General features: G+C 37.8%; 2 pseudogenes; both read left to right on the top strand.

Annotated features, from left to right (window-relative positions):
* Nucleotides 1-4,563: 4,563 nt before the first annotated feature.
* LOC101402198 (uncharacterized) lies at nt 4,564-7,603 on the top strand (annotated as a pseudogene).
* A 14,913-nt stretch (nt 7,604-22,516) lies between these two features.
* On the top strand, nt 22,517-26,583 carry LOC101402453 (uncharacterized; annotated as a pseudogene).
* Nucleotides 26,584-60,948: the final 34,365 nt, after the last annotated feature.

Below are 60,948 nucleotides of genomic sequence, written 5' to 3'. Positions count from 1 at the left end.
AATTTTGTGATCTCACAGAATGAACACCTGTTTAGTAAGGGAACTAGAAAACCAACATCTTGAATGTTTTGTTTGCTTGTTTTTCTGAAACAACTTGGTAGCTTAATGGAGCACAAAAATGAAGAAATTACAGAATTTCATAAGTGCTCATCCATCTAATTTATATATGAAAAGAGTAACTCTTGAATAATCTTTAAAAAATAACAAAGGACTACAGAAAGACCTCTGGCTGAGTATAGTACCCCCACAATGTCAACACATTGGCAAATTATCCTTTGCATGCACTTCATAATTCACATGATCCTTGTTTAATAACTCTTGCCTAATGGATTTTGAACTCCAGAGATTTTAAAAGGGAACATTTCTAGTTATAAATAGATCAATAAATAACAGATTTCTCTATTTGGAATGGAAGAAATTGTTCAGATTTGTTTAAATCAATGAGAGGATTAGCACAGAGTGTTTTGTAAACAGTTTTACAAATGAACCAGAATAGTTGGTACTCTTTCTGGCAAATTTTTAGGGATGGCTTGCTTGTAAGCTTTACTTTTTCACTAAGTTAAGATTCTTCCTGGGTGTGTGGGTGACTCTATCTCACCTAAGGTTTTACTGGCCATTCAGGGCTCTAGCTCTTCGAGTGTGAGAAGATTCTTTCCTGTGATGGAAATAGAGTGCTCCAGATGAATGAAAGCACCCTTTCTGGTATACCGTGGCCACCACTCCTCTGTTATGTTAAGGATCAATGGAACCCGACACACTGTTTCTCAATCTCAGGAGAGTCATATTGCCAAAGAGTTGAAATGTGCAAGGAACGGCTGTGTAGAATAAAAGAATGGAGTGGCTGTTTCGTCAAACAGTGAGTCTTAGGTGACAATTCCTGTTGGGCTCCTAAAAGCTGTTTCTCTCTGGTCTTGTTATTGAATGTGAATGTGGGTCATGGAAGCAATGCCATCTTCCATTCACACAGTTTGAAGTCAAAGTCCAGTTCCTTGTTTGTCTTGCATATAAACAGGACAAATTGCTTTCTCTGCATGGTGTAATTTCATTGAAACACTATATTCTGTTAGGTAAAGGCTTCCTATTTTTCCTTCCTATTCATTCAGCAAGCACTTAACTTTACTTCAAGCACCATCTGGTAACAGGTAGTATAAAGGAAAATGGACTAAGTAATAAAAATGACTTACATTTATTGAGAGCTTATTATGGGCCAGGCACTTTCTAAGCTCTTTACATGTATTAATTCATTTAATATACCTATGAAGTAGGTATATTATTATGCAAATTTTATAGATGAGAAAAGTCAGTCACAGAGGGTTTAGCTACTGGTGGAGCTGAGAGTTGAACCCTGATAACCTAACCTAGATTCTGCAGTCTTTTCCATAGAATGGATGTTTGCTCTAATTCTAGGGGTTAAGAATCTATATTCTTGAAGGAGTAGGAAAATAAGAATTAAAATCACATGAACGTTTCTTGATCTGGCTGCTGGTTATAGAACTGTGTTATTCGTAAGATTAAATAATGTAAACTTAGGAGATGTTCACTTCTAGATATGGCTTCAATGCACGTTATGGAGTGAATTTTTGTGTCCTCCCAAAATTCATATGTTGACATCCTAACTCCAATGTGAGAGTATTATGAGGTGGGGCTTTTGAGAGGTAAAAGCTCTGCCCTCATGAATGAGATTAGTGGCCTTACAAAAGGGACCCCAGAGAGCTCTCTCCTCCTCTTTCCGCTGTGTAAAGATACTGGAGAAGTTAGCAGTCTGCAGCCTAGAAGAGGGTGCTCACTAGAACCTAGCCATGCAGGAACCATGATCTTGGACTTCCACTCTCCAGAAGTGTGAGATATAAATTTCTGTTGATTATAAGCCACTCAGTCTATGGTACGGTTATAGCAGCCTGAAATGACCAAGACAGTGTACAATTTAAAACTGAAAAATAATCAATTTTAACTTGAAGGCTCTGAAAGCTGTGATCAAGAATGTCTATGTGTATGTTTTTAATCAATGCTATCACTGTTGAAATTAGCCACACTTGGAAATCTATCCATTAGTACATATGTTTCAGTGTCAAATCCATGATGTCATTCTTGCTAGGAGGAGGCACAAGTAAGTTTACATTAACTATATTGAGACGATAACTCAAGTTATGTGATTCAGGTTCAAAATTTGTATGAATTCTCACTTCAGTCTGGACGTGGGCATCCTTGAAGAGCTCTGTGCTCACTCTTCTTTGTAGGCCAGATATTACAGTGGTATTGAAGCCGGGTATCTGAGGGGTATTTTAGATATTAAAGCAATTTGCTCTTTTTCCTGTTTAACTTGAGGGGTGACTCAGGAGTCTCAAGGATTTGTGAGCTTGTTTTGCAGGAGAAAGAGAATGTCTTTGGGGAGTGTAGGGGAAGAGGGAGAATCCCCCTCTGCCCTTTCCCTTAACATTCTTAAGGCTGGCCAAATAATTAACAAGACAGGTTAGCAGGAGAAAATAATATGAAGTTTAATAACATGTATACATGGGAGAAACTCAGAAATGAGCAGCTCATCATTCTGTCTAAGCTGCTTGCTTAAGTATTGTAGCTAAAGGTGAGGAAGGTGTTGGGGGTGGGTAGTGGTTTGGAATTTCAGAGGGGAAGAGGAAAATTCACATGGAGATAGAAATGCAAATGTTTGTCTGACAACTCTTTTCAGGGCCACCTATAGAGAATGTGGCCAGGGAGAGAGAGAATTTTTGATAAGAGGGGCTTGGTGCCTTTCCTTTGTAACATCTATTTTACATTATATTATAGCCATCACCATGATAACTCCTTCCTGAAACAGATCTTTTGTTTTAAATTCTTTAGGCCGTTTGGGAGGGGAAACTCCAATGTTCTTCTTGAGTTTTCTGAGTCTTTATTGTCTTCAGCTCGAAATAATCTGCATATCAGAGTGGTGCATCTTGGGGTGGCCTGCCCTGAGCACAGTCAGGAGGTTGCAATCACTGGATGTGGTGATCATGGACAGATGACTGGCCCTCAGCAGCTGTTGAAGCCCAGAAGTCAGATTGCCCAGAGGCTTATCAGGAGTGACCCCTTTGTTTCCCTGAAGCCCCTCAGCTCTATAAACCCCCCTGCTTTCTGTTCTTGGGGAGGTGGATTTGAGCGAGCTCAGGCTCCCACCTACTCGTTTTCGCCTATTTGAATAAACCTTTCTCATCTCCAAGCACTGATGTCTCAGTGTTTGGCTTGCTGGGCATTGGGCACACGAACTTGAGATTAAGAGGTTCGGTAACAGTATTACCACACCAGGTCCGTTTTTGCCTGCTGCCCAGAAAGCCAATCACCAAGATGACGAGATTGCAGCAGAGAGAGAGAGTTTATTAATCACAAGGCAGCAAAGTGTGGAAATGGGAGAATGAGTCTCAAATCCACTTCCCGAAAAATAGGGATTCAGGGATATCTATGGGGTAGGGTGCAAGGTGGTCTGAAATGATTGGAGGTGAGGAGAGATGAGGTAATTGATGATCTGCGCAAGCGTAGTCAGGCTTTATGCCTCTTCATAGGAGGCATGTTCACAGAATGGCCGTGTTAGCATGTCCTGAGGGTGGAGTTCCAACCTCTTGAGGTCAAAAGGTTGCTTATTGGACATATGTCTGTGTGGGCCCAGGTGATGGGTTGGTGGTCTCAACCAGCCTGAAGTGGGCAAGAGGTTCCAATTTCCAAAAAAAATAGCTCAAACACCCATTACTATGGTGACCCCAGGCTTCCAGGGAGATGTTATCTGTAGGAACCTAGTGGGAGTCAGATAGCATATTGCTGAAACAGCACAGTTAACAATGGGCAAGTTTCTCATGCAGATTTAAGTCCTCACCTTCCATTCTGATAAGTTTCTAGGTAAGGCCATCCCCCTCTTCTTCCTGGTACAGGGAAGAAGATACATTTTACAAATGGATATTCCCTTTACAAATGTAAATATCTCTTATAAAGGGTAACCAGAACTAAGAATGGGCTTAGCAAGGACCCTCCCAGATAGCCGGAGATATCTATGGTGATGGTTCTAGGGGCAGGCCTCCAATCCCAAACTCTTTTAGTCAGTTAGTAGCTGTGGGGGCCAAAGTGTCTTTCAGGCAGAGATGTATTTGGAGGTGGCCAATTCCAATCCCCCATAGTTACTAGCTGCTTAATCATCAATGGCTAACTGTTTGCCAGTTTCAGTGGGAACTGCAGTCACTGAATTGTGGAGCCTAAATGCAATGGGAGTAATTGGATCCCAGGATAGCAGGGGCCAAGTGACAGCACTCAACCACCAAAGGCAAGGTGAGAGTGGTTACCATAATGGACAATAGAGGCAAAGCAGCAATCAGAATCCTCTGACTCATGCAGACCTATGGCGCTGGCTAGTTAATTACGGTGTTCAAAGAAGTAAAATAGATAGGAGGCCTACTAAATTCTTATGTTATCTATGTAAGCAGAAACATTTTAGTTCAAGTGAACAAAAGTCTAACCTGAATCATACAAAACAGAAAGTCACAGCCACTCAATCAATTCCCAGAGCCAGTTGAGCCAGTTTACAGACCCAGAACCTCTTGAATGAAGGGGAAACTGGGTCCCCTTGAGGAAGGATCCCAGTACACTGCCAAAATTTACATTGTTAATCTTTCTCCCAGACTTTCGCAAAGGGACCTAGGGCTTTCTACCAGGGTAACTGTGCATTGGGGAAAGGGAAATAATCAGAATTTTCAGAGACTGATACACACTGGCTCTGAACTGACACTGATTCCAGGAGACCCAAAACATCACTGTGGTCCACCAGTTGGACTAGAGGCTTATGGAGGTCAGATGGTCAATGGAGTTTCAGCTCACGTCTGTCTCACAGTTGGCCCAGGGTGTCCCTGAACCCATCCTGTGGTTATTTCCTCAGTTCTGGAATGCATAATTGGAATAGACACACTTAGCTGATGGCAGAAACCCCACATTGGTTCCCTGACCTGTGGAATGAGGGCTATTATGATGGGAAAGATCAAGCAAAAGGCGCTAGAACTAGTTCTATCTAGGAAAATAGCAAACCAAAAACAATACCACATTTCTGGAGGGATTACAGAGATTATTGCCACTATAAGGACATGAAAGATACAGGGATCATGAGTCCCACCACATCCTTATTCAGTTCACCTTTTGGCCTATGCAGAAGTGAGATAGATCTTGGAGAATGACAATGAGTTGTCATAAGCTTAAACAGGTGGTGACTACAATTGCAGCTATTGTACCAGATGTAGTTACATTGTTGGAACAAATTAACACATCCTCTGGGACCTGGTATGCATCTATTGATCTGGAAAATGCCTTTTTCTCCATCCCTGTCAATAAGGGCCACCAGAAGCAGTTTGCTTTCAGTTGCTAAGGCCAGCAATACACCGTCACTATATAAAGTCTATGGCAGGGTATATCGACTCTTCAGGCCTATGTCATAATTTAATTCAAAGTAATCTTGATTGCCTTTTCCTTCCATAAGATACCACTCTGATCCATTCTATTGATGACGTTATGCTGATAAGACCGAGTGAGCAAAAAGTATCAACTATTCTAGCCTTATTGGTAAGACATTTGCATGTCAGAGGGTGGGAAATAAATATGACACAAATTCAGAGGCCTTCTACCTCAGTGAAATTTCCAGGGGTCCAAGTGGTATAGGGCATATTGAGATATGCCTTCTATGGTAAATGATAAGTTGTTGCATCTGGCCCCTCCTACAACAAGAAAGAGGCACAATGCCTCGTGGGCCTCTTTGGTTTTTGAAGGCAACTTATTCCTCACTTGGGTGTGTTATTTCAGCCCATTTACCAAGTAAACCAAAAAGCTGCTAGTTTTGAGTAGGGCCCACAACAGGAGAACACTCTGCAACAGGTCCAGGCTACCAGGCAAACTGGTAAACGTATGATCCAGCAGTCCAATGGTGCTTGGAACAGGGATGCCGTTCGCAGCCTTTGGCAGGCCCCTATAGGTGAATCACAGCAAAGGCTGTTAGGATGTTGGAGCAAAGCACTACCATCTTCTGCAGATAACTACCCTCCTTTTGAGAATAGCTCTTGGCCTGCTACAGGGCCTTAACAGAGACTGAATGCTTGACCAGGGGTCACCAAGTTACCATGTAACCTGTGCTGCCTATTATGAACTGGCTGTTATCTGACTCCACCAAGCCATAAGTTGTGTGTGCACAGCAGCACTCCATCATTGAATGGAGGTTGCATATATAAAATGGTGCCAGAGCAGGCCCTTAAGGTACAAGTAAGTTACATGAAGAAGTAGCCCAAATACCCATGATCCCTACTCTTCTTCCACTGCCTTTTGTCTCCCTGACTGCACTTATGTCCTTGTGGGGAGTTCCCTAAGATGGTTTGACAGAGGGAGAGAAGATATGGGCCTGGTTTACAGATAGTTCTGCTTGATAGACAGGCACCACCAGAAAATAGACATCTGCAGCATTACAGCCCTTCCCCGGGACATTCCTGAAGGACAGTTGTGAAGGGAAATCCTCCCAGTGGGCAGAACTATAGCAATGTACCTCATTGTTCACTTTTCTTGGAAGGAGAAATGGTCAGGTATGTGGTTATATACAAACTCATGGGTTGTAGCCAATGGTTTGGCTCGATGACAAGAGATTTGGAAGGACATGACTAGAAAATTGGTGACAAGGAAATTTGGGGAAGAGGCATGTGGACAGATCTCTCAAAATGGGGGAAAAAATGAAGATATTTGTGTCTTATGTGAATGTTCACCAAAGAGTAACCTCAATAGAGGAAGATTTTAATAATCAAAGGGATAGAATGACTTGCTGTGTAGATTCTGGTCAGTCTCTTTTCCCAGATACCCCTATCACTGCCCAATGAGTTTATGAACAAAGTGGTCCTGGTGGCAGAGATGGAGGTGATGCATAGAATCAGCAACATGGACTTCCACTCACCAAAGCTGACCTGGCTAGAACCACTGCTGAGTGCCCAGTCTGCCAGCAGCAAAGACCAACCCTGAGTCTAAAATATTGACAATATAGCAATATTTCTCAGGGTGCTCAGCCAGCTACCCAGTGGCAGTTTGATTACATTGGACTCCTTCCATAATGGAAGGGGTAGTGTTTTGCTCTTAATGGAAAAGAAACTTACTCTGGATATAAATTTGCCTTCCCTGCAAGCAGTGCTTCTGCCATATGTGGATTTACAGAATGCCTTATCCACCATTGTGCTATTCTACACAGCATTGCTTCTGATAAAGGAAATTCATAGAAAATAAAGTGTGGCAATGGGCCCATGCTCATAGAATTTACAGGTCTTACCATGTTTCCACCCTTCTGAAGCAGCTGGACTTATAGAATGGTGAAATGGCCTTTTGAACACTCAGTTACAATGCGAGCTAGGTGGCAGTACCTTGCTGAGCTAGGGCAAGATTCTTCAGAAGGCTGTATATGTTCTGCATCAGCATCCAGTATATGGTGCCGTTTCTCTGATAGCCAGGATTTACAGGTCCAAGAATCAAGGGGTGGAGATCGGAGTGGCACTACTCATTATTACCCTCTAGTGACCCACTAGTAAAATTTTTGCTTCCTGTTGTCGTAACATTATGTTCTACTAGCCTATAGGTCTTAGTTCCAGAGGGAGCAATGCTTCCATCAGGATACACAACAGTGATCCCATTGAACTCAAAGTTAAGACTGCCTCAAGGCCATTTGGGGTTTCTCACGCTTCTAAACCAACAGGCAAAGAAGAGAGTTACTGTGCTGGCTGGGTTGATTGATTCTGACTATCAAGGCGAGATTGGACTACTTCTCCACAATGGAGATAATAAAGAGTATGTCTGGAGTACAGGAGATCCCTTAATATGTCTGTTAGTATTAACATGCCCAGTGATTAATGTCAGTGGAAAAGTACAACACCCAGTCAAGGCAGGACTGCTAATGGCCCAGACCTTTCAGAAATGAAAGTTTGAGTCACCTCACCAGGTAAAGAACCAGCTGAGATGTTTTCAGAAAACAAAGGGAATAGAGAATGGGTGGTAGAAGAAGGTGGTTATAATGAATGGCTATGACCAAATGACCAGTTACAGAAATGAGAACTCTAATTGTCATGAGTGTTTCTTTCTTATTTGGTTATGAATATGTTTGTGTGCATGTAAATATATATCTTTGTTTTCTTCCCTCTCTGATTCCTTATCATGTAATGTAAGATGTATTGACTTTATATCATAGTATTTAAATCTTGTTAATTTTACATGACCGTATTTAAGTCTTGAGATATCAAGGAGAAGAGTAAACATTACTCAAGTAAACATCACTCCTTCCGAGGAAGGAGTTAGTGTGCTTTCAGTTGTATGCAGGATACTTGTATCATGTTAGGTGGGATTATGACTGTGTTATTGTCTATATTTGAAGATTAAATATCATTTAAAGAGTTGTATATGGATGTCCAGTTGACAAAGGTAGACTTGTGATGGTTAATTTTGTTTGTCAACCTGAATGGGCAAGGAGCTGCTGAGAGTTTGGTCAAACATTTCTGGGTGTGCCTGTGAGGGTGTTTTTGGATGAGACTAACATTTGGATCTGTAGAGTGAATAATGCAGATTTCCCTCCCTAACATTGGTGCCCCTCATCCAATCAGTTGGAGGCCTGAACAGAACAAAAAGTCTGATACTACTATGAATAAGATGAAATTCTTCCTGAATTTCCTGAAGTAGCCTGACTATTTGAGCTGGAACATTGGTCTTTTCCTGCCTTTAGATTTGAACTGAAACAACAGCTTTTTTAGGGTCTTGAGCTGTCAGCTTTCAGACTGGAACTTATGTCATTGGCTCTCCTTGTTCTCAGGCCTTTGGACTTGGATTGGAGCTACACCATTGGCTCTCAAGGGTCTCCTGCTTGCCAGCTGCAGATCTTGGGACTTCTTATTCTCCATAATTACATGGGCCAATTTCTAATAATAAATCATAACTATATGTATATATATAGCTATATAGTTATGTAATTATATAAATGTCTAATATATATTTCCTATTGGTTCTCTTTCTCTGGAACAGACTAATTCTCTGACTAATATACTATTATTATCTTCATTATAGAGACGAGTCTCAGAAAATTTAAGTACCTTAAGCCACGCTAGAGGTAGTAAATTGCAATGTCGAGAAGTACCCAGGTTTGTCTGACCCTAATGTCCACGCTCATATACCCTGTGTTATAATTGTGTTCTGCTTATGGACCAGTGAAGATGAATAAAGACCCGGAGGAATGCCCCCATGCCATACCTCCTGCCTGTTTCTGAATCTCGTTTTGTGTTTTAATTATTGTGGCCATATAATTATTATCCTAAAATTCAGTAGCACAAAATAGCAACTGTTTTATTTTGCTCATGATTTTATGGTTCAGGAATTCAGAAGAGGCTTGACTAGGCTACTCTTTGATGGGATCTCTTGTGTGGCTGCAGTCTCCTGAAAGCTTGACTGGACTGGATATCCAAAATGGCTCAATCACATGACTGGCGGTTGACACTGGCTATTGGCTTAGAGCTCAGCTGGACTGTCAATCAGAGCACCTACATGTGTCCTTTCCAACGTGGTAATATCAGAACAGTCAGACTTTTTCAGGGCAGATGGCTTCCTTTAGAGTGAGCAGACCATCAGAACCAGGTGGAAGCCACAGGGTCTTCTTTGGCCTGCTCTTACAAGCCATGTAACGTCACTTCTTCTGTAGTCTGTTGGTTACAAATGCATCACTGAGGTAGCATCAAATTCAAGGGGAGAAATCAAAGACCTTCTTCTTGACAGAAGAAGTGTCAAAGAATTTGTGAGTGTGTTTTAAAAACATCCCAAAATATTATGATCCCAAGATCTGAGTACCTCTGGAGATGGTGTAAGGCAAGAACGTGGGCTTCGAAATGGGGTCATAATTTGAAACTTTCTCCATCATTCATTATCTATATAACATTGGACAAATTATTTAAAGTCTGGCCAGGGACCTTCTCTGAAAAAGGGAGAGGTTGATATCTATTTTGCAGCTAAAGAAAGTACATATGCCTGGTATTCAATTAATATTAGATGGCTTCACATCTCCTTCACTTCACTCACCAATTTCTATTATTTATTTATACATAGTTTAAAGACATATAAGGATCTGATTTATAGTTTCAGTTTTCCTTAAGTGTTAGTGGATACATCACAAACTCAATCTATGTATTAAACCAAAAAGAACATGGCCCAAAGAATAGACATTGCTACGTCATGGTAATATTACCTGATATCTCTTTTTGTCTCTCTCTCATGTGCCTGCTCCCTAATGTGAGACAGATACTTATAAGATATTTAAACAAGTGCAGGCTCACAACTTGTCAGATCAAATCAGAATCCCTGGGATGTTCTATTCTGATGAAACTTTTTCCTCTCTAAGTTTGAGTTATCTGATCAAAAGTCTCATTGTATTGGGACCAAGAGGAACCTATTAATTGGAATTCACAAAAATAGTTTAACCAAATGAACAAATCTAATTTAGAGAGCAACAGCATGTAGAAGACAAAAGCAAAGGTCTCACATGGAGCAACGCAAAATCCTCCATGTGGAAATCATTTAAACTTAAATTTTTCACATGGTAGGGATGAAAACATTCTTCTGCCTTGGAGTTTCATAAAGCATGTCAGGCTTCTTCTTGCACTAGCCTTTTACACATCTGTCAATTGGCGAAGTTAACCTCTCTGCTGTTTTCATGAAAGAAAGATAAAAATCGAAGTCCTGGTGATTTTATAGGAGCGCTGGCTGCTTGTGTCTTTGGCTATCTCTTCTACCCCTTTGGTGTGAAGACATCCCTGATTCAAAACAGATGTGGTCCCTTTGGCATGGCCCACAGAATACCACATTACTTGTAGAGCTCTGGGGCTCACAAGGTACCCACATGGAGCTGGCCATTACCCAGGGGTCATTTTTCTGCTCAGCAACAAATATGGACAGACATCTGATGAGTTTTCAAGAGACTCTCACAGCTAGGTGTCTAACCGAGTAGACAACAGATAATCACACTTGATCCTCTCAGATTGTATGTCCTCTACTTTCCCTCCCACTTCACTGCCCTTTTTAAGTATGTCACATTTACTATGAGTGTTGACTCTCTTTTTCCACCCTTCTTTTGAAAATCTAGTTGGGGATAGTTATCTTTGCATAATCTAAATTTCAAGCTTTTAGTTAGCTCTTCTTTAGTTTAATGACCAATAACTGTTTACAGACATTCTCTGAATGTGCCTTGGACACATTTATTTTCTGAGCAAATGGAATTCTGCCTTGAGAACTGGAGAGCAGTTTTCTTGTTTCCATGTGGGGAGGGGAAGCAGGGAGTTGTCAACGGAGCAGCATATTTAAGCAAGCAAGATTTTAGAATAACTTAGGACTTATTCAGTTTCCATTAAGAATATCTAATTATAAGTAATTACTCTAAACTAATTTAATTCCATCCTCTTGAGCTTTATTAGAGCAACAAACTTAACCACATGCATTTTGTTAAATAGACCCTTGGCACTGTTAGGGAAAAAAAAGCTTAACAACATTGATATGACTTGCATGGGAAAGAAGGGGATTAACAATAATGAACATTTTCTGTAGTATCCTCTCCCATTCCATTAGTGGTGAAATATAAGTAGGTGTTTTAAAAAATGAGTTCACAGTAAAGAATTTAAGGAGATTAGCTCAGTTTTAGTAGATGGTCCCTGCCCAATTTAAGAATTAATGCCAGAAATAGATAAATAATTTGTTTTAGTATTAGGCTAAATTTTAAATATGTTAGAAATTAAATTATTACGGTCAAATGCTGACAACTGACTGAAATAATAAGAATTGATATTAATTTTCTTTTTCAGTATCCCAGCAGTGTTTGAAGAGGTCAAGTGTTTTTCTCTGAAGATGAAAAATGAACTACATAGTTTTAGAGTGGGTATTCTTGAAACCACATTTGGCACTTTTTTAAAAAAGCAAAGAGCTTCATTGTTTTTCTGCATATAAAAGCAATACCCTTGCAATATAAAAATCCACATGAAACAAATGTATAAAGAAAATAAAGAAATCACCAATAAACTTACTATACAGATATTATAACTATTAACATGTTGATATATTTCTTTCCAGATATATTTTTTTTATATGTGAAGATTCTCTTTATGTAATTGTTATTAAATCATAGCATACACACAGAACGTGAATAAACAATAAGTATTCTAGAGACAGAACATTTTCGGGACTCCAGAAGTTCTCTCATCACCACCCCTCTCTACCAAGAGTAAACTTCCTCAACTCTTAACACCATAGATGAGTTTTTCCTGTTCTGAATTTTATATCGATGGAGTCACACATTGTGTACTCTATGTTGGCTTATTTTGTATAACATTATGTTTGTAAGCTATCTTCATATTGTAACTTGTCATTGTAATGTGCTTATACACACTGATATATATAATTGCATTATATAAATGTACCACACTTTATATAACCATTTTGCCATTTGGTTATTTCAAGTTTGGGGCTGTGAAATTCTAATGCATGCCTTATGAGAGAACTTATGGACATGTTTCTGTTTGGTATCTACAGAATTTTGTATCCAAATTCTGTTTGGAGCAGAATTGCTGGCTAGTTCCTAAGGGTGTGCATATATTAAGTTTTTAATAAACACTGACAAAGAGTTTCCAAAATGACTATAATAATTTACACTTTCACTAGCAATATATGAGAGTCCCAGTTGCTGTGTCTCCTTGCCAACACTTGATATCAAAGGATTGTTTTTAAATAAAAAAAAAATAGTTCTCTATATGTACTTTGGTAGCCTGAATTTCCTACCTAACCATATATCTTGGATGTCTTTCCATGTCAATAAGTAAAGACATCATCATTTTAAATTGCTGTGTAATAATCTTTTGTACCATGTATCTATATATATATGACCAATTGTTGATGAATATTTCTACAGATTTTCATTTTGTGAGCAAAGCTGATTATATAATTCTTTGTGCACATAGTCCATAGCTCAATATAATTGTTGCCAGCAAATTAAATCACTCTGTTTGGTCCTCTATACTCTTCATCACACTCAAGTGCCAGAAATCCATGATAGCTTAACCCAACTATTACCTTGTTTTCTCTCTTTCTTGGTTGTAGATGAAGTCTGCTAATGAAAAGTTATGACAGGAAAATTGGCTTCAAGAAATATTCATGATCAATTTCATCACATAGGCTCTCAAACTTTTCTGTTTGGCAATACTTCTCCACTCTACACATTGATCATTTTAAATCTTCACCCTCCTTGAAACACCAGATCTTTGCCCACCTCCCTCCAGAATCTCAGCAGATGACTGATCCTCGCAATTCATACAGAATATGGTAGCCATCAGAAGGTATTCCCCCCAAAGTGATTTCTACTGCCAAGCAGAAACACACACACACACACACACACACATACATACATACATACATGCCTGGTCTATCTTCCTTTGCTTCCTAAAGATAAAGAAGCTGCTCCCCTACATTCTCCCGTTTCTCCATTTAAGGTCAATTCTCACAACAGCACTTTGGATCTCATTGCCTCATCTGTTTTCTGGCCACTCACTTTCTTTCTCCCCTTTTCCTCACTATTTCTGCTGGCCAAACTTGAAATGTAATTCGTCTTGAGCCTTATTAATTCTCTTCCTCTTTAATTTTCTCTTCTGTTCCCCTTTTCTGCTCTACTCTTTTCCTTTTCTCACTGTATCTCATGCTCACTTTGCTTTGCTTCTTTCACTTCTCTAATCTTTCCTTCACTTTTCTATTTTTATGTTTTCCTTAGATTATCTTAGCCAGTGTTAGGCTTCAGACACTATCTCTGTGTTAGCGTCTTCCAGATGTATACAACCAAACTGGACCTCTTTTCTTAGCTTTAGACTCTTAGACAAATGACTATTTGCCAACTTATATTAAATGTCTCAGAGACAGTACGAAAGTGACATGTCTAGAATAGAACCTTTGATATTCCCCCTCCACTAACAGCTGTCTTCCTATCCCAGTAAATGGCACACCATTCACCTAATGGTAAGTGAAAATTACAAAAGTTATCTGGGATTCTTGCCTTTTCTTTACTCACCCAATCAAATCCATTGTCAAGTCCATTGTACGGTGCTCCGCAATACATCTCAAATCTACACACTTCTTTATCTCAATAGCCATCTCCCACCCAAACCATGGTCACCCCCCAATAGATGTGGAAACCAGAAGGGCCTGGGCCACAACTGCCTTATTCAACATTTAACCCCAGAGCTTGGCACGTGCCTGACACTTAATAGGCAGCCAAAAAAGCAGATCTAGTCACCATTATCTCTTGCTTGGACTTCTAAGGCTATTTGTCATATGATTTGAAGTTAAAAATAATTCCTTCTTGAAAGTTTCTTGTCATCCAAAGTAGATCAAATCCCTAATTATAGATTTTTATAGCACGAGGTATTAATGTATTTCTCTTTTCTAACAGTTTCCAGATATAATTTTACATTATTTTCTATGACAAGTGATTAACTGTCTGACCACCTCAAACGAGAGATTCAGAGGGGAAGGGAACTTCTTGTTTTCTGCTCTCCGTTCTGCCCACATACTTTACATATGAGTGAATGAAAAGAAAAATAAATAAATTTTAAGCAGTAGTTTTCTGCATTTAACAGTAGACCCATTCTTAAGATTTTTATGCATATTTCCAATTTCCCCTATTTTTGATTTATATTTTCTCCTTTCAGTTAAAGAGATTGCTCAATTTTTAGTTGCATCTACCTTAGGTACGCGTTTAAGTCTTCGCCAATGTAAATATAAAGCATAATTATTGTTTTACTTTGTATGTTTTAATTACTGGTGATTTTAATTTTTTTCCTATTTTCATGCTACATGTATTTATTTTCCTATTGGTGTACTGGTCTTTTCTTTAGTGATTTGTAAGATCTCTTCAATATTAGTGAGATTAATCTCTTCGCCACTACATAAATGTTATATTTTTCTCAATCTGTCATCTGTATTTGTTTATATTCTTTTGCAATTGCACACTTATTTACTCATTAAGCAGATGTTTATTAGATTCCCACTATTTGTCTAAAATCATTCAAGGAATGGGAATAAAGCAATAATCAAAGCAGAGAAAAATTACTGCCTTCATGATGCTTATATTGCCATTATGGAGAAGGGTGGGTAGACAGACAATAAGTGATATAAAATAAGTAATATAAGTAGACTATTGGATGGTTATAAGTATTATTAACATAATTAAAGCAGGAAAAGAGTCAGCAAGTAGGAGTTGCAACTTTAAAATAGGTTACCCAAAGAAGGTTTCCTTGAGAAGGGGATCTTTGATCAAAGTCTTAAAGAAGGTGAGGAATTGAGCCTTGTAGATACCTTCAGAAACAGACTTCAAGGTAGAAGGAACATCAAGTGCAAAGGTCCTGAGGCAAAGGCATACCTGGTAAGTTTGAGGAACAGATAAGGGGCCAGTGGAGGTGGAACAGATTTACGAGGAAGAACATAATAGAATATGAGGTCTGAGGGGCAGTGGGTTAGAAGGAAACCTCAACATGTAGTGCATTGTTGGCCACTCTATGAACTTTGGTGTTTACTTGCAATGAGATAAGAAGACTGCAGATTTTTGAGTGGAGGAGGGATATGATCTAACTACGTTTTAACTGTAAAATTCTGATTGCTTTTTAAAGAATAGCCTTTAGGGAGTCAAGATCTCAAGCAAGGAGGCCAGTTAGAAAATTGCAATAATTTCAGTCAGAGATGAGAGTGGATTGGACCAATTGGTGGTGTATAATTCCAATGTGTTAGCAGTGAAGGGGGTGATAGTGGTCAGATTATGTGTATATTTTGAAGGTAAAGTCAATAATATTTGCTGATGAATTGTATATGGGATATGAGAGTAAGTGAGAAGTGTAGGTTATTAAAATTTTTAGTTTAGTTTGGGGCCTGAGAAAATGACGGAGCTGCCATTAAGTGAGATGGGGAAGACTATGGCTATAGAGGTATTAGGAGGGAAGATCAAGAGTTCTAATTTTGTAGCTGCTAAGTTTGAGATTTCTGTTAGGTATCTAAGTGGAGCTGTTGAGTGGGTTGTTGGATTTATGGTTCTGTTGTCCTGAAGAGAGGGGACAACAACTTGGGTGTCATCAGTATATAAAGAGTATTTATTGCCATGAAACTGAATGATAACACCAAGACAACGATTGTAAATAGAAAAGAGAAATGTTTAAGACTGAATCACAAAGAATTTCAAATTTCAAAGGCCAGGCAGATAAAGAAAATTTTATGATGAGACTAAGAAGGATCCACCACTGAGCAAAGAGTCCACTTAGGAGAGAGTGGAGCCTTGGAATTCAAGTTAAGAAAGTGACTCAAGTATCAATGAATGATCAACTGATATGATGCTGAAAATTAAAATGAGGATAAATTGAAGGTAAGAAATGGTTTAGCTAAGAGAGTTTCATTTAAGTGGAATGGTAGAAAACCTGATTGAATTGATCCATGAAAGAGAAGAGAGAAATTGGAGAGTTTGAGTATAGACAGTTATTTTGAGGAACTTTGTTGTAAGTGGAAGGAAGGAAATGAGGAAAAAGTGAGCTCAAGGAGTGTTTGTATCTTAAAACAGAGGAAATGACAGCATTTCGTGTTGATGGAAAGGATCTAGTAGAAGGGATAATTTGATTAAGCTTAAAAAAGACAAGCATTAGAGTAGAAGAGGAGATGGAATCTAGTCCACAAGAGAGGGTTGGCCTTTGTTAGGAGTGTGGGTAGTTTGTCCTTAGAAATGGAAAAGAAGGCAGAAGGTATGTGTGCAAGTGCAGGTTGGGGATAGATCTTGTGGAAGTTCTATTCAGAACGTTGTTCAGTAACAAGCAAAATTATCATCTAGGAGTGCAGATCAGTGTTAGAAATTATAGGAGAGAAAATAATGTATGAAACACATAGTCATCTAGGGAAATGAGAGTAATTGGAGTTGGAAAAGAGTTCAGTATACTATTCACTCACATATACTTCTGGTACTCGTCTCTGTCTCCTTAATAGTGCTAGAATTATGATTTTAAAACACCAATCAGATTGTGCCACTTTTGTGCTAAGGAAGTATTCTTTTGGATCCTCATTAACTACAGTTAAGTGCAGGATAAAACTCAAACTCCTTCATGTGTTGAATAGTGTCCTATAATCTGCCTCAACCTACCTTCATAGACTTATCTCCCACCATTCCCATGACTCCACACAATTCAAGTTCCAGGTGAATCTAACTTCTCAGATTTGTTCTAACATTGTATACACATTCACAACTCCTTGCCTATTCCTGGGTAGTTTCCTTTCCTGGTATGCATTTTCTCCCTTTTCCATACCTCATAAAATGTAGCTCATGCTTCACCCATCCCCTATTTCTCCCCAAGGTAAAGCTGATTCTTTTCTTCTCTATGTTCCTCTTAACCTTTGAGCTTGTCTTAGTAATTAGCATTGCCATAGAACATTATTGCTTAATATGTCTGTCTCCCACCCTAGACCAGATGTTTTTCAATCATAGGAATAATATCTTAGTAATTATTTTATCCTCCCAATCTCTAGAGTACTAAATATTCATGAATAAATTCATTTTTTAGCATTGTAATCTTCTAGTCTCAACTAATTGCAATTTCTTAGAAGTCAAGAAAATCTTAACCTTTGCCTAGACAGTGAAAAATGCATAGGAATAAACACTTGTCAGTTAATTACTGTGTGCAAGTATACACAATTGGTTATACAAATTTTGGCTTTCATTTTATAATATCCTCTCTTCCTCAAAAACTTTACAATTTCTGTGTTTTTAATTTAACCACAAAAAAATCCCCCAGCATTGAATTTTGACAATAATGTTAGATACCAAGTTATAATTAGATAAAAAATAAGTAATCCATGTTGGATACAGTTCAGCATTTCTCTCAAATTGGACTGTTAAATGGAAAATCAAGTAAATAAAGAGACTGGCCTAAACTTGTAGTGTATTAAGCTTCAAAGATGTTGTTTTTATTGTAATTTAGTTCATTCCTGGTGCGAGTTCCTATACTTATCTTTATGTCTCTAATGAGCATTAAAAGTAATTCAAGATGAAGTAATCAAATACCTTATTCTGAGAACAAAAGATATACAGCAGGAACACATAATAAATTCATTTCTTTTAACATTTTCTCAGAAGTAAATTTTTCTTTCTACTCTCTAGTGGGTAAAAAAAAGTTTCTTTGGGAGATCCACAGACTTTGGTGCTTTGCTATTGAAACTTTAAGGAGAAGAATCATTTGACCAAATGAAGTCAAGTATAGTTGATCAGCAACAGATGGAGGAGGTGTGTATAGCAAGGAGGTATGGGGAATACATTTGGATAGAAAGGATAGGACTTGATTATAGCAAGTGATAAAGGCATTTTTTCTTATTGGTATGAAACAAAGCATCTCAAGTCTTAGTGGCTTAAAATAATAATTGATTATTATCTTTCAAATTTCTTTAAGTTAATTTGTTCAGCTGGAAACTTCTTTCACAGGGTCTCTCCTGCAGTGCAGTCAGTCATCAGCAGGGACTGCCTTCTTCTGAAGGCTCAACTGGACTAGACATTCAAGATGGCAGGCAGTTGTTGCTGACTGTCAGTCAGAATTTCAGCTGAGACTCTGCCTAGGGGTGCCAATCACCTCTTCATGTGGCTTGAGATTCTGACAGCAAAGTGTGGGCTCTAAGAGGGAATGTGTCAAGAGTGAGCAATCCAAGAGAGTCAAGGAAAAGCCACAAGGCTTTTTATGACCTAACCTGGCAGGCCAAGAAGTCACTTCTGTCATATTCTGTTGGTCAAGCAAGTCATTAAGGCCAACCAGATTCAACTGGAGGGGAAGAGACTCTGCCTCTTGATGAAGGAAGGACAAGCTATGTTGCAGAAGAACATGAAGCATGTGACAGATAGCTTCAGCCATCTGTGAAAAAGATAAACTACCACAAAGCCCATAGAGAAATGTTTCAAAGCAATAGGATATCAACTAAGAGGTCTGCTTTCACTGATGCCATTACGGTATTCTTGCCCAGATCACCACCTTGTCTTACTTTGACTATTGAAGCAATTATTTAGTTAGTTTCCTTCGCTTCAGTCTATCCTCACCTCCAATTCACTTTTTCATCTTGAAATTCATCTTGACTTCATCTGACTTGAAATCAAATTCTGCACATCACTGCCACACTTAAAATCCATATCTTCCCATTACACCTCGAATGACTCAGATCCAGATCTCTTCTTCAGCCTTGTCTCTATCTACTGCCCTCTCCTCAACAGGAATCTCTTTTCAGCTTCTTAATTAATTAATTAAATTCTTAATTTTACCGTGCTTGCTATTGCTTCAGAATTTTCCCAGATGCATTTCTCTTAGACTGAAACACTCTTCCTGCCCCCTTTTCCTGGTTATTTACTGCTTATAAATTAGATCTTATTTCAATTATCCTTGGGCCTATAAAATATACCCTTTTTGTGATTTCATATCCCTAACAAAGTACTTTTCACACAGAAATATAATTGCCTTGTTTCTTAGTACTTCCTTCAAATAGACTTATAAGACCTAAAAATCTTCCTTCTTACCCCAAGTTACTTTTAATGGTATATTGTATCTTTCACTGTCTGTTACTATATATTATACCAGATTATAAATATACTATTTATTGGCTTGTTATATCTTCCACTGTCTTTTACTATATATATGTGCATATATATCTAATGGGCATTTATAGAATACTTCATCCACCAACTGCATAATATACATCAGATTCTTCTCAAGCTCACATGGAAAATTCTTTAAGATATGCCACATTCTAGGCCATAAAACACACCTCAACAAATTTAAAAGGATAGAAATCAAATAAAGTAGGTTTTGAGACCACAATGGAATTAAACTAGAAATCAGTAACATAAAAACAGATAGAATATCCTAAAACACTTGGAGATTAAATAACATACTTCTAAATAGCACATGGGTCAAAGAAGTCTCAATAAAACTTAGAAATATTTTGAATTAAATAAAAATTAGAGTACAATCTATAAAAATTTTTGGGATACAGTGAAAGCAGGGCTAAGAGGTAAATGTAGAGTATTGAACATTTATATTAGAAAAGAAGAAAGATCTAAAATCAGTAATCTAAGTTTGTAATTTAGGAAGCTTAAAAAAAAGCAATATAAACATAAAGCAAGCAAAAGAAAACAAAAAGGAAAAGTTAGAGCATCAACCAATTAAATGGAACCAAGAAAACAATATGAGAAGATCAGCAAAATCAAAGACTTGTTTTTTGAAAAGATCAATAAAATTGATAAACCCTTAGCCAGGCTAACCGTAGAAAAATAAAGACAAATTACTAATATCAGAAATGAAAGAGGGGCCATCACTACTGATCCAATGGATATAAAAAGGTTAATAAAGGAATATTATTAGTGCCTTTATGCCCACAAATTTGATAACAGATGAAATGGACCAATTCCTTGAAAGACGCCATCTGCCAAAACTCATACAAGGGGAAATAAATAATCTGAATAGTCTCATATCTATTAAAATTTTTGAAGAAATAATGAATAAGTTTCTAAACCAGAAAGCACCATCAGGCTCAGATGGGTTCACTCGTGAATTCTACTAGACATTTAAAGAAGAAATTATGCCAATTTTCTACAATCTCTTCCAGAAAATAAAAGCAGAGGGAATACTTTCTAACTCATCCTTTGAGGTCAGCATTAACCAAATACCCAAGCCAGACAAAGACATTATAAGAAAGGAAAACTAAGCCAATATCTATCATGGACATAGATGCAAAAATTCTCAACAAATATTGGCAAATTGAATCCAACAACATATAAAAAGAATAATCTTCCATGACCAAATGGGATTTATCCTAGTTACACAAGACTGATTCATCATTAGAGAATCAATTAATATTAATATTCATCCCATCAACAAGATGAAAAAGGAAAATCTGTGAACACATCAGTAGATGCAGAAAAATATTTGAAAAAATCCAACACACATTCATGATAAAAACTCTCAACAAACCAGGAATAGGGAGGAACACCTGCATCTTGATAAAAATAACTGCAAAAAACCTACAGTTGACGTCATACTTACTGATGAGAACCTAGTTGCTTTATCTCTGTGATGGTTAATTTGGTGTGTCAACTTGGCGAGCCACAGGGAATCCAGATTAAAAATTATTTCTGAGTGTGTCTGTGAGGGTGTTTCCAGAGGAGGTTAGCATATTAATCAGTTGACTGAGTAAATAAAGTAGATGAGCATCACCCAATCCATTGAGAGTCTGAATAGAACAAAAGCCAGAGGAAGGAGGAATTTGTCCCTTTTTTCTGTGTCACTGTTTGAGCTGGGACATCTCATCTCATCTTCTCCTGCTTGTGGATTGGGATTTACACCACTGGCTCCTTTATTTTCAGGCCTTCAGACTCACAGTGAATTATACCTCTGGTTTTCCTGGATCTCCAGTTTGCAGACAGCGGATTATGGAATTTCTCAGCCTCTGTAATTGCATGAGCCAGTTCTTCATAATAAATCTCTATCTAAACTATCTTTTATCTATCTGTCTACTGGTTCTATTCTCTGGAGAACTCTGACTAATACAGATTTTGGTACTGAGAGTGGTTCTAGAAGAACAGAATTTTAAGGATGAGTTTTTTAAAATTTCGGGGTTACTGGAATTGGCTCTCTAAACTGATTAGATTTAAAGATGCTAATGGCTCTATATCCAGTAGTAAAGAAGGCACCAATAGTCTACGACGTGAACAGTTTATAGAGACACACGAAATATCTTCATTGGATAGTACTAATCAACCACTTGTAAGAAGCAAGGAGCTAGGTGACTCTGTATATGATATTTCAGACCTTTATGGAAAACTAATGAATGTAATGATATTGGTTGGTTGTTCCTAATGTCACTAGACAAAGTGGTGAAAGATAAGGATGAACTCAGGGATTCCAATTCCTAGCTCTAGCACTGCGTAAACAACCTAAGAGCTTCAATATGTGCCCCAGAGATGAGCCTTATCTCCTGTAGCCACAGGGCTAAATTTGCTGAAAATCAAATGCAGAAACTCATTCTAAGACTAGCTTAATTACAAATAAGTGGAACTTCTAGCTTCATAGAATGTCTGCTGTTAAAGTGAGGGCATTGATTTCGAAAGAATGTGATTCTATAAGTTGGGATGGGGACATGTGGGAAGACTTGGATGAAGCTGGGGACAATGAGCCCCTAAATTCTGATGAAAATTCTGTGCCAATGGCAGAGGTCTTCCCACCCCCAGTGGAAGTGACCTACCTACCCCCAGCACAATTGGCCTCCCCACCCCCAGCAGAAGTGTTCTTCTCAACCCACATTAAAGTGGTGTCCTCACACCAGCAGCAGAGTCGTCTTCACCCCTATTGGAACCAGCTTCTCCATCCACAGTGATATGAGCTTTTCCATCTCCACCTGAGGGGATTAACCCTAAATATCTGAGGAAACTGGAATGGCCTCCTCTGAGGCAGTTGCCATGCTAGACAATGCTGATTCTCTTCAGAACCCACCCCCACCACTCCTCTTTGCTTTTAGACCTATAACTAGGCTCAAGCCCCAGGAGGCTCCTAAAATGTACAATGAGTACACGGGTACAATGTATGACCAATGAGAAGGTATCTTATACTCCAGAAAAACGAGTGGACTTTTCTAATTTATATAGATAGAAATCCAGGTAACATATGTAGGAATGGATGCTAAAGGTGTGGGATAATATTTTAAGGAATATAAAGTTGGATCAGGCCAAATTTATTGACATGGGGTCACTAAGTAGAGATTCTGCATTAATGTTGTATCTTGGGGAGCTAGAATGACCTCTAACAGTTAATTTGTTTGGTTGTTTGGCTGAAACATGGACCAAAAGGTGACTCACCATGAGCAAATTGGAAATGCCAGATGTGCCTTGGTTTAACGTAGAGGAAGGCATTCAAAAGCTTAGGGAGATTGGAATGTTAGACTAGATGTGTCATTTAAGATTTATTTGCCCATACTGGGATGGTCCAGAAGACATGCCCTTCATGAATACTGTAAGGAATAAATTTATGATGGGAACTCTGGCCTCCTTGAAGAGCTCTGCGATCACTCTTCTCTGTAGGCCACCTCACGATGGGAACCTGTGATCACTGAATCAAGAAACCTAAATGAAATGAGAGTGATTGGATTCTGAGGTGGCAGGGGCCAAATGGTGCCACTCAACAGGCAAAGGTAAGGTCAGTGTGGTTACCATAATGGACAGCAGAGTCAAATCAGCAATCAGAATAGTCTGACTCATGCAGACCTGTGTCGTTAGCCAATTGATCATAGTGTTCCAAAAAGTAAAATAGATAGGAAGTCTACTAAATTCTTACTTGATCTGTATGTGCAGAAACATTTTAGGTCAAGTGAACAAAAGTCTAACCTGAATCATAAAAACAGAAAGGCAAGTCCCCACAATCAATTCCTAGACTTCTTCAGAATTACAGAGCCAGACCCCTTGAATGAAGAGGAGGCTGTCTCCTCTTGAGGAAGGACCTTGGTACACTACCAAAAATTTATACTGTTAATCTTTCTCTCAGCCTTCCCCAAAGGGACCTGTGGCCTTTTCCCAGGATAACTGTACATTGGGGAAAAGGAAAAATTCAGACTTTTCAGGGAGTAGTGGACACTAATTCCAGAACACCCCAAACATCACTGTGGTATACCAGTCAGAGTAGGGGCTTATAGAAGTCAGATGATCAATGGGGTTTTAGCTCAGGTCCATCTCACAATGGGCCCAGTGGGAACATGTCCTGTGGTTATTTTCCTAGTTCTGGAATGCACAATTGGAATAAACATACTTAGAAGTTGGCAGAATCCCCACAATGGTTTCTTGACCTGTGGAGTGAGGGCTATTATGGTGGGAAAGGCCAAATGGAAGCCATTTGAACTGGAAATGGCTAGGAAAATAGTAAACCAAAAGCAATACTACATTCCTAGAGGAATTGTAGAGGTTAGTGCCACCATCAAGGACATAAAAGATGCAGGAGTGGTGATTCCCACCACATCTCCTTTCAACTTGCCTATTTCGCCTGTGCAGAAGAGAGATGGGTCTTGGAGAATGACAATGAGTTGTCATAAGCTTAAACAAGTGATGACTATAATTGCAGCTGTTGTTCCAGATGTGGTTACATTGTTTGAACAAATTAACACATCCTCTGGTACCTGGTATGCATCTATTGATCTGGCAAATGCCTTTTTCTCCATCCCTGTCAATAAGGACCACCAGAAGCAGTTTGCTTTCAGCTGCGAAGACCAGCAATACACAGTCACTATCCTACCGTAGGGTATATCAGCTCTCCAGACCTATGTCATAGTTTAGTTCTCAGAAATTTTGATTGCTTTTTCTTCTACAATATACCATACTCGTCCATTTCATTGATGACATTATGCTAATTGGATCTGGTGAACAAGAAGTAGCAACTACTCTAGACTTATTAGTAATACATTTGCATGTCAGATGGTGGGAAATAAATCTGCCTAAATTCAGGGGCCTTCTATCTCAGTGAAATTTATAGGGTCCGGTGGTGTGGGGAGTGTCACAATATCCTGTCTAAGGTAAAGGATAAGTTGTAGCATCTGGTCTCTCCTACAATGAAGAAAGAGGCACAATGCCTACTAAGCCTCTTTGATTTTTGGAAGCAATATATACCTCATTTGGATGTGTTATTCCAGGCCATTTACTGAATAATCCAAAAAGATGCTAGTTTGAGTGGGGTCCAGAACAAGAGAAGGCTCTGCAATGGACCAGGCTGCAGGGCAATCTGCTCCACCACTTGGCCCATATGATCCAGCAGATCCAATGGTGCTTAAAGTGTCAGTGGCAGATAGGGATACTGTTTGGAGCCTTTGGCAGGCCTTTATAACAGAATACAGTACATATCTTTATTATTTTGGAGCAATGCCCTGTCATCTTCTGCAGATAACTACTCTCCTTTTGAGAAATAGCTCTTATCCTGCTACTGGGTCTTAGTAGAGGCTAAATACTTGGTCTTGGGTCCACCAAGTTACCATGAGACCTGAGCTGCATATTATGAACTGGTTGTTCTCTGACCCATCAAGCCACAAAGTTGAGCATGCACAGCAACATGCCATCATCAAATGGGAGTGGTATATACATGATCAGGCTCAAGGAGGCCCTGAAAGCTTAAGTAAGTTATGGAAGAAGTGGCCCAAATGCCCATGGTCCCCACTGCTGCTACATACATTTCCTCCTCCCTCCCAGCCTGCACTCGTGGCTTCATGGTAAGTTCCCTATGATCACTTGACAGAGGAAGAAAAGATTTAGCCCTAGTATACAGATGGTTCTGCACAATAGTAGGCACCACCTAAAAGTGGACATCTGCAGTACTACAGCCACTCTCTGGGATATCCTTGAAGGACAGTAGTGAAGTCTTCTCAGTGGAAAGAACTTCAAGCAGTACACCTGGTTGTTCTTGAAAGGAGAAATGGCTAGATGTGTGATTATCTGCCAATTCGTGGGCTGTGACCAATGGTTTGGCTAGACAATCAGAACTTGGAAGGAACATGATTAGAAAATCGGTGACACAGAAATCTGGGGAAGAGGTATGTAGATACACCATCTCTGAATGGGCAAAGAACATGGAGATATTTGTGTCCCATTTGAATGGGACACACCAAAGAGTGACCTAGCAGAGGAGGATTTTAATAATCAAGTGAATTGCATAACTCATTTTGTGGATAGCAGTCAGCCTCTTTCCCCAGCCACCCCTGTCATCACACAGTGGACTCATGAACAAAGTAGCCATAGTGGCAGGGGTGGAGGTTATGCATGGGCTTAGCAACATAGACTTACACTCACTGAAACCAGTATGCCTATAGCCACTGCAGAGTGCCCAATCTGACAGGAACAGAGATAAACACTGAGCCCCTGACATGGCATTATTCTCTGGGTTGATCATGATCAGCCAGGTACCTGGTGGCAGGTTGATTACGTTGGACCACTTCCATCATAGGAGGGGTAGCATTTTGTTCTTATTGGAATAGACTTTTCTTGTTCTGTTTAGAGATTTGCCTTCCCTGTAAACAATTCTTCTTCCCAAACTATCTTCCATGGTGTTATAGAATGCCTTATCCACCATCATGGTATTCCACACAGCATTACTTCTGATCAAGGAACACACTTAACAGAAAAAGCAGTGTGAAAATGGGCCCATGCTCATAGAATTCACTGCTCTTACCATAATCCCCACCATCCTAAAGGTGCTGATTTAATAGAACTGTGGAATGGCCTTTTGAAGACTCAGTTACAGCACCAGCTAGGTGACAATACCTTGCATAGCTAGGGCAAGGTTCTCCCAAAGGCTTTATATGCTCTGAATCAGCGTCCAATATATGGTGTTGTTTCCCTGATAGCCAGCATTCACAGGTCCAGGAATCAAAGGGGTGGAAATGGAGGTGGCATCACTCACTATTACCCTCAGTGATCCACTAGAAAAATTTTTGCTTCCTGTTCTCATTACCTTATACTCTGCTAGCCTATAGGTCTTAGTTACAGAGAGAAGAATGCTTGCACCAGGAGAAACAATAACGATTTCATTGAACTCAAAGTTAAGACTGCCACCTGTCCATTTTGGGCTCCCCAAGCCTCTGAATCAATAGGCAAAAAAGGGAGTTACTGTGCTGGTCTGGGTGATTGATCCAGACTACAATGGGAGATTGGACTACTACTTCACAATGGAGGTAAGGAAGAGTGTGTCTACAATACAGGAGATTCCTCAGGGTGACTCAGTATTACCATACCCTGTGATTAAGGTCAATGGAAAAGTACAACACCCCAATCCAGGCAGAACTGCTAGTGGCCCAGACACTTCAGGAATGCAGGTTTGTGTCACCCCACCAGGTAAAGGATTAAGACCAGCTGAGATGCTTGCTGAAGTCAAAGGGAATACAGAATGGGTAATGGAAAAGGCAGTTATAAAACTCCAGATATGACAATATGACCAGCTCCAGAAATGTGAACTCTTCAGTTTGCTATGAATATGTTTGTGTGTGTGCAGTAAACCTAACATATATATAATCTCAATATCTCTCTGTCTTTCCCTCTGTCTCTCTCTCTGTATATATATATACCAATATATATACCATTGTGAGTAGGTGTCATCCAATCCATTGAGGTCCTGAATAGAGCAAAAGATGGAAGAGGAGAAATTTGCCTTTCATTTCTCTCACTGCTTGAGCTGGGATATCTCATCTCATATTCTTCTGACCTTGGACTGGAATTTATACCATCAGCTCCCCTGGTTCTCAGGCCTTTGGACTCAGACTGAATTATATCACCAGCTTTCCTGAGTCTTCAGCTTGCAGATGGGAGATCATGGAACTTCTCAGCCTCCATTATCACATGAACTAATTCTTCATAATAAATCTTCTTTTATATGTATAGGCTATATATACGTGCACACAGGCATACCTTGCTTTATTGCACTTCATTCATATTGCATTTTTTGCAAGACCTTCCAACCAGCAAAAAGATTATGACTCACTGCAGGTTGAGATGATGGTTAGCATTTTTAACAATAAAGTATTTTTTAATTAAGGTATGTACTTTGGTTTTTTTTAGACATAATGCCATTGCATACCTAATAGGCTACAGTATAGTGTAAAGGTAACTTTTACATGCACTGGGAAACCAAAAAATTCATGTGACTCGTTTTATTGTAATATTTGCTCTATTATGGTGGTCTGGAACCAAACCACAATATCTCCAAGGTATGCTTATATATGTGTGTGTGTGTATATATATATATATGTATCAGATTTCTTCTACTTCTCTGAAGAACCCTGACCAATACAACCTCTAAGACCAGAAACAAGGCAATGATGTCCCCTCTCACATCTCCTATGCAACATTGTACTTGAAGTCCCAACATTGTAACTAATGCAATAAGACAAAAAAAGGAAATAAATTGTATACAGATTGGAAAGGGAGAAATAAAATTATCTTTGTTTGCAGATGACATGGTTGTCCATGTAGAAATCCCCAAAGAATCAACAAAACCGCTGAGAACTACAAAGTGATTATAGCAAAGTTGCAGGATACAAGGTTAATACACAAAAATGAATTGCCTTCCTATATACCAGTAATAAATGATTGGAATCTGAAATTAAAAACACAATACTATTACATTAGTATGAAAAAATGAAGTACTTAGAAATAAAGCTAACTAGTATATACAAGATCTATACGAGGGAAACAACAAAATTCTCATGAAAGAAATCAAAGATCTAAATAAATTAGGTGATATCTCATGTCATTAATAGGAAAGCTCAATATTGCCAAGATGTCTGTTCTTCCCAACTTGATCTAAATATTTAATGCACTCCCAATCAAATTCTCAGCAAGTTATTTTGTGGATACTGACAAACTGATTCTAAGTTTTATATGGGAAGGCAAAAGACCTAAAATAGCAAACACGATAACATCAAAGTCAGAGGACTATTGCTACTCAACTTCAAGACTTACTATAAAGATACAATAATCAAGACAGCATGGTATTGGCCAAAGAATACAAAAATAGCTAAGTGGAACAGAGTAGAGACTTCAGAAATAGACCCCACAAATACAGTCAACTGCAAGACAAATCAAAGGTGATTCAATGAAGAAAGGATAGTCCTTTTAACAAATGGCACTTGAACAACTGGGCATCTACATTCAGAAAAAAATGAATCTAGACACAGACTTTACTCCTTTACAAATGTTAACTCAAAATGGATCCTAGACCTAAAAGTAAAATGCAAAACCATAAAATCTCTAAAAGATAGCATAGGAGAAAATTTTTATGGCCTTGGGTTTGGTGATAAGTTTTTAGGTACAACACCAAAACCCTGATCCATGAAAGAAAAAATTGATAGGATGGCCATCATTAAAATTGAAAACCAAAAAAACCTGCTCTGTGAAATACACCGTTATGAGAACGAAAAGAGAAGCCACAGACTGCGAGACAGTATTTGCAAAACACATATCTGATAAAGGACTTGTATCTAAAATATACAAAGAACTCTTAAAACTCAACAATAAGAAAACAAACAACCCAGTTTATAAATAAGAAAAAGATCTGAATGAAAAGCTCACTAAAAATATATATACAGATAGTAAATAACATGTGAAAGGATTCTCAACATTGGATGTCATTAGGGCATTGCAAATTAAAACAACAGTGAGATACTACTATATACCTACTGGAATAGCTAAAATCCGGAAACAGTAACAACAACAAATGCTGACAAAGATGTAGAATCACGGGAACTCTCATTTGATTCTTCGGGGAATGCAAAATGGTACAGCCACTTGGAAAGACAACTTGTTTTTTACAAAGCTAACCATACTCTGACAGATCAAGCAGTCATGCTCGTAGGTATTTACCCAAATGATTTGAAAACTTATGTAAACACAAAAACCTGCACATGGATGTTTATAGCAGCTTTACTTATAACTGCCCAAACTTGGAAGCAATCAAGATGTCCTTCAGTGGGTGCATGGATAAATAAACTCTGGTACATCCTAACAAGAGAATATTATTCAGCACTAAAAAGAAAGGAGCTATCAAGTCATGAAAAGACATGGAGGAAACTTAAATGCATACTACTGAGTGAAAGGAGCCAATCTGAAAAAGCTACACACTGTATGATTCCAGATATATGACTGAGAAAAGGTGAAACTTGGGAGAAGTAAAAAGATCAGTGGTTTCCAGGGATTGGAAGAAGGGAGGGATGAATAGGTGGAGCACAGAGGATTTTTAGGGCAGTGAAAATAGTCTGCATATATACATGCATAATACATAAAACGTCTCAAAGACAAGTCACAAATTAATGTATTAATAAATAATGGAAGAAAAATTTGACTTAAAAAAGTAACCCTCAGATTATACACCAAAGTGAATTCTAGATGTCTGAATATTTTCTTTGAAAAGAACAAAAGAGGAAGAATTTTAAAGTAGAAGAATATCATAAAATAGTTTATACTCTTACTAGATTGTTCTACTTCAAGGAATCTAGATGTAAGACATAAACAAAGATGCAGAAAAAATTTGTATGTATGACATTGTCCATTTTAGCAACATAGGCAACAAGGGATAATTGGGAGCAGCCTAAGTGTGTTGTAATAGGGGAATGGTTAAATGAATGCTGACAAACCTGTAGTTATAATACCATACAGTCATTTAAAAAATGAAGATGCATACACAAGACTGAAAGAGAATAAAACATCCTAATACCTGTGTGTTGTTTCTTGGTTGTGGAGAATAAATAGTTTTATTTGCCTCATAGTTTTCCAAATGTTCTAGGAAGCATATGCATATTTTTCCAATCAAATTACAATAATAAATAATATTTTAATTTTTAGGAGATAATGAATGCCTAAATTATAGCAGTGGCAGAGGGAAGAAATTAGAGGAAAAATAGTGTACATGTTAATACAGACTAGAATTTTGGGATCATGAGGCTGATTGCAATGGGGACCAAGAAAGATAAAGAAGTAAAAAAGTAACTCTAACATTTTCAGCCTGAGTAATTGAAAGGATTTTGACATCTTAAATACACACATAGACACACACATTTATTATTTTATTTATTTTAGAAGTAATAAATAATGTTTGGGGTAAGGATTGTTAATTCTACTTAGTACTTGAGTTTGCAATGTCTCGCATATTCAGGTGAAATATTGTACAGGCTTTTAAAAATTCTATTTGAAATTCTATTATTATTCATAATTTAAAACACATAATAAAATCTTTCTGTGATGTGATTTCTATAAAGAATTTAAAAATAGGATTGTATCATATTTTTCCCTTCAGGAGATTAGAGAAACTTGAACTATCACTTTGTATCGTATGCATTCATTTCATTCTGGCTAAAAGATCTCCAACTTTTCAGATATTTGAGAGAGGAATCTCCCCTGAAATCCTACAGAGAAGAACCCATGAAATCCATTCCTCTGACCCCGGGCAGCATTTCAGATGTGTACCTAAGAAAAAGCAATGCTTCACAGCAGTTTTAAGGTTTCAAAACTTTTTTTAGAATTCAAAACATGAACAGAATATCAGTAACATTCAGAAATGTGTTTTAAATTAAAATAGAAATTTGAAAAGCCTCAAGTCAAGTTGAAATGAGTGACTAGTGAACTTCATTTTGAATGTAGAAGGAGGATCTGCTTCAGCTGTCATCAATGCAAGATACACAGTTAAATTGTAGCATTTCTTTTTTCCTAATAGAGGCACATCTTTTGATAACTGAAATAGTGCCTTTGGGATGTAATCCAAAATGGCAGCCATTGCTAGCAAACCTGAGGGGAAGAGAAATCCCTGAGAAATCGCAAGGCAGCTGTTGCCTTTCAAGAAATTGCCTCCGAGATCTCAACATGGTCCAGAGATGCCAATCAGAGCTTAGCTGCAGATGAAGACAACTTGTTCCTCGTAAAGTGAGGGCCCCCCTTTTTGTTACTCTGGGAAAACTTTTTGTGAATAATTTTATAGGCTTTGGGTTTCTGAGGGATCTAAAGCCAGGGTGAATATGGCAGCAAATGAAATAGAGGTCCTAATTTGGGGTAGCATCTGAACAGAATGAATTTAAACGTGGATAATGGAATGAGCAAAATTTTGTGTCTTCAGATGGCAAAAGATTCTCATATGTTAAACTGCAAGCAGAATTTAAAAGAATGCTCCTTCTGCCAATCAGCTAAATCAAATTTAATGGAATTTTGTCAAGACAGTCAGTGACAAGCAGTATGTTTTGAAAAATAGTCCAAAAGACCCACTTGAAAAGACATATGACCTAAGAGCTATCCACTTCCACAAAGTATAGCCTTGACGTCTACTGTAGATTGGTATTTGGTAGTTCTTTTTATTTCAATCAGGAAATAATAATAATAGTAACAATAATTAATCTTTAGTGTCTGTCATGTATTTGGTGCCAAGTGCAAGAGGATCATTAAGAAATGTAAGATTTAATTGCTGCTATGTGTGTGTGCATGTGTATGGTATGCATAAATTCCATGTATAATAATGCATGCATACATATATATTCACACATAAACTTACTATAACAAATGAGGGATACAATCATGCTTTTAGAAACGTTTGAAGGAGGGAAAGACAGTTCTGTTTGAGAGAGGACACAAGCTGAACACTGAAGATTGAAGAGACATTTATTAGACTTAAAGAACGTGGGAGGCACATTCTGGGGACAGATATAAAACGGATGCTTGATAGCCACAGTGCGCCAGTTTGATAAGTGGTTACTTCGTTTAGGAAATGGTGAGAAATGCATCATAAAGGTCCATTGAGATCATATTGCCAAGGACTTTGGGAGTCGGACTCAGAAGTTTGGACTTTTAAAGACCATAGAAAATTATTTGAAGATTTTACATAGAATTTCAGCATGATGAAAATGAGTCCTTTTGTAGTTTTACACATATAATTTTTCAGTTAGAAAATTCTAATAATTACCATTGCTAATTTTGCTCAGTCTATGTGTTTTTTATTAAAGTTACATGCAAATATGACTAAAGTGGACTCTTCTGTGATTCCTCAAACCAAGACCTGCACATGTGGCCTGTGAATGGACACTGGAATATTTCCAGATTAACATTCTTGTTAGCCTATGGAAAATCCTCCGGGGGGGAGGGACTAACTAAATGGAGACAAGAGACAACAGAGAAAAGAAACTAACTATTAAAATCACATAACAGGGCCAGCCCCGTGGCTTAGCGGTTAGTGCACGTGCTCCACTACTGGCGGCCTGGGTTCGGATCCTGGGCGCACACTGACGCACCTCTTCTCCAGCCATGCTGAGTCCGTGTCCCACATACAGCAACTAGAAGGATGTGCAACTATGACATACAACTATCTACTGGGGCTTTGGGGGAAAAAAAAAAAAAAAGGAGGAGGATTTGCAATAGATGTTAGCTTAGAGCTGGTCTTCCTCAGCAAAAAGAGGAGGATTAGCATGGATGTTAGCTCAGGGCTGATCTTCCTCACACACACACAAAAAAATCACATAACATATTAAAGTCCTATATTCAAGTTAGTACCTCAACTCTACATTATAAAAATAGGACCAGAAAAGTTGTTCATTTATCATCCTCTGTACTTCCCCTTCATAATGTGTTCATACTTGTGTCTGTTAATTTTTCTTATTAATTGTTGTACCCCAGCATTTTCCAGTGTCTGACATTTAATAGGCACTTAGTCAACATGTTGAAAGAAAAATCAAAGCAACCCACAGTAGATTTCAAGGCTATGCTTTGTGAGTGTAGACAGCTCTTAAACAGTCTTTAGGCCACATGTATCTTTAATGAGTGTTTTAGAATATTTTTCCAAACATAATTGCTTTACAAGCTTGTGCCATCTCCAAATCCAATTGAAATGACAGATTAGAAATGTTCAAAATGGAAAGAACCTATAGCATTGCCCAAAAATAATCAGGAGCAGGGGTTAACAATGAACCCAAAATATTGATGGATTCTCTTTTGATGGAATGCAGATAGGACCAGAGTGATGGATATACTAAAAGCAAGTGTTGTCGAAAAAAAGTGCAGGCCACGGAAGAGCCCATTTTTTCTGGGAGAACTGAGATGAGATGTGCAAACTTGCTGGTGCAGACTATGGAATAGTTTGAGGGTCAATGTTCCATGTATTGAATGTAAGATAATCTTTTTTATGATGTCACATTGGGTCAGGATTTACTATAAGGCAAAGAATGCATTTTCTGTATTTTTGAGTGATTGAGATATACATTAAATTAGTGATTCAGGGCACAGACATCATATGTTTGAAAACCACCAGGTACTAGCTGTGTGCAGTAACTTCTCTGTACCTCTGTTCCCTGCTCTAAAAAGTGAGGATGATAATACTATCAACAACATAAGGTTCTGGTGCAGAATAAGTGAGTTCAGATATGTAAAGTACATAGTAGACTACTGCTTGGCAAATAAAAAGCACTAAATTTTTTTTTTTTTTTTGAGGAAGATTGGCCCTGAGCTAACACCTGTTGCCAATCTTGCTCCTCTTTTTTTCCCTTTTATTTTCCTTTTTTTTTTTTCTTTTTTTCTCCCCAAAGCCCCAGTGGATAGTTGTATGTCATAGTCGTCCCTCTAGTTGCTCTATGTGGCATGCCGCCTCAGCATGGCTTGATGAGTGGTGCGTAGGTCCGCGCCCAGGACCCCAACCGGTGAACCCCCAGCCACCGAAGGGGAGAGTGCGAACTTAACTGCTAAGGCACCTGGACGGCTCCTAAAAGTACTAAATTGTGTCAGATTTTATTATTGTCAGAGGATTTTTCTGAGCTCCAAATTTCTAAACACAGCTGACCTCTGGACATTTCTACTTTCATGTCTGAAAGGCATCTCAAACTGAACACATTCCCAAGGAAATTCATTGTCCCTGCAAATGTAGGTCAAATTTCAATGTTCCCTCTCTCAGTGAATGAAATCCCCAGACTCCTGTTTCTACTAGTCAGAAATCTGGGACTTTGGCACCTCCATCAATCTCACCCCCTATATCTGATATATCAGCAAATCATGCCAATGTTACCTTCCAAATAGATCCCAAATATTTCTATTTCTCTATATTTCTACCCATGGATATGTGAATCCTGGACTACAGCAATAGCCTCCTAACAGAATTTATCCCATCTGCTCTCACCCGCATCCCATTCAGAGGAATAGAAGAATTTATCTGAAATGCAAATCAGACTATATAACACTCTTTTATGATATCTTCATTTGCTTCCCATTGCTCTCAGGATTAAGACCAAAATCCTTAAGCAACCTTCACACAGTCTGACCTCGACCTATTGCTCCAGTCACACGTTATGTGTACCACTTTCCCCCTGTAGTATTCTACCTCCTTTATTGAATGTTTAAGGATGCTGGTCCCTCCGCCTAGAATGCTACCTTTCCCCTTCAACCTACTCATTTGTCAGATTGTACTTTATCACTGCTCAGAGCACTTCTTCCTGCCATTCTTAAATGAAATTCCTCTTTTATAAACTCACAGCACTGTGAACTTTACCTTTCTACCATTTATTATTTATAGTTTCTTTCCTTCTTTAACTCTTAAAATAGTTTTTTTTAATTTTATTTATTCATTTATTTTTTCCCCCAAAGCCCCAGTAGATAGTTGTATGTCATAGCTGCACGTCCTTCTAGTTGTTGTATGTGGGACGTGGCCTCAGCATGGCAGGAGAAGCGGTGCGTCGGTGTGCGCTGGGGATCCGAACCCGGGCCTGCCAGCAGCAGAGCGCGCGCACTTAACCTCTAAGCCACGGGGCCGGCCCATCTTAAAATAATTTTAATTTAAATTTAATTTTTATTAATTTAGTATTTTCTTAATCACTTAATGAATGTGTCATGCACTTGCCACTAACTGCAACAACCAGGATACTACCTGATGTATAGCAAGCACTTGTGTATTTGTTGAATAAATAAATAAATAACCAAATGAGAATGACTGAATAAATAGAATGTTCACACAGAGTGCCATAGGACTTTTTAAATTCACATTTATAAATACAGAAGAGTAAGCGAATTGGAAATGTACAGATTAGTGAAATATTACAGACACCCCTGCATAACCATCACATGGATCAAGAAACCAGAACCACAGGATCCCCCCGGTTCTCCTTTCGTGTCACTGCACCCATTCTTCTTCCCAAAGATAACCACTATCCTCATTTTAACAACAGAGATGAGTTTATTTTTTTTAACTTATATAAGTGGAATCAGAAGAGCAATTTGTGTCTGGTTTCTTTAACTCAACATTATGCCGTGAGATTTATGCATTCATTTCATTTCTGTGTAATATTTCATTGTAGAAATGTATGACAGTTTGTGGAATTTAACATTCGATTTTTTCCATTTTCTAGCTATTATCAATAATGGTGGTATGGACATTCCTGTAGCTGTCTTTTAATGAGTGTATATGTACATTTCTTTTTTGTGTATGCCTTCAAGTGAAATTGCTGGGTCACAGGATACACATACGTGCAGATTAAATTAAGCTCTGACAAATAGTTTTCCAAGGTGGCTGTGCAATTTATACCCATATGCAGTGGATGAACGTCCAGTTGCTCTGTATCTACACTTTGATATTTTCTGTTTTTTGCCCATTTTTTCCAATGCATTGCTTGCTTTTTTCTTACTGATTTGTAGGAATATTCCATATATTCTGGATGTAAACCCTTTGTAAAATATATTCATTGAAATATTATCTCTCTACCTCTTGCTTGCTTTTTGAATCTCTCAATTCTGCCTTGATGAATAGAAGATCTTTAATAGACTCCAGTTTATCAATGATTTCTTTTATGGTTAGTGCTTTATTGTCCTATTTAAGAAAAATTTGCCTATACCAAAATCATGGAGTGGTTGTCGTGTTTTCTTCCAAAAGTGTTATTGTTTTACCTTTTCTATTTACTTCTATAATCATCTAGAATTGATTTGTGTATAGGATATGAGGTAGAAGTCAAGATTTATTTTTTCCCATATGGATAGACTATTGGTCCAGCACCATTTATTAAAAGGAACTTCTTTGCCAACTGCACTGCGGTGCCGTTGTTGACATAATTGAGTGACTATATATATGTGGGTCTGTTTCTGGATTCTCTTTTTTCCATCAGTATTCTATTTTTCTATTTTTGTTGGAATTACCACACTGTCTTAATTAGCATAACTTTATAATAAGTATAAATATCTGGTAGTATAAATCCTCCAGCTTTGTTGTTCTTCAATATTGTCTTAAATATGTTAGTTCATTTGCATTTCCACATGAATTTTACAATCAGCTTTTTAATTTCCACCAAAAAAAAAATCCAGATTTTTATCTGGATTATATTGAATCTGTGGATAAATTTGGAGAGAACTGACATTTTTATGATACTGAGTCACACAATTTATGACTATATTCCTTCACTTACCTAGATGTTCCTCAATTTCTCTCAATAATGTTTTATAGCTTTTAGTCCACATGTCATGTTCACTTTTTGTTAGATTTATTCCCAGAAAGTTAAAATTTTTAGCATTATAGTAAATAATGTCTTTGAAAACTTTATTTTCTACTTTTTGTTGCTGGTATTTAAATACAATTAATTTTTGTATATTGGTCTTGTATCCAGTGACCTTGCTAAATTTATTAATATAATAGCTTATCACAAATAATTTCATATTTTGTATGTGCACAAATTTTTATAAGTAATGTTTTTGTATTTCTTTAACTATCTCTCTCACTCTCTCTCTCTCTGTCCATCTATCTGGTGCCTTATTTCATTGGCTACTCCAGGCAGTACAGAATTGAAAATCATAGTGACAGTGGTAATTTTTGTCCCCTAACTTAGAGAGAATGCTTTAAATATTTCATGCATGTTTACTGTGGGTTTTCTGTGAATATCTTTTATCACATCAAGGAAATTCTCTTCTATTCCTAGATTTTAAGAAGCTATTTAAATTTAAATTTATAAATGAGTAGTTGAATTTTACAAATGCTTTTGCTGTATCAATAGAAATGATAAAATAATTTCTGCCTTTTTTCTGTTAACATGACAATAAAATAGTTTGACTTCTGAATGTTAAACTACAGTTTGATAACTGAATATTAAACTCTGTCATCATGAATATTATCATATATATGACATATAAATATATCATGATTTTCATATATATTATATATCATATTATACATTATCACATACATATATTGTCATATATATCTACAACTGGATTGATGTGCTAATATTTGTGTCTATGATAATCTCATCTAGCAATATATATAAGAGAGATTCATCTATAGTTTTCCATTTTTGTAACCTCTTTGCCAGGTTTTAGTATCAAGATTATGCTGACATCTTGAAACGCGTTAGAAAGTATTTTCTCTTTTTCTTTTCTTTTCTCTGAAAGCATTCGTAAAAGATTGCTATGATTTCTTCCTTAAATGTTGGAAATGACTGGAAAAATTAACCAGTCAATCCATCTGGGCCTGGAGTTTCTTTTTATGAGGTTTTGGGTAATAAATTCTACTTCTTAAATAGTTATAGGCACATTCAGGTTTGCTTTCCCTTTTTTATTATATGAGTTTTGATAATTTGTGTTCTTCAAGGAATTTGCCTACTTCATTTAATTGTCAATTTTATTGGCATAAAATTATTTTTAATACTTATGATTATGTTTGTGTTGCCTATAAGATCTGTAATGATGTCCTCTTTTCAGTTCTGGTATTCATAATTTGTGTTTCCTCTCTCTCCTCTCTCTCGTAATCAGTTTTATAGAGGTTTACCAGTTTTATTAGTTTTTCCAGAGAAACAACTTTTGGATTTGCTAATTTTGTTTAGTGAATATTTGGTTTTATATATACTCTTACCTTAATCATCCCCTTCTTTTATTTTACTTTGCTGGGTTGTTTGTTTGTTTTTGTCTTCAAGCGTCTTGAAACTGAAGTTTCTCTCTAATATCTGCATTTCAAGCTTTGCTACATCTTATAGTTTGACCTATCAACTTTTATTTTCTTTCAGTATAAATATTCTCTAATTTCTGTTTTGTTTTTTTTTTCTTTGATCCACAGGCTATTTAGAAGTGTATTGCTTATTCCTAGCATCGGTTGGAGATTTTCTCGGTTATTTATGTTATCCTTAGCTATGTCTGATCTGTTCTTATACTTTTATGTTGATTTCTTAATTTTAGATATTATGTATTTCAGCTTTAAAATTTCAATTTGATTTTTGTGGATTCCAATACTCATAAAATACTCCATCTTTACTTTCATATTATTCACGTTTTCCTCTATATTTCTGAACACATTAATAATACTTTATGACCAAAAATCAAAGGAAAAACAAACAATAGAAACAGATCCAGAGGTGATCCAGAAATTATCATTAGCAGACAAAGATTTTAAAATAGCTAAACTTAATATGTTCAAGAGAGCATAAAATAGAGAATACAGAAAAGAGCATAAAAGATTTGTGGGATATAGTGAATAATTCTTTCTTTCTCTCTTTTCTCCTCCAGCTGTGACTATACAGAGTCCTAGAAGGAGAGGAAAGAGAAAACATGACAGAAGAAATATTTGAAGAGAAAATGGCAAAAAAAAAAAAAAAAGGAAGAAAAGAAAAATTAAGACCAAAGAAAGACATCGATTGACAGATAATTCTCTTTCCCTTCTTTGATAAGACCTTTATTTAGGATTGAATTGATTCCTACCCATTCACTCACAGAAGCACGCTTTTTAAATTAAGTTCCCTGTGAAGTCATCTGATATCATTCACAAGTGCCACAAATCCTTTGACTTTTAAGCAATATATGACCGATCAGCTCCAAAATAAGTGCACAAAGGCAATTCAGAACATAGGGTGAGATTATAGAGGAATAGAGTGACAGGTTCTCTTGGGCTGGGAAGAGGTAATGAATTGGAGGAAGGAGCATAGAATATGAGTATATAATCATATTTTTTGCTTCTAAAACTTGGATCTATCTAGTAGAAAAGGAAGTTAAATGGAACTTTCCCTGTAGAATGAATTGGTGCCTAGGTCCCAAAGCTGAAATCAGGAAGACATTAAATACTTCACTTTCTAAAAAGATCCACAAATAATTGCACTGGACATGTTCCTTAGATCTTAGTAAGAGGCAGCTAGATCTTCCCTGCTATCCCAAATTTGACCCCAGCACCCTTTCTCTTCGATCCTTATTCTCCAATCTCCTTCTATGTCCCCTCCAATCCATCTACTGAAGAAGGGAGATGAAGGTGTTAGAATTGCAAAGAGGTCAATGTTTATGCAAGAATAGCATTTTCTTGCTGAATTCCACCAAACCCAATAAGAGAGGACTTCAAAGGAGTCACTCTAGAAATAGAGTGCATCTGCATGAACTGACCTCCCTTTTCCCAGATTGGGAAATATATCCTATGCTGGTATACTCTGGTATTGCCATTAGAATGAGTCATGGTGAGAAAATTCTAGGGAGAGTTTGGCATATAGGGCCTAGCAATTTTCAGGAGTACATGAACATAGAGATGTGTGCTTGTGTCTTATTTTTAGATCTCTAGATAAGCAGAAGGCTTATGTGGTTAGCCATAAGCAGAGGGATGGCGAAAGACCATGTGTGTTGTGCCTGAGGAGAAGAGGATCTCCACTACCAACAACTCACACACCAGATCCCCTTGGTTCAGATGGCATAGAAGAGGATTTCTATAGTTCTTATGACTCTACATAGAACACAGATGGTAAGGCGTGACATATGAACCATAGGACTACCAAGGAAGTTACCAACCTGGTTAAGAGATACCCAATCTGATCTACCTACCTAGAGGTAGATAGTGGTATTAATCACCTGCAGAAGCTGCAAGTAGACATGCCCACCCCTCTTTAGGTATATGTTGTCTTCTATCCCTCCTCCCTTCTGTCAACACTGGAGGAATTGTTCCAAAATGGGAGAGGTGGAAGAAGAATGAAAAGTTAGACTCTCTTTTTTACTCCAAACTGTTGGATTGGAAGAAAAGTAAAGACATAGTTCTACCATCCTGGAGGGGTAGAAAGCATGTAAATAAAACATGAGAACAAAGTGTTTAATTAAAGTAGACTGGATTCTCAATTATTTGCCTTAACCAGAAAGGTATGGGATGTGTTCAAGATGTTGCGTTGTTACCATGCAGAGACTGGGAGGAAAAAAATCACTTTATGTTTATGTCCCAATAAATTCAGACTTACCAATAAACCAGTTACACATGTTTCTATGTGACTTTGCCTTTCTTCATTGGTTACTGATAAGTAAAGACTATTATAAAAGAGCTTGGCTAAGAAAATTCGGAATTTCTTGTGTCCTGTGTTCCCTAAATAATTTACCTTCTTCTCTCAACCTTTCAGAGTCTTCATGTGCATGTGTGTGTGTGCATGCACGCATGTGTACAGTGTGTCCAGGCTTTAAAATTGTACTTAGTGGGAAGAACAGGGAAAAGTATGTCTATTCCATTTTCCCAGAAGCTGAAGTCTGAATTACATTTTTAGAAGAAATTGTAAAACTTAAAAGCCAGGTATGCTGTTTATTCTCCATTTGCCCTTCCTGAAAAATTATCTGTACTAATCTTTGCCCCAGAAAGTTGTCCCCTACAAATGGCAACATCTGTGCTTCCATGCCCTCTGGCTTCCCACTGGGTTTAGCCATGGAATACACCTGCAAAAGACTGGAAGTTCATATAAGGAAGCTGTTGGGGTAATTATTTTCCTTGCTAACTCCCTACCAGGCCACAATTTAGTGACTCTATTCTTCTACCCGTGGTCACCAGACCTTCTGGTACCAGTAACCCCACTCACTGCTCTTACATAGGGAAGTAACAAGCTAGAGCCCGTAAAGTCTCCCCACATTTGTTCCTGGTACTTTCACATCCGTTGTTGGTCTCCTTAGCCCTACCCAGACCTGTGTAATTAGTTCCTTCATAAAACTCTCTTCAAATATTTGTTTCCTGCTGGGAACCTGACCGATCTACCAAGAGATTGATTTTTTTTTTCCTCTGTTTCTCTTTGGGGCAATTGAAGGTAATGTCCAGCAGTTCAAGTTGGTGTTGGTCATATGCAAACAGGAAGTGAAGAAAAGCATATTAGTTAATATCCTCCAATAAATCTGTCACTGTATACATGCCTAGGTCTCTTTCTTCAAAGTTAAGCTGGTTCCCATGTAATCATTGACTAACTTAATCATGTGAAGATCACATGGATCATGGGAGAAATATTAGTAAACCATTCCTGGGGAAACCTTGCCCAAATTTTTGAATTGTTGAAATAGCCCTAATTATTATAACTAGATAAAGATGCAATACCAATAGAGATGTAGATGTAGATGACATAGATGTAAATATATTTGTTAATCATTAAGGAGCTGATCTTTTTGCTTTTGTCTAAATCCTGCAGATACTCCCATGAATTCCCCTATCCATTTTTCCATTTTTCTGCTGAAGAAGGCTCTATTGTGCTTTCCTTTGATAGGACTTATTTTGAAAACTATTTTACAGACTTGCCACTTTCCTAGTTCTCTCTTCTGTAGAATTCATTCGGTCACCAACATTTCCTATTCTTCTGCAAAACCTATTCTCTTTTTTTCCCAGAGATGAAACCACTTTGCTGAATAAAGCAATGGGCAACTTATAAGGAGATTTTAATGCGTACATTGGCTCTAGTTCGTATAAACGGTCTGCTGAAAATGTGTACTATGTGTCCAGCTGATTTTCATCTTAGGTAATGATGGGATTTTCATCTTTGGTAACTATAGGAACTGAAACATAGTGCCAGATTAAAGTGCAAGACTGATGCTAAGAACTTTGGCCAAACCAGTGAAACTAGCGAAATCCTCATTCATTTAGAATCTGTCTGTGTGCACAGCCTCAGTTCAAGTAGAGGACACTGGTGAGGTATCAACAGAACACATGGTGAGAGTGAGCTGGTTGCCACATAACCATTGGATTTCAGGATACTCTGAGCCTAATTCTGTGAGAGAAGAACTTATAAAAGTAAGTTTGGAAGGTTGGGGAGAACAATCTGAAAGACCCAAGAGCCTCAGATTTCTATTTTGCTTTTGCTATCCAGCAAACTTGAACCTGGCTGCGTCTCTTAACCTTTCAATCTCAGATCTTTTCTCTTAAAAGTGCTCTTTGATTATACTCATCTCAACTTTTTATAAAGAAAAGTTCCAACAGCAAATGTATAATCATCTTAATTTTAGCCCAAAATGTAGAGTTCTGTTGTTTATATATATCACAACTTTGCATTTTATGGAATTTTGAGACTTCTTATGCATATACAACAGACGGAATCCACAATATTATCCATCTGTGTCATTTGGCAAACATAAGTGTATTTTAAATTTTTAAATAATGTGATGGAGTGATTAGTGGATATAGAGATATACATGAAAAAAGTTACAACTTCTGAAAGCTTAGAGTGTTATGTTTGTCATAAGCTTTTAAATATAAATAAAAGTAGATAAGAAAACATGACAAATGAGTGTAACTGACATTAACTGTTTCTGAGACTAGAGTTGCTCAGGAAGAATTCCCAGGAAATGTAGCCTTATCTTTATGTGGGAAAAGATTTAAATAAAGAAATAAAATGAAGGGGGAGATTTCACACATATGGGGTTTTTGAAGAATTGCAAGGAGGGCAATTTAGAGATCAGCACTGACACTGAAGCTGGAAAAGAAACCCTGAGGCTCCTTGTGGGGCTCTGCATAGCCTGAGGTGATTCAATTCCATAACAGCATGAGAATGGAAGCCAGGACTAGTTCTGGACCTAGATCCTTCACTAACTAACTATGTGACCTGTAGTAATTCACTTAGTCTCTCTGAGCATTAGTTTTTCCTTTTTGTTGAAGAGAAGGGTCGCTGGGTTAGATATATATTAAGATTTCTTTTGGAGACTGAAGTTGTATTGTTCATACATTCTCCAGTGACCAATAGAGAGGTAATTAAGAGTTTTGAATTGGGAAGTAATGAGATGAAGATAGCATTTCAAGAAAGTAAATCTTGTCTTACTCTGCTGGGTTTGTGAATACAGAGAGCCTGGTACAAAGGAGCTATGAATCAGGGCTCAACAATTCTTCCAACCGTATTTATTGTTTTAGCCGTTGGTGAAGAGAAAATAAAAATATTTCCTCTGAGGTCACTTCCCATCACATTTTGAAATAGCAGATACCAAAGTAGCCCTGCTTCTTGCACATATTTTTTTTTCCTTTGCAGTTTGGTTTTTAAATGAAGGCCTGTATTCCTTGGAGAAATGAAGCCCCACTAACACACGAGCAGTATTTAAGACAATTTGTTCCTGTGGATGTTAGATGAAATATCAATGGATTTCATCAGATTGCCTCACCAAATGTAGCTCCCCAAGCACTGCAAAGACTTGGTGAAAATCTGAAGCTGACAAGGAACCTTCAAGGAGGGTCCAGACCAATTAAATACCAGGAATGGAATATTACAGTCTGATGCAAAGGTATTAGTTTAGCCACTTCTTGTCCTGAAAGCCTTTCTCTTTCTGACAACTCTATCAACTCTTCTTTGTATTTCTAATAGATTTTATTTTTCCCAGAACAGCTATTGCCTTGGGTCAGATATAGCATGGATTGGAAGAACATGTCCTAGGGCATCAAACTCATCTTTTTGTCTAAAAGGATCACATCATGAGATTTCTTGATTCTTCGTTGCTTCAAATTATTTTTTGCTGTAAGGGTGACATAAATAGATGACCATGTGGGATGACCACCACACTACAGATAGAATTTTAAACTATTCTCTCTATGGCACTGTCTAATGAAATAAAGTGCCACCAAAATCTGTAGTAGTTTAATTCTTGGCTCTGTTTTTACACTCCTGTTATATGGTTTTGAACTCCCTAACTCTAGGAAAACAGAAGTTATTAATGTTATGTCAGGCTGACTTCATAAATAGAAGCTTTGACCTGATTTCCCTTTCCACAGAGAGATGAGATAAGGAGTTGCTGTGGCTGCAGGGATCAAGGTGTTTCTGGCCTTCTTTCCAACAGGGCTATACCCTCCTCTATTTGCTTCTGCTATGCCAGCCCAGCATGGCTGCCAGACCTGCCTCCCTTCACATTCAAGCTCAAGAACTTGTGACTCTGAGCCAATTGCAGGGAAGGCCCAATTCCCATCATCAGATATGGTCTGAGTGAGTCTTGCTGTTCAAGATCTGATAGTCCATATTCCTGGAATGATCCCTGGAGACCATTTTTCAAATCTGTGTGTTGCTTCCTGCCTCAGTTTCTTGACTTGCTGCTTCAGTGCTACACTGGAAATACAGACATGGTGTGAAAGATTTCACTGAGATGTGGCCTTTCTCTTCATCTCTCTATCAGGTAGGGTGAGATGCCTCTCTCCATCCTCCTACCCAAGGCTGTAATTTTCCCCCCAAATTGGTTGATTATTAGGAACTCAGTGATATATCTGATCACATCAGCTGTTCTTCCCTAATGACCAGGTCAACTTTTCACCAGCCCAAGTCAAGCCCAATTTTATATGCTCTTCTTATAAAATAAGAATTGGAGCCCATTGACACCTGGGAGGGCTTTCCCTACCAAAGGTCCCCACTGGAACTTCTTCCCCATCTCTCCTGCTCTGCTACTGAGGTCCCAGCCAGTGAGCTCATAGAAGTGACCATGTCCCTATATAGTCACTAATGGGTTATTTTCTCTCTTCCTTATAGATGTTTTTCTCATTTTCTAACTCCCTAATAATGAAGTATTTACGACTACAGAAAGACTTTGCGGGTATGATTCTATAATTACAAAGCTCTCCAGTGATCTTTCGAGGGAAAATCAGTAAAATTGCATGCTTAAATAGAACAGGTATTGAATTTAGTAGTTTTGTATTGAATTTAGTAGTTTTGTATTGAATATGGGTCTGTCAACACAGCCCACTTGGTGAATAAAGAACTCCTTAGAGACATAATGACTTTAATCTTTGATCCCCTAACTTTGGTGCTCAAACTCTGATTTGGGAACTGAATCAAAATGCACTCTCAACAATTAGTGCTGGAACAACTGGATATCCACTTGCAAGAGAATGAACTTGGACTCTTAGCTCACACCATATACAAAAATTAACTCAAAATGGATCAGCAATCTATACATAAGAGTCAAAATCATAAAACTCTTAAGAAGAAAACATAGGGGTAAGTCTTCATGACCTTGGATTTGGCAATGGATTCTTACATATGATCCCAAAAGAAAAAATAGGTAAATTAGATTTCATCAAAATTAAAAAAAATTTGTGCATTGAAGGATATTATCAAGAAAGTGAAAAGAGAATCTAAAGAAAGGGAGAAAATATTTGCAAGTCATATACTTGAACAGGATTTAATATCTAAAATATAAAAATAATTCTTACAACTCAACAAAAAGACAGACAACTCAAAAAAAAAAAAAACTAGACAAAGAGCTTAAATACACATTTCTCCAGAGAAGATATACAAGTCCCTAACAAGCATATGAGAAGATGCTCAACATCATTAGTCATTAGGGAAATGCAAATCAAAACCGAAAAAATGAGATAGCACTTCACACCTACTAGGAAGGTTATAATAATTTTTAAAAAGGGAAATAAGTGTTGGCAAGGATGTGGAGAAACTGGTGGGAATGTAAAATGGTGTAGCTGCTGTGGAAAATAATTTGGCAGTTCCTCAAAAAGTTAAACATAGTATTACTATATAACCCAGCAATTCTACTCCTAAGTGTATACCCACAAGAATTGAAAATGGACTGAAACAGATATCTGTGTGCCAATGTTCGTTGCAGCATTATTCACAATAGTCAAAAGGTGGAACCAGCCCAGTGTCTATCAGCAGATGAATGGATAAACAAAACATGTCATATGCATAAATGGAATATTATTCACACGTAAGAAGGAATGAAATTCTGATACGTGCCACGACTTGGCTAAACTATGATAAGTGAAATAAGCCAGACTCCCCCCACAAAAAAGTCATTTCATTTATATGAAATATCTAGAATAGATAAATTCATAGAGACAAAAAGTAGATCAGAGGTTACTCGGGGCTGGAAGGAGGGGGAAAGGGGGAGTTACTGCTTAATGGGTCCAGAGTCTCTGTTTGGGCTGGTGGAAGAGTTTTAGAAATAGATAGTGGTGGTCGTTGTACCACATTGTGAATATAATTAATGCCAGTGAATTGCATATTTAAAAATGGTTAAAATGGCATAAAACTGGCTTTTTTTGTTATATATATTTTATCACAATAAAATTTAAAAATTTACAAATGTACTCTCGGAACAAACTCAGAGGTGTCCAGCAGCATTTCACCCAAAAGGTTAGAACCCAATCACTACTGTATCTAGTCGTTCTCCCACATATAGAGAGTGAGTTTGAGGTTTCTGGATAATTTAGTGTCCTACTGGCCTGTGCTAACAGAAGCATCTGAAGCCAGAGCTGAGAAGCAGTGTAGTATAGAAGGTAAGAATGTGGATGTGAACCAAACAGTTCAGGATAGGGTTTGGGCATCCAGCAAAGCTGGCTCTTTATTCACTGTGTGACTTTGAGCGAGCAGTTTACTCTTTCTGGGCTTCAGTTTTCTCATTTGTAAAGTCTATAATAATATCCCCCTCATAGGGCTGTTTTGAGGATTAAATGTGCTAGAAATGTAAACACATCCACCATGTTGCCAGTTATATGACAAGTAGTAAATAAATTACATTTATAGTGCACTTGGTTTGATTTGTGCATTTATTCCCTCCCCTCTAGCCACCCCTTAGGCAATACACCAAACTTTCTTTGGAATGAATCAATCATTGACTTCTGCAGCTTCCCTGTAGTGGTCTTACTTCTCATTTCATCTCCGCAGTAATGAAATAAAAAAAGCCATAAAGACTCAGAAAAAATGTTCTGATTTGTCTTTGGTGCCTGGGGAAGACTCATAGACCCTGCATTTTCCCCTTGCCCCCCACTCTCACCTCATGCTGTATGCCTAGCCCTTTTTCATTTCTCCTTTACTGGATTCTCATGGGACACAAAGATGTTCAGCCCTGAGCTGGGCATGTGAGGAACTGGCAGAGGGGAGGATGCTAAAAAGGGAGCATCAAAATGATCTTCTTGAGTTATTACTCAGCTCTGGTCTCCTAGAGTCCAGCTGGTACTTTGAGTTCTAATCTTCAGTCAACCCCAAGAAGACAGATTAAAGAAATAATGCAGGAAAATTGCAGTTTGGTCCCTCTGATTCTAAACAAATTTATGTGCTGTTTGCTTCAATATTTGAGGGGCTGAAAGGGGAGAGCTGGAAAGTGTAGATATTGTGTTGAAATCTTAGCTGTCACACATGATGGGAATTTAGTTTCCTTTACATCGTATTATAGCCTCCTAACACTATGCCGTCTTGGCACATTACTGGAGGTCGAGGCTGAGATGCAGTATAAATGCTGAATTAATTAATTATAATCAGTGATACTGCAATGGATTCCATATGACACTGAGGTCTTTGGCAGAAACTTGGCTGTGTGCAGCTCTTCACAGCACTCACAGATTAGTCTCCAAACATTATAGAGTTTGTTTGTCCCCTAGAATCCCACCCTTTTGGTTCCCAACATTTTCAAAGGCGAAACTGTAGAGCAATAATGTAGCGAAAAGGAACTTGAACCCATAGAGGCTGAGAGATATGATGGGCTCTTATTTTCCTGTGCCTGTCTTCATCCAGAAATCTCACTTAAGGAAGATAGAAAGTCCATGGGAGGCCTTCCCCCAGCTCATCTAAACCCCAAAGGTGAAGACTTCCCCACAGAACAGGAGGCTTTCAGAAGGAGATAACTCACTTCCTACTCCCTAGTCTGCAGTTTGCATTGTCCAGGAGATCCTGTGTTCATGCCCAAAGATGCTAGGTAAACGACACGCAGACATGTTTGCATAATCTTCATTACCTTTACCGTAGTTCAATGTAATTTCCCCAAATGTTTCATTTATTTTATTTCAGAGACTGTGACAATTTGAATTTTGAAGTACAAGCCTGCATCTGTAATCCATTTATGAACTCTCTCCAGTGCAATTGTGGAGAGAGAGAGGACAAAAAAAAACGTTGGGGGGAGGAATTATTTGGAGTAAAAAAAATAAAAGCATTGAAAAACAAGCAGAGGGGAGTAAGAGCACATCTGTTTTCGTAAGAAATCATGGAACCTGGCCCTTTTTCAGTGGGGTATTTTACTACCACATGGCTTTAATCCTACATCTGGGCCTGTTGTTTTATGAAATATTTCCCACAGATGATGTCAATTATAATTTTTGTCCCGGTCGTCAATTTACGGACTCTTGGAATAAGACAAAATGAAACAACCAGAAAAAGAACAACTTATGTGGTCTACTCTCTGACAAAATTATAGCTGTGTGATACACATCTAAAATCAATAACTCTGCTAATGATTAGCAGAACACATTGCTTGGTTTATGAGCAGAGATGAGGCCCACACTGTGCACATGTTTGGCACTGGATTGCATTTTTTGTTTGCTGTGTATTTACCAGCAGATGTTCAGCCGTTTATTTCATACTTCTTCTATGAGCCAGTAGTAGGCCCGTGTCTGTGTGACATTTATAAGTCATCTGCCAGCAATACAGGTGGAATGCTTTCATGAAGTCTTTTTTTAGTTCCTTCTGCGGTGATGATCTATCAGAGAAATCAAGGATAATTCTTTCTAGAGTTCTATGGCTATTAAGATGGGGAGCTCTGATCTTGCGTGTAAAGTTGAAGAAATTCAGATTCCAGCATATGGAATCAGAATCGCTTTTCAGAATCGCTTTGAATGAATCGTTTGTAGTGTTCAACTTTAGCAGCTGGTCTGAGGGGGAAAGGTTTTGCTGAGAAACAAAGAAACTCCATTAGTCCTGAGTAGACCCAAAGTTTTGACAGGAGTGGTTTCTCTCTTTACTTACAGCAGCTCTTTCAATGCAAAGAGATGAACCAGATTCTTTAAAACTTATTTCTTAAGTACAAGATTTTATAAGTAATAAGAAGCCATACAATTGGGTGCTTTAAAATTCTTGGAGGGCGAAATTGTGTAGAGGGGATTCTGCCTGTTTTGGTCTGCCAGTGCCAGGGTTGGCCTTATAGGATTAGCCAGTGTTCTGGCTATGTAAAGTTTTTAAAATAAGAGAGAAAAAAGGAAAGATGAAAGAGTTCTAGAATATTCTAAATCTTCATGATGCCTTTATTGTGTGTGCATGCTGTATTTTTTGATATAATTATTTGAATTTAATTTTAGAAATCTCATGTTTAGTTTTAAAATCCAAAGATTAATGAGACTTTAATAGTATTTAATATTGATGAATGAAAATTTACAGACACAAATGATTTCATTTCTTAACATAATACCTCTATTTTCTCATGAATTTCCTTGTGGACTAGGTTCTCCGTATGATCCCTGCTCATCCAGCTTCTCTCATAGGATTCCCCACTTTATCCACAACTGTCCCGGGTCTGGAGTCCTGGAAGTGCAGGAGCCTGAGCTGGAGATTCCTGTGCATGTGGTTTGTAAAGCAGCAGCCTCAGGGAAAGGGAGCAAGGGAAGCAGGGCGGGTCAGGGAAGGAGCTGAGCAAAGAGGTGATCTAACGTGGAGTCTGGCTTCAGCCTGGTCCCAGAAGGGAGCTCTGGAGTTGCACCCACTTTGAGGCAAGGGGGCAGGGCAGGCATAGCTTATTATGGCTAGTCTTATACCATGATTATGAGACTAAAATATCTCTCCTCCACTTATTTTATAATACCCAAATTTTCAAAAGAATTGTGCACTCTTTGTTTCCCCTTTCTGGCCACTCTCTCACTCACTCCTTCATTCAACATTTGTATTTATCATTGATTTTTTTCAGTGGACATTTGACAGGCGCTGCATTAAGTGCTGTGAGTAAATATCTCAGTCTAGTGTGAGAAACAGCTTCGAAGCAGATAATGGCAGCATAATATGACACAGCTAAGCTAGAGCTTCGTATAGAATCCTAGAGAATAATGGGGAGCACTGCTAAGGCAGACAGCACTCACACTTGAGCAGGGTCTAGAAAGATGAGTAGGATTTTGCCAGGAAAAGAATAGGAGGGAGGCCCAAATAGCATGTGCAAAGGCTCAGAAACATAAAAATGATCAATAGCACTGGAGACCATGAGGAGAAGGCAGGAGATGAAAGCAGAACAGCTTCGGAACGGATCATCAGGGGCTTTTCGAGGGGCAAAGGCATGTAGAATTTCTTCCGCAGAAAATGGGACGAGCAAAGGCATGGAAGTTGATTCGTTTTCAGGATGACGACTCTGATGTTCTTTCTAGAGTCAGCAGGGCATCAGCAAACTTGAAAACTAAACTTTTATTGAACACAACCACACCCATTCATTTATACCTTGCTACGCCTGCTCTCTCAACACGACAGAGTTGAGTTCCCATAACAGAAACCTTATGGCTCACAAGGCTGAAAATATTTACTATTTGGTCCTGTATAGAAAAAAGTTTGTGGATCCCTGCACTAGAGGAGGGAGAGGTTTTGTTGCTGAGATACCAAATCTCAGCTTCTGCAAAGGCTGTTGACATGAGGAATGAGTGGCTGACCCAGGACTCTAGTATAAGGATTGAGGGAGGTACCAGATTTGGGAGATCTTTCTGTGATAGAATTTAAAATCCCTGTTGAGTGCTGGATGTGGGGAGAGAGGGAGGGAGGCTAAGTGTGATTTCCAGATTTCAACTCGCACAATGACTTGGGTAGTTGATCGTGATAGGAAATGCAGTAAAAGGAACAAATAGATGAGAGAGGGAGGGGAATAAATAATAAGTATAATTTTGGACACGTTGAGAGTGAAGTGCTGATGAAATTCCCCAGGGCTGATCTGTAGTTGACAGTTAGAAAAATGAATAAGAAGAGAGATATAGATTTGAGTTCTTTTGAGTTTCCTTTGTTATGAGGTGCTCTCTACCTGAGCAACGCTCCATTATTCTTCTACAGTATTCTGTGCACAACTTTATCATAGCCTTGTTATATTATGTCATAATTATCTGCTTGGAAGCTATTTCTCAAACTTGGCAAGGAACTATTTACTCATAGCACTTAACACAGTGCTTGTCAAATGTCTACAGAAAGAGTACTCTACCAACTTCCACTTGTGATCTCACCATGTATCCTCATCCATGTCCTCAGCTTTAATTACAATAACATCAACGATTCACAAATACGTATCTCCAGCCAGACTTCATCTCTCTGTGACATCTGTCATTTTTCAATGTCCTAAGCCTTTTGAACACCTTCTCCCCATTCAATTATAATGATTCTTCCTTTTGTCAATCCTGACTTCCTAAGGTAGAATTCCAAACCAATATTTCCCGTGTCTCTGTGTGGCTAGTTTATAGACATGTGGTTGGCTCCCACCAAGCAGATCCTTCCTCATGGTATTTGAAGGTGCCTGGGAATATTGTAAGGTTGTGCAGTTGTTCTGCTCAACAAGGTGGTGGACCAGATAACAGAGGTTCTGATGTTCAGCTTCTGGCTGGGTGGATATTAAGCAATCAGTGGTGGAAACCATGGGATTTTCTCTGAAATTTTCCCTGGCTGGGTTTCTCTTAACTGAGGGGCATTCAAGGTTGGCGCCCCAACTTCCAGAAATTCTGGCAACTAATTAAAGCCCATGTAATAAGTGTCTTCTCTTTAAACTAGCTAGAGTGGTTTCTGTTACCATATGGAAACATTTCTTTACCATTTCTTTACCATAATGGAATCTTCATTGATATAAGCCCCAGATTTCTTCTCCACCCTTTTTTATGCCATGGTTTACCTCCCTCTTTGTGCTTCGGCTATATTCAACTTTTTATGGTTCCTTGAACTTCTCATTCTGACAAACACAGGACTTTTGTGCCTGCTCTTCCCTCTGTCCGGAATACTTTTCTCTACTCTCACCTCCCATTCCCAAACCCAAGGCATTGTTTAGTTTCTGCTATTGTTATGCATCTCACCTCAGTCATTACTTGTTCTGAAATTTGTCTGATCTCCCTGACTACATTAAATTTCCCTATGAATATCTTTCATGTACTGATGTTACTTTTCTCAATTGTAATTTGCATTTACTTATATGGCTATTGGATTAATATCTTTCAGTCTCCTACACTGTAAACTCCATGGAGGCAATGCTCACTAATTTATCCCCAGAACTTAAAACAATACCTAACACATACAGTTGCTTCATAAATGTTGATTGTTTTGATAATTGGTCAAGATTTCTAAGTAGTTCAAACAATTACCATTGCTCCAAGTTTCTATGACTTTATTCTTTGGAAAGCATTTAAGAACCCCTTATTCTTATTTTATAAATAAATTTATATGTATTAATATATATTAATATATATGTATAATAATATATATGTGTAACTATATTTATCTGATATATATGTATAATAATATATATTATGTTAATATATATGTATATATGCACATGTGCATATATATACACATATGTGTATGCATGAGTGTGTGTATATATATTTATATGTATACAAACTTAGTAAATCTATCATTCAAATTTCAGCAGTTTAGAAGCTTAAGTATTTTTAGGTATCCTGGAAATTCACATGTATTTATCCCATCTCTGGTTTAGATTATTAAGCTACAGGATTTGAAATCACAGAGAGTCAAGAAAGGTTTATAAGTAGATGTCATCCTCCTCCAAGGTTATGTTTCAAAAAGATAGAGCTATATCCTGAGGTGGTGTGCAGGATGAATTAAGAAGAGGTAACTATGGTAACCTACTATGGCCTGAAGGAGGGAGAAGATGTACCTTTGAGAAGGAAGACAATGATTGAAGTGTAGGGCATTGGAAAATAGGGATGTTATTACCAGAATCGGAGAATAAACATAAGCATGAGGATGACATTAGTGTTTCACTTTATAGGCTGTAGTTGTTGCTTCTGTTTTTTATTTTTTCAGAAGTGGAAAATGAGAATCAGAGATGTCACTTGTCCAAGGGTGCATAGCAAACATAATCAGAGCCAGGACACAAACCTGATGCTCTGACCCTAAATTCTATGTCCTTTCCACTGCTCCATGCACCTTGGAAGAGGAAAATGGTTTGGAAGGAAAGAAGTGGTACTGATTTGGAGGCAAATATAAGGGATTTCGTTTTAGACATGATTTGTTTGAAGCAAGAAAACATTAACATAAAAACCACCAGCAGTTTCTCTAAAATATTTATGAAATGTATCATTTAGAAAATATATTTGGAGGAAAACTCTCATGTGGGTCAATTCAATTTCTAAAGAAAAATTATTTTAGTACAAATAATCACTCTCCAAACTATCTGCTTGGGGATCTCCATTGACTAACCCTGAGGACAACTGCATTTGTATTATGTTACCGTCCCACTCTAGCGCCCCGTAAAATAAACATTAATTAGTACAATGCTGTCTTACAGAGTCCCATCTCTTACATTGCATTACTTTCCCAGAATATCCTGAACATATTAAGCAATGTGTATATTTTATGTCTTGAATTTTACTACTACTAATATCTTGGTCTGGAAGAGTTTATGCAGATGGAAGAGACTTTGTTTACTCTCTGAGAGTCAACACTAGAAGATCTAGTTTATCTTTCCATTTTCTTGCATAAGTATAATGAAAACTGTCCAAATGAGTGACCCAGGTTTCAAGATCTGGAAAGATGCTCAAGTCAATGAGATTTAGATCTAAGTGGCAAAAAAATGACTTTTCAATTAACTTCAGAACTGTCCCATGAGATCAGGTGACAGGCAATGCATTTCACTAAAATTAGTAAAATTTCAGCCAGGAAGATTTAATTATGTTCAAGAAATATGGTGGTGGACCTCTTCCTCAGAGAAGGTGACCCTGAACACTGTTCTATAAAAAGTAATAAGAATTATTATTATAAATCATATTTAATTAATCTTCATTGTCTTTAACAATATCTTTCAGAAGCAGACATAATTCCACCCAAAATGTCTAGAGTTAGAGACATTTGGGATACTTGTGTCTATTACAGTGGGAGATGAGGCAGAATGAAGCTTATAAAGGGGCTTTCCCAAATTCTTTTATTAAAGGAGGACCAATTTGGCCATAATTGGGATTTATAATTTGTCTTGAACTATTTACCAAATGCCTTGGGGTTGGCACACCCAAAATCTAGTTTGATTGAGTGTTTTTTCCTCAATTTTTAAACCCAAGTGATTCCTAGGGAAATTTAATCCATGTGTTTCAGAATCGTTTACACTTAACTCATTAAAATGTTTTGTAAGGGCTATTTGATGTCCAAGATGTCTTTTAAAGCCATTTTTCTTAGAAACAGGAAATTGTTCTTTGTTTTATTTTTTGTTTTGTTTTGTTTCTTTTCTAAGAGTAAACAACCTAGGAACACAGAAAGACTGAGACCAACTTCAAAATTTTTAACAATTGGGGTTAAGCAGATCCTGTACACATAGAATAGCACATTCTTAAAGCTATAACGTTAGCATAGCCTGTTGAGTTAGGGTGCTGGTGTCCAGGATTCCTATCAGTTGATTAACACCAAATAAGTATTCAATGATTTTTCTAGGAAAATATAAAAAGCAAAGCTGTCTTTAGAAGACATAGAAAACATTGGTACACTAACAATCATACAAGGAATTAAAATATACTCAATTATTATTTCCTAATAAAAGCATCATACCTTATTGGTTTTGTAGAAGAGTTCTATTATACTCTAAATAATAAATGATCAAAATATATACAAGCAATTTACAGAAGAACTATAAATAGCTAGTAAGCATATGAAAAATTGTTCAACTGCACTAATATTTAGTAATAAGTTTTTGCATATTTTTGGCAATTTCTGGGGAAATAGGAAGTGTTATACAATGATGGTGTGACTATAAGTCAGTAAAGTCTTTATCAAAGGGAATTTGACATTGTTAAATTAAAAAACAATGTGCAAGTTCCTTGATTCAATCAATTTCACTTCTGGCTGTCCAACCTAGAGAAGCATTTCCACAAGTACAAAAAATGCTTCCAAAAATATGCATTGCAACATTGTTTAACACAGTGAAATGTATTTTGGTAATATACTTGTCATAAAGACAATGGAAGCAAAATTATTTAACAGATCAAACCAGCAGGGGTCTAAAACATGAGGAAGGCGGAGAATTCTGGAAGGAATTTGTCACAGAAAAGCTGACTATCAGCAGAGATTTTTATCATGTTTTTAAGGAAAAGAATTCTCTCCGTGTAAAAGCTTGAAATTACACTTAGTTGGGAACATCAGAAGAAGGAATGCCGCTCTCCAAAGAGGTCCCAGTAGGGTCATTTGACACGTTGTGATTCCAAGCAGGGGTCTCCTGATTCTAAAAAGGAGTCCTAAATGACTGGGTGATGGGGTGCTTCTTGTATTCTAGATAGTGGCTCATACACTAGAAAAATGGCTTTTTTTCCTCCCCTGAACCTCATGCAGATTCATCCCAGAAGAATGAAAAATGAAAATCAGTGTAGTCTCTGTTGGATCTTCTAGGAGAGGCCCACCTCTTAACAGTGTCTGGGGATTTGGAAGCTTGTAGTTTCAGCATCAGCCACCTGCAAATGGATGGCAATGCTTTGGATGAAGGACCTCTGAAGCTTTGCTAACATTTTCCTACCACCAAGATTTAAAATATAGTCAAGAATCGATCTATGTACAGTTCCTCTCCTGGGCCCAGAAACCAGGTTGATGACTAAGAACAAGCATCTTACCACCCAACATACCACCTGGTGGTTTAAACCTCACACACTGCATTTGATAAACTGGCAGGCATCCTGGGGATGCTGAGGAAAGGTCAACTTCCTTAAAACAAAATGACTCTTTTCATTTCTGTCAAGGAGGGCTGCCAATCTGTCAGCATGGAATCACTCCAAGTCTATAGCAGGGAAGTGAAGAAGAGAGCAGAGATAATGTTTTGAGTGATTTTTATAAATTAACATAATTTTCCATCTTAGGAGGATCCCTGTTGCTAATTGTGGTCCAGCCACACTGGCCTTAACCAAGCCAGGCCGGACCTCACTTAGAGCTGGAGGTGATATAGAGTGATGGCTAAGAGGATGGAGCCTGGAACCAGGATGCGAGAGTTTCAATGTCAACTCTGCCACTCACGTGCTGTGCTGAGTAAGTTACCTGGCTAAGCCTCTCTTTCTTCATTTGGACAGAGGGGATGATGCTGGAAGTAATAGCAGTACCTCCTTTCACAAAGACATGGTAAGGATTATAGGAGTAAATACACAGCCCTTAGACAGTGCTTGACACCTAGTGGGGAGCTCGAAAGCGTTGTCCCCACTCTCAGCGACATTATATTAGTTTCAGGTGTACAACATAGTGATTTGATATTTACATATATTGCAAGATGATTGCCACAATAAGTCTAGTTAACGTCCATCACCATACATAGTTACAGAATTTTTCTTGTGATGAGAAATTTTAAGATCTACTCTCTTAGCAAGTTTCAAATATGCAGTACAATATTATTAACTGTAGTCAACATGCTGTACATTACATCCCCATGACTCATTTATTTTATAACTGGAAGTTTGTACCTTCTGCCTCTCTTCATTTTTTGCCCACCCCCAACCTGTGCCTCTGGCAATCACCAATCTGTTCTCCATATCTACAAGCTTAGTGTTTTGTTTAGTTTTGTTTTTAGATTCCTCATATAGGTGAGATCATATGGTATTTATCTTTCTATGACTTGTGCCACTTAGCATAATGCCCTCAAGGTCCATCCATGTTGTTGCAAATGGCAAGATTTCATTCTTTTTTATGGCTGAATAATATTCTATTGTGTGTGTATATATCTATATATCTATATATACACCACATTTTCTTTATCCATTTATTCGTTGATGGACACTTAGATTGTTTCCATACCTTGGCTATTGTTGTAAATAATTCAGCAATGAGCATGGGGGTGCATATATCTTTTCAAATTAGTGTTTTTGTTTTCTTCGGATAAATACCCAGAAGTGGAATTGCTGGATCATATGGTAGTTCTATTTTTAATTTTTTGAGGAACCTCCATACTGTTTTCCGTAGTGGCTGCACCAATTTACCTTCCCACCAACAGTGCTCAAGGGTTTCCTTTTCTCCACATCCTCGCCAACACTTACTTCTTGTCTTTTTGAGAATAGCCATTCTAACAGGTGTGAGGCGGTATCTCATTGTGGTTTGGATTTGCATTCCCTGATGGTTAGTGATGTTGAGCGTGTTTTCACGCACCTGTGGTCCCTGGTGCAGCTTTTATAGCTATATGACAATTATCATTATCAGAAACTGTAGTGAGTGTTTATTTGCTTATTATCTATTTCCCACTCCCCCCGGAAGAAGCTCTTGAAGATGGAACATTTGTTTTGTATTTCCATCATCTAGAATCAGGCCTGGCACCTAGTCGATGTTTAATAAATTGTTCCTTAGTGAATGAATGAATAAATGGTAGATTCTTACTACAGAATACTGGTCAACAGTTAAAAGGAATGAGGTAGATTTATATGTTCTGATATAAAAATGTCTCCAAGCCAAATTTTCAGTATAAAAGAGAAAATTTCACAAGAGTATATATATTACAATATATCTATTTAAAATATTAAGATTGTATGAATGTGGTATCATTGGAAAGTACCAGTAGAATGATATAATTTAGTGTGCATGCCAGAGACCTTAACAGTACTGCTAAAATTATGACTATTTGATCTTATAAAAGGATTATTTTATTTAAATCTGTTATATAAATTATAGCAATGTACAGTTAATGTACAAAGAGCTGGAACATAAATTCAGATCTTCAAGGAGAATTTCCTTAATTGAGTAAGTCTGTGTAAAATAATGGGGATAGTCAGAATTATTTTCAATATCCTATATCAGTTGTCTATTACCTCAGTATTGATGGATAACTGGCAACACAAAGCCTCAGTGGTATGTGTTATTCACACATATAAAGATAGCTAGGCAGGTCTGCTCATCTTGGCTGGGCTCACTCCTGTCTGGGGATGGCTGGCTGTCAGCTAGTTTAAGCTGGTTTTGGCAGAGGGGACTGGGATGACTCAGCTCTGCCCCTCATGTCTCTCACTGTTAAGTGGACTAGCCTGAGCATGTTTTCGGGGTGATGACAGAGGCAAAAGAGAGGGAAAAAAGAGCAATCCCATTTCACAAGTGCTTTTCCAGACTCTGCTTATGTCATGCTTGTTAACATCTCAGTGGTCAAATCAAGTCACATGGCTGCCACCAGATTTGAGGTGCGAGGGCCTTAACAGGTTACATGATGAAAGTATGATTATAGGGTGAGGAGAAGACTTGGCCATTTTTTCAATCTGCCACAGATCCCTTCAGGTATTGGAATATTATGATTGGACTAATATGTAATTGAATAGTTTTGTTTTTTAGTTTCAATTTGTACATTGACACACACACACACATATGTGCCCCACAAGTAACTGGGCCAAGACAAGGCTGTGTAAAATAGAAATGGAAAGAAAAGAACAGTCTTCCATTTTTTCCCCAGCACTATTCTCAAACCTCGTGTTTTTGTAGTTTAGTTGTAAAGTAGTCTTATCAAATTATGAGCATGAATCTGTTTTTTTCCTAGGAAGTCCACTGTTTTGTTTATTTGTTTGTTTTTGGTTGTAGTTGTTCAATAATCAAGGTGCTTATCAGTGATTTATATAATGATTTGTATCATTTGGCATCTGAATTTCCAACTGTTCCTAAGTGTTGTACTATCTTTGTTGTACCTCTTTGCTCATTCTTATTAATATATTGGAAAGAGAAGGAATGGAAAGAGAATGAGGCTCAGGAAACATAGAAATGGATTTAATGTGAGATAAAAACAAATGGGGAACTGAATAACGTAAAATGGACTTTTATCACTGTATTTTACAAATCCTACAGATTTTGCTGATAAAGATGACTGACACATACACATGCATACACACACACAAATGCACTTAAAAAAATACCACAGCAAGCTTCCCGTTGTGTCAACCTTGCCAACCAGGTAACCTGTTTCACAATTAGTAGCTTTGATCTCGTTAGATGGGGGTGGGAGGGGCTCATGATACAGTTTCTCTATTTGGAAAGGCCTTCCCCTCCTCTGTTTAGTCAACTCGTTTTAGGATCCATATCAATTGTCTCATCTTGCATTTCACAAAGCTTGTTCTGTTAAACAATAGCTCTGACTCTTGTTAAATAAATTTGGAATAATCTACCAACTACATCTGCAGCTTGGAATTTCACAGAGCCATTACCAAAATAAAGATTCTGTAAAGTCCTGCAATAAAGAATTCAATTTAGCTTTGTTTAATTTAGTTTCATAAATTTTTAAATCTACTTGATATACATATGTTTTTCAAAGAGCAACTATAGCCATGTCATTAGAAAGTATTTTTCTATGGAATGCAGTGTGGAAAATGCTGCCCTCTAAAAGCCTAAGTTTTTATTCATTTTTGCATAAATGTTCAGGGAAATAGAATCATTAAGGCACATCTTTCACTTAGAATTTCTGTGTGCTATAGACCTTTCCCTGCTGTAAATTAGTGGGAAAAGCAGAAATTCTATATGTTAGGCAAGATCTTATCAGTGAGTAAAATGCCCTGTGGCCAAGTTTATATTTGAACTAAGAGAACTAAGTAAGAGTGGAGTTGCCTGCCAGGATACTGGGCCTGTATGCCATTGAATTCCTTTGATTGCCTTGGATTTTTAGAAAATGTTAGGTACAGCCTAAAATTATATAATAAGCATTCTTCACATATGTGCAATATAGAGGACCATGAATTTCATTTAGTTTCTTATGGCTCTGGTGGTTAAAAAAATAATAGCTTCACATAATTTGACATGCCTTCTTTTGAGAGGTGGAGTTTCACCCTCTTCCATTTAATCTGGGTGAGTTCGTGACTCAGTAGCAACAGAATGAGCTATAAGTGACTCTGTATGACTTGTGAGGCTTGACCGCAAAGGTGATCCACCTCAAGCCTTCCTAGCTGGGATACCCTCCTTTGGAGCCTTGAGTGGCCATGTGGGAAGTCTGCCTGTCCTGAACTCACCATGCTCTGAGGAAGCCCAAACCACATGGAGAGGTTTGTGAGTCGTTCCAGCAGACAGCCCCAACTGACATATCAGATGACAGGCAGATATGTGAGTGAAGTTGCCTCCAGAAGATTCCAGCCCCAGCTCTTGATTCATCCCAAGCAATCTCGTGCTCCTAGCTGAGCTTCTGATATTAGGGAGCAGAAAGAAGCCATCCCCATTGTGCTGTCTGAATTTCTGACCCACAGAATCCATGAGCATCATAAAATGATTGTTTCACATTGCTAAGTGTTGGTGTGCTTTACTGTCTGCTGTGGTAACTGGAAGACTGGCCATATA

This window comes from Ceratotherium simum, chromosome 21 (genome assembly GCF_057802395.1).
Source record: "Ceratotherium simum simum isolate JZ-2026a chromosome 21, ASM5780239v1, whole genome shotgun sequence".
NCBI lineage: Eukaryota > Metazoa > Chordata > Mammalia > Perissodactyla > Rhinocerotidae > Ceratotherium > Ceratotherium simum.
This window is presented reverse-complemented; position numbering and strand designations above follow the sequence as displayed.